General features: G+C 37.0%; 1 protein-coding gene across 2 annotated transcripts; it reads right to left on the reverse strand.

Moving 5' to 3' along the window:
* Nucleotides 1–3,989: 3,989 nt before the first annotated feature.
* Rnf138 (ring finger protein 138) lies at nt 3,990–36,313 on the reverse strand. Of its 2 annotated transcripts, XM_076836947.2 has the most exons (8): nt 36,045–36,310; nt 35,346–35,528; nt 14,788–14,953; nt 13,332–13,447; nt 11,504–11,560; nt 10,324–10,432; nt 8,167–8,274; nt 3,990–6,314 (listed from the first exon to the last, which is right to left on the reverse strand). In XM_076836947.2, the coding sequence occupies exons 2-8, from the start codon at nt 35,453–35,455 to the stop codon at nt 6,246–6,248; spliced, it is 735 nt and encodes a 244-aa protein (XP_076693062.1). In that variant the 5' UTR covers nt 35,456–35,528; nt 36,045–36,310; the 3' UTR covers nt 3,990–6,245. The 2 variants fall into 2 exon arrangements, with proteins under 2 accessions (XP_076693062.1, XP_076693063.1); XM_076836948.2 differs by lacking the exon at nt 8,167–8,274 and having other exon boundaries at nt 36,045–36,313.
* Between the last annotated feature and the right edge of the window lie 20,918 nt (nt 36,314–57,231).

Here is a 57,231-nt window from a genome sequence, read left to right on the forward strand (position 1 = left end):
GAAAAATAAACTGTTATACACTATTGATGGGAAAGTAAATTAGTATAATCACTGTGGAAATTAGTATGGAGTTTCCTCAAAAGACTAGGAATGAAACCACCATACCAGCTATACCTTATACTGTATCAGTTGTTGGTATTATCCAACGATTTAAAGTCGGCATCAGCATATTATAAGGGATACATGCATATCCACATATATAGCAACTCAACTCACAATAACCAAGTTGTGGAATAGCATGATACCAGCATAAATAGCCACACAGATGAACAGAAGACACAGAGACCAGCCTAGGTATCCATAGAAAATATACATACACATCATGGAGTTCTATTCAGCTACAAAGAATGAAATGTCATCTGCAAGAAAATGAATGGAATGAGAGATCATCAAGTTAAGCAAAAATAAGCTAGACTCTCAAGGGTTGGGCTGAGGATGTAGCTCAGTGGTACTGAGTGCTCGCCTAGCACGTGTGAGGCTCTGGGTTCGATCCTCAGCACCACATAAAAATAAAAAAAAATATTGTGCCCAACTACAACTAAAATAAATATTTTAAAAATAAAGTCAATGGTTGTTATGTTTTCTCTCATATGTGGGAACTAGAGAGAAAAAAAGGGGGAACTGAGGAAGATCTCATGGAAGGGAAAACAACAGAGCAGGGGAAGGGACTCAGGGGAGGGAGGGCAAGGGGAGGGACTGGGGAATAAAATGTCAAATTATCTGCACATACAAATATAGCACAATGAACCTATTTTGAGTAACTTATGCACTAATAAAAAATTGCACTGCTGAATGGATCAAGTCAGAGGCATCAAATTTACTATCACAGTCCTCACCAACATGTATAAAAGCATCTACACTTAAAAATGCCCTTGATGAAACAATGCTGTCTTTATATCAAAATCTGACCCTTAAGTAGGTAAATATCCCATGACAAAATGGGATGTACAACAAAGCATGTTTCCTACTCTGCGAGATGTCTATCTCAAGGAAGTGTACTTATTCAACTGTTTTGAGTTGTGAGTTCAACCACCTTTTTTCATGGCATGGCCATTTTTACTTAAGAGTTTGACAATCATGTTTATTTAGAGTTGGGATTTAAAAGCAATGAGTCTGTTGTGCAAGGAAACGACCTTTTTTTTTTTTAACCAATGATAACATTTGAAATTAAGGAAAAATCAGAATTTTAGTTTTCAACTACTCAATTTTTAAAAACTGATAAGATCAGTGGTGATATGATATAGTATAAAAAGTGTTAACGTTTGGGAGATGCACATAACTCGGTGCACTATTTTCTGAGGGGCCATTACAGAGTTATAAAATCATGCATAGGTAAAAGATTCACAGCATGTGTGTTAAATTCCAGGCTCTGAAAAAAGAAAAAAAATAGAAAAATTAAAATTAAAATACCAATGGTAATGCAAGGAGCTATTTTAAATCAAATATTTTCATCTTCTTAATTTCAAATACAATAAGCATACCCACAAAAATAAAACCTCTATGAAGTTCTCAATGATTTCTAAGTGTAAAGGGTTCCTGAGACCAAGAAATTCTAGTTCTAAGTGAACATAAAACTACTTCAAAAACATTTAAAAAAATGACTGTGGTGTAATATATCAATTCTATCTGGAAACAGAAAAATGTAGTTGGTATAAAGTAGCAGGCTCTTTGTACATTACTTAACCCTCAGAAAACATAAATGGTGAGAAAGTTGTCCAAAATCACACAAATATCCACAAGTTTAATCAGCAAAACCAGCCTGGCCCAAGAAATTAGGCTCTGTGTTCTAATCGCCCAACAAAGCTCTTTTTGTTCTTATCTACTGCAGTCCCTTTAGTTTTTACTTGCTTTGGCTATTCCTAAAAAATTTAGTCCTTATACCTTTAAAATCACATTCCACTGGGTAGAACACATGCCTAAATTGTACCAAAGGTCTGCATTCAAACTCCAGCACTGCAAATGAATAAATCCTATCCCTAAAAAATGCCTTGAAAACATATAAAAACAGCTTATGGGAAAGGTCAGGTTAGAGCAGTGTAAGGTCATCTGGTTAAGACTCTCCGCTTGTCTTTCCTGAGATTATAAGGAAAAGATCAGTTTTCAATTTTTACCTACTTTAGCAATCCCAGAGTCAACAAGATGAACTATTATTGGATGGAATACAATTTTCACAAACATTGAAACCTAACTTTAGAAAAACCATTTTTCTATTCTGGACAGTTACTGCAGGTAAGGAAGGAAAAAACTGAGAAAAATCTCAGAAAACAATCTTGAGCAAAAAGTAGCTAGATTAAAAATACTTGGGCTGGGGATGTGGCTCAAGTGGTAGCGCGCTCGCCTGGCATGCGTGCGGCCCGGGTTCGATCCTCAGCACCACATACAAACAAAGATGTTGTGTCCGCCAATAACTCAAAAATAAATATTAAAATTCTCTCTCTCTTTAAAAAAAAAATACTTTGTACTTCTACTTACAGAAAGCATAAAAGGAGGCAAAACCATCTGAGCTATTACAGGTTGTATATTGACAGTGGAAGTTATGACCAGAAATAGGAAGAAGGGGACTTAAGGGATTCCAGTAGTGATTTTCCTTGATGAGTGATTACTCAAGTTACTGTTCACTTTACTACACTTTCAGTATCTCTCACATCCTGTGTTTTTCCTCTACATATCATCTGGTGAATGGCTGTCTCATCTATCAGTGTCCCATACTCCATACTCACTCCCTTGCCCTGATCATATTAAATCCTGCACAATAGGGCCTTTCATTGTCACTCTTAAAAACTCCTGTTACAAAGTGAGCACGAGGGCACACACTTGTAATCCTGCAACTCTGAAGGCTGATGGAGGAGTATCACAAGTTCAAAGCCATCCCTAAGCAACTTAGCAAGATACTGTCTCAAACATTATAAAAGACTGGGGATGTAGCTCAATAGTAAAACTCCTTCAGGGTTCAATCCCTGGTACCAAAAAAAAAAAAAAAAAAGAAAAAGAAAAAAATCCTGTTCAAGCTAGGCATAGTGGTACACACCTGAAATCCCAGCAGTTTGGGAGGCGGAGGCAAGAGAATCACAAGTTCAAGACCAGCCTATTCAACTTAGCAAGAACCTGTTTTAAAATAAAGGGCTAAGGGGGTAGCTTGGTGTAGAGTACCCCTGGGACCAAACCCCAGAAACAGGGTGGTGGGGAGAATTTCTATTATATAGGGGTTAGGGATGCAGTTCTGTGATGAGTACATGCTTAGTATGCAGAAAGCCCTGTACTCAATTCCCAGCATCAAAGAAGAAAAACACCATCATCAAGAAAGCTGCATATAATCTAATGCAAATTAATAAGTACACAATAAAATACAGCCATTTAAAAAAATATACTGCCATTTTTCTCATTTCATCAGTGGGACAGAGTGTAATGTCTATCTTCTCTGTTCCCTAAGATTTAACTTGGTGTTGGGGTAAGATCATGTGGCATGTGCGCTGCAACACGGTTTCCCATTCCCTGTAATCCCCCTTTCATCACATAATTTTCTAATATAACCTCCTCATATGATTCATTTTCTGCAACTGTGTTACAGAATTTTAAAAAAATATTGTACACTAGGTGGCATGGAGTGCATGCTTTATTTCTATCATGAATTTCACACATGTTTTCTGGGTCATACCATTTCTACACAGACTAAAATAGCACCCCATTCTAAATAGGATTTAGTAGTAGACTTAAGGGGTTTCCATAGAAGTTATAGTTCACTAAAGGTAGTACTTACCAAGCAGCCCAATAGGCATTATAGCCCTGGTATCTTGAGAGTAATTTCTCCAAATAAAGGTATTTAATTAGCCAATTAACTAGCTTTCTGCCTATCAGGGCTTAAAAAAAAAATTTGCCTACTCACTTTTTTAAAAAGTACAAAATGGGTTATCATCTATGTGTCTTTCAGGGTGAGTTACAAGAGTTAGATGTTATATTTGCCTCTGGATAAAATTTTCATTAGACACACAGTAGGAGAAAACCACTTTTAATTGAAAAATAAAGCAATACATCTCAAATAAGACTGTTTAAACGAACAACATAAACTGTAATTTGTTTAAAGAAAAGGCTTTCCTAAGTGGTATTGTGAAATTTAGGTATCAGTATTAATAGCTTCCCTCCTTTATCCTGACAAATTACCTAAAATAAGAACCTTTTCCCATGAACTTAATTTCCATGAATTAAATGTGTACAGGTTTATCCCTATTTCCAACCCAGTGACAAATGGAGGGGCTATTTTAAACAATTATTTCTATACTTGAACTCCCAGAGAAAAGCAAATACCAAAGTCAATATTTTCCTTATGAAAAAGCTTATATGTAAAACACACAAGACTATTAATATTTAACTCATTCACAAAACTTCAAAATACAATTTCATCAAGATGATCTCTACCAACAATTTTCCTTTAAAGAAGTTTGCAAATTTCAGAATGGTTTAAGTTGACATACACCGGACACGTTAAACTTTGAAAGAAACTACTAAATTATTGCTTTAAACTGGAAAAAAACTATGGTCAAAAGTATCTTTAAAAAGAACTCATCCTGCTGTTCCTAAAATTACACTCATGTTAGCTGCAGAAAAAAATGTTAAAGCATACAGTAAACATTACTCTTAGAACAACAGAACAAAGGCATTAAGATGTATGGCTTTCTGTGTGATTGTTATTACTATCTATAAATAAAGTCATTGCTGTTTGACTGAAAAAGGTTTTTACAAAACTTCACTTCTAAAATTAACATTTTTATTAAATCAAGTTTAAAAAAATGTTCACTGTAGAAAAGTCAACAAGGGTTTTAAGAAAACCAAAATATACCTTTTTATACAATATATGTATATATTAGCAGCAAACTACTTCTGAGATTTTGATCTTTTAGTAATTTTAAAGAAAGCATAAACATTGTGTATTAGTATGGAATGTCAGTGAATTCGCTTTATCCTTTTTTTCTGTGATTTGGCCCTTCTACAAAATACTTTATGATTCCCAATATTAAGAAAAAAACTTAGTTTTGACTTTGAAGTAGTGAAACTGTGGCTGGTAAAATCTATTTTCACTACCCTCATAGTCACGCATTATTTTTGAGAATAACAAGTGAGCACCATATAAATAGGTAATTGTGTGTAAACTCAATTTTTAAGGTGTAATAGCAACCAACTTATATCACTTAGCATTTGTTACTTCTTAAAAAAATTTGGTGATATACAAAATTTTAATCAAATCAGATAATTCAATCCTATATTGCTTGTTCATTTTTAAATCCTTAATAAAAGTTCTGTATAACCTGACAAACTGCATGCAAAGATATATATGTATATGTATGTTATGTATATACATACAAAAGTATATGTACATATATATCTTTAGCTTTGAATTTCTTTAAATTTCTCATTTAAGTATATCTGTAGAATATATCACCAACTGAAAGTTTCTAGTAAGTTTCATCTCAGCTAATGAGAAACACTGGCTATTGAAAATTCTGTGGCAAAACAATTGTTATTCAGCTTGGTATTTCAGCTTACAAATTGGTCAAACAAACAACATTGAATTACCAATTGTCCCAAAGAAATAAATTTTTTTCTTGATATTTCCTTCTAATAGCAAAAAGGAAATGTCTTTGCAATTAACTTTTACTTTTAAAGAGTTAAAATTATTAAAGAAATCTCACTAGTTTTCAAAAATACTAAATGTTATATAAATACAATTTTCTTATAGTTGAATACTTCAGCTATAATCTGTGTTTAAAAAATTTCCTTTGGATTCTTCCATTTAGCACTTCAAGTTTTCATTCTGCAACTCTGACAAATGGCTCAGATTTGTTACGTTTATATCAATCACGTCTTTCAGAATTTGCTACTGTGTGATACCTGTGTACAATAAATAGGAAAAACTGCACCAAATTTCAAAAGCAACATAATAATAATGAAAAATTCAAAAATATGTAATATAAAAAAAGATAAGAGTACAACAGGGATTCCCTTTTCACTACATTACTGAGATACAATCCTTTTTATGCTTTTAAAGTAATGTTAACTTTCATTTTTTAACTTGTCAAGAAGATGAAGTTTTTAGGTGGCCCAACCTTTATTTTTCAATTAAAAAATTTAAAACAATAGACTGAATTACTTTTATTAATATACACATCAAGTTACTGAAACGGTGACTTCGTGTAGTTTTCCCCTTAAAGATGGCACTTGCAGGTACAAAGATGTAGAGATGTCTACAGGCTTCAGATGTTTACTTGAAAAGATTCTTCAACAGCAGTTTGATATTGGGTTTCCTCATCTAGCTGAAGATTCTAGAACACACACATACACATACACACACACACACCAAAAAAATAAAAACATTAAGTAGTCAATAAGAAAACACTCAACTATTCCACATTTATCCAGTATATTACTGATCTTGATGTACATTACATTCAGGACAATTTACGTACAACACATAGTATACTCTAAAATATAAAGATTAAGATGGATTTGATGGCACCTATCTGTAATCTCAGCAACTCAGGAGGCTGAGGTGGGGAGATCACAAGCTTGAAGCTAGCCTGGGCAACTTAGTGAGATACTATCTCAAAATAAAAGCAAAATATAAAAAGGGCTGTGCATGTAGCTCAGTGGTAGAGCACCCCCAAGTTCAAATTCCAGTGTGAAAAAAATAAATAGATAAAAGATTAAAAGATCTAAATACTTAAGCTTTAATTAAAATTAAGTTCAACTGTAAATTATTTAGGACTAATAAGATCAACAGAGAATGAAATATATATTTCCAATCATTAATCAAAACTATGCTTAATTGTAACCTACAATCATAAGCGATAAATTTGCCCAAAGAAATAACAGCATTGAATAATTAAAATCATAGTTTTCAATAGCAAGGTAAAACAATACAATTAGCCAAAAGTAGCTCACTAAACAGATTTTCATTTTTCCAAATAGTCTTCCAGACATAGTAACCTTTCCTAGGATGAGAATAATAATCTACAAGTACTTCATAAAATTGCTAATGAAACAGTGATTTTTATGTACATCTGAATTGTTTTGAAAGGGCCACCAAAAATGCCAGTTCCTCAAAAACACCACAAAAAAAAAAACATTTATTCAGAATGCAATTTCAGCCGGATGCAGTGGCTCACACCTATAGACTCAGCAGTCTGAAGCAGGAGGATCACATTTTCAATATCAGCCTGAGCAACTTAGCAGAACCCTCTCAAATTAAAAATGAACAGGGGATGGAGCTCATTAGTACAGCACCCTTGGTTTCAATCTCTAATACTGAAGATAAGGGGGCAGCAGGGCTGGGGGTGGGGGATGAGGGAGGGGTTATATAATTTCAAAACTGGAGAGAAAAGAATAATGTAAATTTTGTTCACACTCCCTGTGAGAATAGTACATGTCTGGTTTTATTACCTAAACTAGAAAATAGTCATTTTTTTGTCAGGATTAATGCTGAATTAAATAACGTCTCAATTACACTGGAGATGAATAAAATGTAATGTTACATTTAACACAGAAGTCATTAACTAATTTTTAAAAACTATGACACATTCAGGAAAGAGAAATTAACCCCACAGTTTTGCTTTAAGGAGCCATTTTTAAATTATGTAACTTCATTGCTCACTTTCCTAAGTAATCAACCTGGCTTTGCCTAATACTTAAGCTCCTCCATTCAAAAAAAAAAAAAGTTTCATGTGCTAGATGTGGAGAAATCTCTAATAGTAGGTTTAACAACAACTTATAGTATATGATAAATATATCCTTTCATATGTTGTACCAATTGTACCTCAAGTAGTATATCTATAATCTAAAAGTTTGCCAATGTTATTAGCAAAAATAAAAGAACTTGTTATATATCTAACCAATATGGTATAACAGCTTGGCTCAAATTCAAGTCTAGCCAGGCATGGAGATGCATGTTTGAAATTCCAGCAACACAGGAGGAATTCAAGTTTGAGACCAGCCTTGGCAACTTTTAGTGAAACCATCTCAAAACAAAAACTAAAAAGGGCTGGAAATGTAGTTCAGTGGTAGAATGTCTTGTGTTCAATCCCTAGTACAAAACAAACAAACAAAACCCCAAGTCTAGATTGAAAAAATAATTTAACTTGAATATTTAAATAGTACTTTATTAAAGAATTTACTTACCACAAATTCTCCATAATCAAACTGATGTCTTTGATTTAGATGACTAACGAAATTTCTAGTAATCTGGCTAGGATCTCCCCAAGGAAGAGACACACAAATAGGACATGTCTATGAAAAACAGATTGTTTTATATAAAAAAATTATGAAAACAATCAAACTTTATATAATGGAAGGTTTAAGCAACTTTTATTGGCACCATTTTTCCAAAAGTTCAAATAATATCTGCTTACACTTTTTTTGCAGAAAAAGATTTTTAAACTAAGCTATGCACATTGTTTTTTATTTTGACACAGTAAACACATAATAATAAGCTTTTATATACAATGGAAAATCAAATATTTTGTGTGACTTGTTTTATTGCAATATTTGCTGTACTTCAGTGCTCTGAAAAAAAAAAAACTGAAATATCTGAAAAGTATTTCCTTTTATTTTAATGATGCTGGGTATCCAACCTAGGGCTTCAAGCCTGCTAGGGAAGCCTTCTACCACCAAGCTACACTTCTAGCCCTTGAAGAAAAACATTTCTAAAGGCCAGATTTCATAACTAGATCATTTCCCAAAGTACCTTAAAAAATGCACTAGACCTTTTATATTCTATTACTTAATTTCCAATTACACAATTATTTCAATAGAAACACAGTCTATAAAAACACCAACAGTAATGATAGTTATCATTAATTGCCTGTGTAGTAAATAATCTCATTTGATCTACACAATACCATGATATTATTAGCTTCATTTATATGTAAAATGAAAATTATGTGAATTATGAAGTTTAAATTGCATTCTTAAAATTTTAATGAAGTATATCTTTAAAAGTAAATGGATGACATACTAAATAATATAAAAAGGAACTTTTGTAACTGGACTCTAGTCAAAGCTTGCAATAGAGTGACTATTAAGGAGAAATGAATAAAAATTGCTAATTCAATATAAAACTAAATGTAATTTCTTATATATGAGATTTCCTGAAGACTTCTTGGCATTATTATTTAACAGAAATTGACCCCCTTCTAAAAAAGCAAAGTAGGTATGCAAGAGTTTGAAGGAATCCTCGATAGTTATTGGGGCATGCTTTTTTCACAAATTTTTCTAGTAATCCACTAAGCTTAAAAATATCTACAAATTTTTACTGATAAATTTTCCTCCTATTCTTATTTCTGAAGAGAATGTTTACATATCAAAATGCTTATGGGCAGGGATATATATATAGTTCAGTTAGTAGAGTGCTTGCCTCGCATGCACAAAGCCCTGGGTTTAATCCCCAGGAACACACACACACACACACAGACACACACACACACACACACACACACAAAAGCTTAGCTAAAAAAGAAATATCTCTTCCAGTTCTGTTCGTTCTATTCCATTATCCACAGTTAAAATCACTTATTAACTGTGTTCAAAATAAGCTGTTCTGAGACCATTAACACAATGTTGGAATCCTGCACACTGCTACTCTTTTATTTTCTTCATTCACTGAAAAGGTCTCATCACTTTCTAACTCACGCTCAAAATAACATCAAAATGATTTGTATGCATCAAAAAGAAAGTATGGTTCTTTTCCTTCCTTGCTTTATGCATTCATGTATCAGATTCTGCAAAGGTTTAGAATTTAAAATACCTGCTGGGGGGCTGAGGTTGTAGCTTAGCAGTAGAGCGCTCGCCTAGCACATGCGAGGCCCTGGGTTCGATCCTCAGCACCACATAAAAAAAATAAATAAAGATATTGAGTTCAACTACTACTAAAAAATAAATATTTTTTTAAAAAATACCTGTTGGGTTTATTCTTTCAACAAATCCACCTGATTGGGCCCTGACATCTACAACCTATAGAGAAAAAAAAAATGAAAGGACCCAACAGATTTAGGTTCTGTCACTGTTTAACAATGAATTTCCTGTTCACCTCATTCATCACTTTACTCTTCTCCAGGCTGTCCTATCCTATCTCATAATAAGCATATCCCTTGGATTTCTAAACATCTCATTTTGGCTCAAATAAAATTTGATTTATCAATCATTTGTTGACAAAAATCTACCTTACTGATAATGCTCTATATCCCAATTTATATCAATGGCCTTCCCTTTTGCATATATAAAGTAAAATAAATGGAGCAGCATACTTTAAGCAGAAGACTATCTTAAACATGTACTTACCACAGGAACTATCTGAAATAGGTGGTTACTGTTACAGTGATCAAGTAAACGCTGTCTAGTAAAATTTGACTCTTGACACAAGGGACACTTAAAGGTGGGATTCCCAGAACTACAAAACAATTGTAAATGAAGCATATTTAATTCAATACCATAACAAAAAAAATGAGCTCTACTATATTTTGACTAATGTGAGCTTATTTTTTTAAAGTTATAATCATTAGACTATTGAAGGATTCTCACATTTTCAAAATGTTTTCAATAAATGATCTAGAACAGAACTTCTCAAACGATCTCAGTTAACAGAAATAGTATTAAATTTTTAATACTGCCTAGATCAAAACAATAACAAAAAGACTTAGCTTTTTTTAAGTAGTTAAGTCCAAGTTTTTAGAATCAATCATTAATATGAAGCTAACAGATGTCACTCTTGTGTTCCTTGAAAATTTTTTTAGGGCCTCACTAAGCTGCAGAGGTTGGCTTTGAACTTGTGATCCTCCTCAGCCTCCTGAGTCACTGGGATTATAGGCATGCACCAGTGTCTGATGCTAAAATTTAAAACTTCTAAGATTTCTACCAAAATTATACCTTTAGCCAGGCACAAAGGCCCAAGCCTGTAATCCCATTAACTCAGAAGGTTGAAGCAGTAGAATCTCATCTTTGAGACCAGCCATGAGCAACTTAGAAAAAACCCTGTTTCAAAATAAAAAATAAAAAGAAGTGGGCTAGGGCTCAGTGGTAAAGCATGCCAGGGTTAAATCCTCAGTAGAGATAATAATAATAAATTATATCTTTAATATAATCCAGGTCCTAGGAATTAAACATACAAAATTTACAGATAAAGCAAAAAGACACATTGATCACTAGAATAAAGCACTTTAAAACAATCTGAGGATCAACCATTATTAGGTTTTGATACCTCCAAAGTCATCAAGGAACAATTCAACATTGAAAACTCTATATGAATCACGCTTGGAAGAAATCTAACCACAGTCAAAGAGAATAGCTAAACTTTTGAATTTAATGAAATTATTAAAAACAAAAATTATACTATTTATTTCTTAAACTAACATCTTCTAGTTGTTGAGTTGATTTAAGTAAATAAAAATTTATTTTACAAATTTATTATTTAATAAATTAATGGATATTACCTGTAAATTAGAAAAATTTTTAAAAAGCTTACCTTGTATTCTCTTGGTAAGTTTCTGTGTTATCAGATGTGGATGTTTCACTCCTATTACTTAATAAGCACAGGGGGAAAATGGTTAAAATCTCAAATAATAAAACCATCAGGGATTTGTTAACTTGAACTGTAAATAAATTTCAAATGTTCTGAATATACAATAATTATGGTAATTACTTTTCAAACAATTTAAGACAGAACTGCTAATTCATGTCTTATTCATGTCTTTTAATATTAATATGCAGACACAAAAGTACAGATTAGACAATTTTGCAATTACCTTAAATCCTACTCCTCTACCTCTATTAGTAAGATTTTAAACATGGATAGACTTCAAAAATTCATCAACTTTTTGACATGTGGTAGGATACTGTTTAAGGTTGTGGCCTCCAAAACGGAGTAGGCTTAAGAAAATACTTATTTACTACACTTATTTATTTATTTACTACTCCCAAACTTCACTAATATTTAATATATACAACATCTTGATATCTTCTCTTCACTTGTCAGTCATGTGTCATATAAAATATTAGAGAAATCGTAAAGGAAGAATAGACATGCCATATGAGGATTGCCACTTAGAGAGAGAATTTCATCCATTTGGTTAATTTTATAAAAGCATACCCAAATAGAAGATTTTTTTTAAAAATACTTATTTTTTAGTTGTAGTTGGACACAATACCTTTATTTTATTTATTTATTTTTATGTGATGCTGAGAATCAAATCCAGGTCTTGCAAGCACCCTACTGTTGCCCCACAACCCCAGCCCAATAAAAAACTTTTAAAAGAGTATTTTGCATATATTTGACAGATATTAATCTCTCTTCCAGTAAAGGTGGCATTTTAACAACAAAAACACTAAAAAAAATTGCTCTTTAAAATAAACTCAAACTATGAAGAATACAATTATTAAGGAAACATTCTATGATTTTTGTGACCAAAATCAGTATGTGACACCTATTTTCAAAAAATCTCAAGTGAGGCACACTTGTAGTTCTAGTTACTCAGGAGGCTGAAGCAGAAGGACTGCTTGGATCCAAGAGCTGGAGGCCAGTGTGGGCAATACAGGGAGACTACCTCTGTATTGTTTAAAAAACACTCAAACTCCACTTGGTAACAGGTCTTCTCATCAGTTAAAAAATCTCCTACATAAATAAAATCAATGAATTTTGAATGTTCCCCTTGAAAATATAACAATTTCTGGTTGATTTTTAACAGTTTTTATCATGGAAGATGAAAATTTCAATAAAAGCCCTTTTGATATTTAGTGAATAGAACTAAAAATTTTAGTAATTTGAACTTATATGACATAACTCCATTTGAAATCTACATTTTTTATAGGAAGGTATCTTTTCCAGTCACAATAATCATCAGAACAAAGTGAACCTGCATCTAAGCTTTGAATACTGTATCAGTAGCATTAAAAAAAAAAAAAAAAAAAAAACAGTTTTTAATTTTAAAGTATTGCTTCTAGTGCGATTTTGGAGGTTGAGGCAGTAGGACTCAAGTTTGATACCAGTCCCAGCAATTTATTAAGACCCTGTCTCAAAATAAAAAACTGGTATATAGCTCAGCAGTAGAGTGCCCCTGAGTTCAATCCCCAGTTCAAAATTTAAAAAAAAACACCAAAATTTAAATATTTTATATCACTAAAATAAAACTTACTTTTCAAATAACTTTTTCATTTTTATCAAAAATTTTGAAGGAAAATGTTTTAATAGTATATTTTACTTTAAAAATACAAATGATAAAAAAAAAATCCTAGTTCTCCAAACAATTCCCATTTCAATTATAAAAATTATACTTTTAAGAACAAAGGTTGCTTACCTATTCCCTACTGAATCTTGAGATATCTGAAAGTTTGGAATAATAGAAGAAACACCATATTCATCCTGATACTTCTTACAAGATTTATAATGATGTCTCATACGATAGAATTTAATCTGTAAATAGATTAAAATGTTTGTAGTTAAAAAAAACCAACAATATTTGATACTCTCAACAAGAGAAAAAAGATTAAAATAAATGATGAAATTAAACAAGATTAAATTCATTTAAATAAAGAGGGTTTTAAAAAAATAATTATTTAATTCTTAAGCAAGAGTTGAAAATAGGTAATACCTTTCTATTAGGTGCTGACCTTGAAACAGTCCACCTTCTATAAAGTCACAGCAAAAAATATCAACAAATAATTTTATACTTGAGATGATGATACTACGAATATTAAAAAAGTCAAAAGTACTAAGAAGTTGTCTCATTCTATTAGGCATTTCTGTATTTAACTACTTATAGCACAAATAGAAAGCATTTTTTAAAAAAAATTAAGTTCCCAGGTCAATATATGAAACATTTTTCAGTTTCTCACTGAGGAGTAAAGTCAGAATCTCTGAAGTATGTTTTCCATCTTCACTCCATTGCTCTGTCACCTTCTTTAAAGTCATAGAAAAACAGATCTGATTTATGTGCATGCATAAAATGGCAACAGTTTTGTTTACTATTAGTTTTCAGAAAAAAATCCATAGACACATAAATCGACTCAAAGTCCAGCTACTCCACATCATTTTACACCTTCTCTAAATAATAGAACAATACATTACAGATAAGAAAATAAATGCCAGGGCTGGGGATGTGGCTCAAGCGGTAGCACGCTTGCCTGGCATGCATATGGCCCGGGTTCGATCCTCAGCACCACATACAAAAAAAGATGTTGTCAGCCAAAAACTAAAAAATAAATATTAAAATTCTCTCTCTCTTAAAAAAAGAAATGCCAGTTATTTGCCAACACCCGATTTTTCCACCTGTTACTTAAAAATTAACCAAAGTCTCCTGCCAAATACTTTGTGATTTCTTAGATGAATACATATATAAAGCAGGACCCTAGAGAATTTGTTGACTTCAATTTGGCCGAATGATTAACATTTCTATGTACAAAGCTGCAATACTGATGCTATTGTCAGAAAAACTATTTAAACATTAAATCCACCACAATGGGTATAAATGAACTAAGTGCTCAATTAATTTTGCAAGTAATTAATGAGCTATTACTTTGCAGGAAATACCATGCTAAAAAGTATGACAATTCAGAGATTTTATCTTTCAATCTCTGTTCTCAATAAGCTTATAATCTAGTAAAATCTACAGCCACAACTTTTTTTGGTCTTTTCTACTCAATTCCAAAACTAAGTAATATCTTTCTCTTTAAAACAGTGTAAGCACCCACCAAGAGCACTCAAATGAAAACTTCAGAATAGAATTTTTAACTTTCAAAGAACATTTACTCTACCTGTTTTGCACAGCATCTACAGCTACCAGAAAACTTCCTCATGATATTTTCAAGATCTAAGGCCCGTTCTGGACACGCTCTTTCTCTTCTAGTCACATTTCCACGACACAGGGGACAATGTATTCCACTTTCTCTCATTGCAGTCAGGAAACATTTTCTACAGAAACTAAATCAAATATTTGTGACATGTTAATTTCAGAAAAAAAGTACTCTTTTTATTTCTATGATTAAACAAACAAGTGACTCTGGACAAATATTTATGCTAAGTACATTAAGCTATTCATATGTACATCTCAGGATTTTAAGAATTATATGTTATTTCTCAGAGAATAAGACTAATAACTAGATTAGATGGGAACATAAAAGCAGCTACAGATCTACTTTACAATTGTTTAATAGAGTATAGGAAAACATAAATATTACTATGTAACATTATCACAGGAAGCATGGTACAAAGGAAGAACTGAGTCTTATCCTGGCGCTGCATTTAGCAGCTGTGTGAAACACACCTATACTAGATCTCCATTTTCTCCCCTTACAAACTGAAAGGATGGACCATATCATCTTTTGCCTCAAACTGATATATATCAAGATGTTCCCACAAAATATGATTAGGTCTATTAAACAAGACTGCATAGGGTTAGAAGTAGAAAGTACAGTGATAGAACACTTGCCTAGCATGAGTGAGGTAGTGAGTTTGATCCCCAGCACCACCAAAAAAAGAATACATAGATTAATTAGCAAAGTTGGAAGAACAGACTGTTTCCTCTGCTAAGGAAAAACATAATGGTTGCCCAAACTTATGTGGTCAGGAAATATAAAAATTTCCCACAATGATATACAAAGGAATACAATTTAAGAAATATTTAAGAACACTTCTAGCATCAACATCCACAGCCAACATTCTAAGTGGAACCAAACTAACTAAATAAAATTTTAATTTATTCTCCTCTGATCACACTAATTACCACATTTGATCATTTTGCTTTTAAGAGAGCCAGATAAATCACAAGCTCTTATCCTGGCTCTGCCATATAGGTGTCTATATTTGGGATCAAATGTATCAACATTACTAATTTATACCAATAAAAGTGAGGGAACAATGAAATATAAAATGAGAATCTGAGTTCCCTAACTATGTAGTACTGAACAATCATTTTTCCCCTCTAAAATCAGTTTCCTAATCCATAAAATAGTAAAAATATTTACAATTGAGTTATTCACATGATTTCAATACTATCGAGTCAGGAAAGTGCAAACAGTAGCTAATATCATTAAAGACATTAGAAGTGATTATCAATTAAGACCATAAATTAAAACACTAATAATATTCACCAGAACAAGGAATCAAAATAATGCAAAGCAAATAAGACCAAGACATCAGTTTTCACTTGTCAAACTAGAAACTAGTCTTAAAAATTATAAAAATAAGCATCTAATTATAGCCCATAATTATGTATAATTATAAAATGTCAATAAATTAACCAATATAACTGGGTGTGTTAAGTCAACTTTTTGTCACTGTGATCTCAACCTCACAACAACTTAGAGGAAGAAAAGTTTATTTTGGGCTCAGTTTCAGAGGTTTGGTCCATGGTTAGCAGGCTCCAAGACAAAACACCATAGTGGAGGGGCATGATAGAGGAAAGCTGTTCAATTCATAGCAGCCAGGAAGCAGAAAGGAATGGGCCAGGGAAAGATAGTCCCCAAGACTGCACCCCCAAGTGGCTACCTCCTCCAGGCATACTCCACCTACCCAGTTACCAACACATTCAAATTTTTATACATCAAGTAGATTGATCTACTAATTTAAGTCAGAACTCCATAATCCACTCTTTCCAACTTAGAACACTGCTGCATTGCCCAACCAATGAGCTTTTAGGGATATATCCCAGATAAAAACTGTAACAGTGAAGATACTGGAAAATGACTATTCAACATTTCAGATCACAATATATCAATACTTACCAAAGTTCCTAGGGTACCCTAAAAGTCTTAAGTGCCATTTGAGCTTTGATAACTCCAGAAGCATAAATGCTCAAATTATAAAATAATGTTACAAATTTGTTTAAACTAAAAATTTTAAATTTATTATCTGTATGATTTATAATTTTTAAATAAGTTTTTTATTTAAATACTTTGTTTGCTCAGTATTTGTATTCTTCAACCTGAGGGACTATAAAGAAAAAAAAAGGGGCTGGGGTTGTGGCTCAGTGGTAGAGCGCTTGCCAAGTGTGTGTGAAGCTCTGGGTTCGATCTTAAGCACCTCATAAATAAAATAAATATAAAAATAAATTAATTAATTAAAGATATTGTGTCAAACTACAACTAAAAAATAAATATTTTAAAAAAAGGGAAGGAAGTGTCAGATAGCTCCCTCACTTAAATAAGCAATAATTAGAAACAACAGTCTAAACTATAATAAGGTCTACACTAAAACAGGTTTTAAAAGGGAGGAACACGAATAGCTCTGTTTTAGAGAAACACTTCTTTTTTTTTTTTTTAACTAGTTCTTTTACCTAACTATAGGACTCATTTTGACATAATTATAAAAGCATTGAAATAATTTGGGCTAATTCAGTTCCCAGTACTTCCCTCCCTCCCCCGTTCCTTTCCTTCTATACTCTATTGATATTTCTGCTATTGATTTTTCTGCTATTTTTTTAATTAGTGTATAACAGATGTACATGATGGTGAAATTCACTGTGATATATTCATATACATAAAGTTAGGTTAGATTCATTCCACTGTCTTTCCCTATCCCAAGCCTCCTTTCCCTTCATTCCCCCCTTTGTCTATCCCACTGTCTTTCTCAATGTTTTTGTCTGCATTTGGATAGAGCTTCCTGTTTTAAAAAAAAAAAAGCCAGGCACTGAGGTGCATGCCTGTAATCCCAGGGATTCTGGAGGCTGAGATAAGAGGATCACAAGTTCAAGGACAGTCTCAGAAACTCTGTGTGATCCTATCTCAAAAGAAAAAAAAGTAAAAAGGTCTGCAAATGTAGCTCAGTGGCCCCTGGGTTCAATTCCAGGTACAAAAAAAAAAAATTATAATAGGAGAGAAAGGTAGGATTTCTAACTTGGAAGACTGAGTAAAAGATGACTCTATTCACCAAGTTAATATATATTGGAAGAATTATCTGGCATAGAAAGTATAAGTTTATAAGCAGAATACAACAGTCACTAATATGGCATTATGGAAAAATGTGAATGTTTAAACCATGTGATTCTGCAATTTGTATTCAGGGTAAAAAGGGAGTTCATAACCCACTTGAATCAAATGTATGAAAGATGATATGTCATGAGCTTTGTAATGTTTTGAACAACCAATAAAAAAAAAAAAAAGAACCTGAAAGAAAAAAAAAAAAAGAAAGTGTGTTAATTTCAAAGTACCACAAAAATAATCTCAATGCATAATATCCAGTAAACAATTAGAAATATGATCTTGAAATTGGAGGGAATATGAAGAGCAGACAAGGTGGAAGAGTACTAAAGAAATAATTTAAACATATACAATTCAAAGGAGTTTAAGAGTAAGAGAAGGAACCAAGACTTAAGTACTGTTATGGAAGCTATGTCTACCAAAGCTATAAAAGAGAGATAATATTTAGAGATGAAGGTAAAACTATCACTAAGCTAAACCTTCCTCTTTAAATTCAGAATCGAAGCTGTTAACAAAGTCTATATCAGCAAAACTCACTGCTAAGAGAGAATTGTGCATAAAAAAGATGGAATCAAATGCAAGAAATAAAGTGAAATAGCAATTAAAAATGGTTAATTAGTAAGCTGGATAACTTAATACTTCCATAAATAGAATATTTTAAATTTTTAATATGTACAAATAAAAGTTTTATTTAGGAAGAGGAAAGATATCAAAATTTCAAAATCCACTTATTCAACAAGAGTAAAAAAGAAATAACTTCACTAAAAATGAAAAGGGAGGTGTAAACCAACATTTATTTGATGGTAGAGAGTGTAAACTGATACAACCATTTGAGAAACCAGTTGGCAGTATCTACTATAGCCCAGAAATTCTACTCCAAAATACATACCAAATAGAATTGTATATATAATAATAAAAAAAAAATCCCCAGAATGTTTGCAGCCCACTATTTGCAATAGCTTAAAATTAAAAATTATATAAATGTTATCAATAGAAGAATAAATTGTGGCTTATTTACAAAATGAATTACAGTTCCTATAATGAGAATGAAAATATAAAAAGCAGGTAGGGCCCAGTGGCACACACCTTGTGGTACTGAGGATTGAACTCAGGGTCCAGTGCTAGACAAGTGTTTTGCTTGTTTGTTTGTTTTAAGCATTTTTTAAAGCCCAATCAGAAGATAAACTTAATTTTTCTATTTTATAACAATTAAATATAATTTTTTTTAAAGAGAGAGAGGTAGAGAGAGAGAGAGAGAGAGAGAGAGAATTTTATTATTTATTTTTTAGTTATTGGCGGACACAACATCTTTGTATGTGGTGCTGAGGATTGAACCTGGGCCACACACATGCCAGGCGAGCGCGCTACCACTTGAGCCACATCCCCAGCCCCTATAATTCTTAATTAAGATGTAAAGGATACCTCTAATTAAGACCTTAAGTGTAATACGCATATGAAAAAGGGCCCCTATTATAAATGTCCAGCTCAATGAATTTTGGGGAGGCTAAGGCAGGAAGATCACAAGTTCAAAGCCAGCCTCAGCAACTTATTGAGGCCATAAACAACTCAGCAAGACCCTGTCTCTAAATAAAATACCAAAAAAAAAAAAAAAAAAAAAAAAGGCGCCTCCCCTACCCCACACTGGGGATGTGCAGAGATACTGGGTTCAATTCTCAGCATCACCTATAAATAAATAAAATAAAGGAACACTGACAACTAAAAAATATTTTCAAAGTCATCATTGGGTTATCTTGGAGAATGTGAGATTTTCCTTGGAGAAAGATACACTGGGAAAGTTTCAGTGTGCTCTCAATGTTCTTTTGTTTGATGAATATACAGATATGCTCTGTTTGGAAAAAATTCATTGAGCCAGACATTTACAATAGGGACCTTTTTTTCATGTGCATTACACTTACGTTAAGGTCTTAATTAGGTCTTAATTAAGAGTTATATTAAATTGTTAAAAAACAGAAAAATTAAAATTATCTTCTAATTGGGCTTAAAAAAAAAAAAAACCACTTGCCTAGCACAGGACCCTAAATTCAATCCCCAGTACCACAAAAAATTTTTAAAAAAATAAAGCTAGAAAGAAAATAAATTTCTCTAGAAATAAACCATAAGATTCCCTAATTCTCTAGCCCAACAACCACCAAACAGAAGACAGACAATGAAAAATTATTTTGAAAAAAAAAAAAAAGAATGTCAGAGTCCAGCAGTAAGCAAACATGTCTGCAGAATAAGGGACAACTGGGAGCTGTGGTTGTGGCTTCACGGTAGAGCATTCACCTAGCATGTGCGAGGCCCTGGGTTCAATCCTTAGCACCACATAAAAATAAATAAATAAAATAAAGGCATTGAGTCCAACTACTACTAAAAAATTAATATTTTTTAAGAAGAAAAAAAGAATAAGAGGCAAGTGAATAACCTGTACAATGAATTTTCAAAGACTCGTACCCACACAGATCACTGGAAACTTTTAAATAATCTTTTTTCAACTTCCAATAGCTTTCCAAGAGGGAGTAAAAGATAGACCATTTACCAAGGAAAGAAAATTAGATCAGCATCATACTTCATGAGCAATTACAGATGAAAAAAGAATGGAATGATGCTCAAAGTTCTGACAGAAAATGATCAACAACCTAGAATCCCAAATTAAATCCCAAATTAAAATCATTTGCTGTACATACTTTAGGCATTTCTGATATTACACAACATATGAAATATTGAAAATATTTGCCTTCTGTATAGCTCCACACTAAAACTTTATAAAGTACTACATTCCTAATAAACACTTTACCCTGAACTTTAAAAAGGGGCAGAGGAATAAATAGTTAGAGCTAATAAATTATGAAAGTAGAGTAAAATGCACAAAGGAAAGGCAAACAATGCAATAGGTATTCCAAGAACTCAAGACCAACTGAACCAAGAAGATAGTTGTTGAGGGCTGGGGATGTGGCTCAAGGGGTAGCGCGCTTGCCTGGCATATGTGCGGCCCGGGTTCGATCCTCAGCACCACATACAAACAAAGATGTTGTGTCCGCCAAAAACTAAAAAATAAATATTAAAATATTCTCTCTCTCTCTTAAAAAAAAAAAAAACTCTTTCAGAAAAAAAAAAAGAAGATAGTTGTTGAGCATTCTGTGTGGCTTGTTACATTCAATTACTTTTAGTATACTTTGCTTCCAATGCCTTTTGATGATGGGATGAAACATTAATGTTGAGTGGGGAAAAAAAAAACCATGTAAAAACCTATCTGATACAATCTGTTGTACTTGAACAGACCACATCACTATTCTATCATTTGTCTTTAACATTGTCTGTGATCCTCTGATATAAAAAATTTTTAAATGTTAATATAGTCTAAATTCATCACTCTTCCCTAAAATTTCAGTTCGTGATTTAGCTTTCTTAAGGACTTTGCTATTTCAAGATAAGACATTCCCCGCATTTCTTACTAAAAAGTTAAAGCTTTGCCCTTCATTTTTTAATCCAACTGAAAAACATGTATGCAGTTGGTTTCATGCAAAGCTGCCCCCAAACTATCTTAATTAGTCATTTTTTTTCATTAATTTGTGATCCTATGCCTATCAAAAAATAAAAGTTCCCAGGCAACCCTCTTGTCATTCACTGCCCTCAGTGGCCTTGGAACTATCTCCACCAGCAAGAAAACCCTCATAATATGCAGCCCTGCCATCTTGGACCTCACGATCTCCAGAATGAGATTTATACTTCATATTGACAGAACTGTAAAAATCATCAGTTTCACCAATATAATAGAATTCACTCTTTTGGAATTAATTAACCATTAGGAATGATCCTAGGATGACATGTTTCAATTTTAAGAAAACAAACTGCTGGTCGTGGTGGTACACACCTATGATCCCAGAAGCTTGGGAGGCTGAGGCAGGAGGATCTCAAGTTCAAAGTCAGCCTCAGCAACGCCAAGGCACAGGCAACTCAGTAAGACCCTGTCTCTAAAAAAAAATACAAAAAAGGGTTGGGGATGTGGATGTGGCCAGTGGTCAAGTGCCCCTGAGTTCAATCCCTGGTACCAAAAAAAAGAGACAAGACTGTGCAGTTTGCACATACCCCTGCCATTGACTTCAGTTTGACTAAAGAGTGAATATAAAGTTCATGGTTGTTTTTTTTAGCCACATGAAAATACCTCTCATAAGATTACTTTAACTAAATGTCTATACCAACTTTCTTTTGAATGACACAGAAATGTAGATTCGTAGACTTGGAAAAGTGAATACATACAGACTCTGAAAGATCTATTACAAGATTTATTATAACACAATTCTATTATCACCCAATGTATGTATTCCTAAAAATCACCGCACCATGCAAAATCAGATAACCACAGACCTATAGAAAAAGTGGAATTGAGGCAGCCTCCAAATATCACATACCCAAAACAATAGCTTATATTGGTTATTAAACACATTCATGTTAAAAAGTTTAAGCTAGGGCTGGAGATGTGGCTCAAGCAGTAGCGCGCTCACCTGGCATGTACGGGGTACTAGGTTCTATCCTCAGCCCACATAAAAATAAAATAAAGATGTTGTGTCCCCTGAAAACTAAAAAATAAATATTAAAAAATTATCTCTCTCTCTCTTAAAAAAAAAAAAAAAGTTTAAGGTAGGCACTTGCACTCTCCCTTGCCCCCCAAAATTTCCAGGCTATGAGGTAAACTATTCCCCCAAGCCTTTGTGCCTTTCTGCCATGATATGCAGGCTTACCACAGACCCATTAACAATGGACTGAAATCATGAACCTAATTAAATCTTTCCTCCTTTAAAAACAACAAAATTTAAAATGTTTAAGCTGGATAAGCCAGACACAGTGGCACAAGCCTATCATGCCAGTTACTTAGGAGGCTGAAGCAGGAGAATCACAAGTTTGAGGTCAGCCTGGACAACTCAGCAAGACCCTGTTTCAAAATTAAAAATTAAAAAAGGGCTGGGGGATGTAGATCAGTGGTAAAGTGCCTCTGGGTTCAGTTTCCAGTATTAAAAATGAAAAAAAAATTCTGATTTAATCCCACAAAATTATGTAATAAATTAGTTGAACAATTTATAATACAACACTTCAAATATTAATTGCATTACTAAAAACTGGAAATTTCATCCAAAATACAATGAAAACATTCATATAAGAAATAAAGCAGGTGTCAACATACTTTATATACAACCAGAGATATGAAAAATTGTGCTGTATATGTGTAATGAGAAATGTAATGCATTCGGCTGTCATTTATTTTTTTTAAATCAAAAAAAAAAAAAAAAGAAAGAAAGCAATAGGTTTACAATTAACTTAGGACTAATTAAAAATATAAAGACATAAAGGAAAAAATAGCAACATTTCCAATTGAAATAAACTATATAATAAAATAATTAATGCAAAACTAATTTAAAAGTCTCTAAAAATGGTCCTGGGCTCAATCCCTAGCACCACCAAAAACAAAAGGTCCCTAAAAAGCAGCTGCTCTGTAAGTCTCTATAAAGTAGATACTCTAACTTTCAAAGAAGATTCTAGAGGCTGGCAAAAATATATCTTAGTTGCAAAACTGATTAACAAAGAAGTAAAAGCAGTTCAATGAAAGACACTTTTCATAAATAATGCTGGAACAACCAGACATCATAGGCAAAAAAATGAACCTCAATCTGTTTCCAACCTTAAACAAAACTAACTCAAGGGCTGGTGATGCAGTTTAATGGCAGAGCACTTGCCTAGCACCCTGGAGGTCCTGAATTTAATCCCCAGCACTGCAAACAAAACAAAAACCTCAAAACAGATCACAGATAGTATTAAAAGTCAATAATGGCCATCCAAAGATACATACGCTTTCTAACTCCCCAGAAAAGGCAATGTTATGGTAAGAGATTTGATTCAATTGAGAACTTTGAGATGTGGTAATTAGCCAGGTTTAGCCAAATGAGCCCTAACTGCTATCCTAAATAGATTTATAAATGAGAAGCAAAGGGAGATGTGACATAGACACACAGAACTCATGCAAAGGTGAAAACAGAGATCTGGAGTGTTATCAGAGCCTCAGAAGGGAAGAGGGCCCTACTACCACCTTGATTTTGACACAGAGGTTGATTTGAAATTTTTAGCTTCTTAGACTTTTTAAACTTTTGTTCTATGAACAAAACCATAATCTGACAAAATATATTTGTAAATCCATTTATCTGATGAAGGACTAATATTTAGAACATATAAAGAAGTTTCAAAGCAACAGTTAAAAACCAAACAATCCAACTAAAACAAGAACAAAAAAGACATTTTTACCTAAGGTAAAGAGATGGCAAATAAGCATAACAAATAATGTTTGACATCATTTGCCATTACAGAAATACAAATTAAAACCAGAAGATATCATTAACACCTATCAAAATGGCCAAAATTTAAAATAACACCAAAAAATGTTGGTGAGGCTGCAGAGGAAATTGTAATATAGGTGCAGACACTATGGAAAACAACTTAGCATTTTCTTGAAAAACTAAACATGCAACTACCATATAACCAACAATTATACTATTGGGCATTTATCCCAAAAAAACAAAGGTTTATACTCACATAAAAACCTATACACAAATGTTTACAGCATTTACTTATAAATAGTAAAAAATTGGCCATTTCAGACTTACTCAATGGGTAAATAGCTTAGCAAACTGTGTTACATCCATACCATGTAATATTACTCAGCAATAAAAGCAAATTACTGATACATACAAGAAACAACTTGAATCTCTACAGAATTATGTTCAGTGAAAAAATAAATTCTAAGATTTGTTTAACTCAATTTATAACATTAATATAATATAGTTAGCAGTAATAACATTCTATTTTCTAACAGCTAGACTGAGATACAATTTGTATCATCATAAAATTTCTATATAATTAAATGGGGACTGGGGTCGTGGCTCAGTGGTAGTGTGCTTGCCTAGCATGTGTGAGGCACTGGGTTCGATTCTCAGTACCACACACAAATAAATAAAATAAAGGTCCATCAACTAAAAAATATTTTTAAAAAAATAATTAAATGGGTTGTATTACATTTACACAGAGGAGTAAGATATAAGATTTTGTTCCTGTTGCAATGGTGGAGAGATCAAACTCAGAAACTATGTTGAGCTACACCCCAGATTCCTTTTTTTTTTTTTTTTTTTTTTTGAGAGAGAGATTTTTTTAAATATTTATTTATTTAGTTAGTTTTCGGCGGAAAACTTAACATCTTTGTTTGTATGTGGTGCTGAGGATCGAACCCGGGCCACACAGATGCCAGGCGAGCACGCTATCGCTTGAGCCATATCCCCAGCCCCCATTTAAGATTCTTAAAATGACAAAATTACAGAATCATAACAAAAAGAACATTAATGTTTGCCAAGGGTTAAGAAGGAAGTTACAGGTACAGGAAGGAGGGAAGCTGGGAATGGCTACTAACAGGCAAAGTTATTTATCTTTTTGGTGGGGTGGGGGCTCTGGATTGAACCTGGGGCACTTAACGAAACTACATCTGCAGCCCCCTTTATTTTTGAGACAAGGCCTCCCTAAGTTGCTGAGGCTAGCTGTGAACTTGTCATTCTCCGTCTCAGGCAACCAAGTCACTGGGAATACAGTCATGTACCTCTGTGCCCACCAATGTGAAATATCTTTATGATGGAAATGTTTTGTATCTTTATCAATTTAATATTCTGGTTCTGATATTTACAAGATGTTATCAGTGGAGAAAACTGGTTCAGAATACAGAGATTCTCTGTATTATTTCTTAAAATTGCACAGGAGCCAGGAACAGTATCATCCTCCTATAATCAGCTGCACATGTAATCCCAGCTACTAAAGAGGCTAAGGCTGGAAGATTCCATTTTGGGGACAGCCTTGGGCAATTTAGGGAGCCCCTGTCTTCAAAGGAAAAAAAAAAAAAAAAGCTGGGGATGTAGGTCAGTGGTAGAGTAAATGATTACCATACAAGCATGCAAGAAGTACTGGGTTCAATCCAAGTACCACAGAACAACACACATACTAATAAAAATAAAAATAAAGTTGCACACATACCACAAAATCTGCAGATCTAAAAAGATCCCAAAACATTTAATTTTTAAAAGATTATACAAAAAAAGGCAAAATTATGAGCTTAACTCAACAGATTTTTTAAAAAATTATGTCCATATACTGTAATGCACCTTCATTTGAAAAACATGTATTCAGTACTTACTATATAACAGATAGTACGTATACAACTGACAACAAAAGTGACAAAAATTCCTGCAAACTGGATGTGCAAGCACACCAATGTACAAATTTGTGTGTATATTATTAAGTCATATTAAACTGTGCTAAAAAAGTAAAATCATCAAGTGAGATTCAAGAATCCCAAAAGAATCAAGTTTTTTAATAATTCAAATATACTAAAAAGATACATAAAACAATGGCAAAGGAATCCCCTCTAATAAACATGAGATTAACTGAATAAGAATGGCAAATTATCTAAAATTCAAATGGAAATGTAGTATAATTCAATTGCAGATGGTCCAAAAACAAGATCATTTTTTAAAATATTTAACAAATAGAATTAAACAGTACAATAACTTACTTCATCTAAATATTCAATCATCTCAAATCTGATCATAGGAAATGTAATAATATACAAAAGGGCAGTAAATGAATAGAAAAATAACCTAAGTTCAAAAAACAAGCTATCACAATAATCATCACTTCAGACATATCTTAGAGGTATCTATGATTTAAATGGCAAAATAATTATGTAACAATTTAATACGAAATATTGGACAAAGCTTTGCTAGCAAGTAAAGAAATAGATTTTAAAATGATTTCTAGTCCAGCTTGGTGGTGGTGCATACCTGTAATCTGGCAGCTCAGGGGGCTGAGGCAGGAAGATCACAAATTCAAAACCAACCTTAGCAAACTTAAAGAGGCCCGAAGGACTTAGTGAGACCCTATCTCAAAATAAAAAAAATTTTAAAAGGGTTGTGGCTCAAGTGCTCTGGGTTCAATCACTGGTACCAAAAAAAAAAAAAAAAAGATTTCTAGGCACCATTATCAACTTTATTAAACTAAACAAAAATGATTTGTCAAAGACAATGGAATGTGTATATCTTCCATAAAAATACCAGTTACCATTTACTGAGTGCTTCATGTGTACCACGCAGGGTCCCAAAAACTTTACATACGTTAAGTTCAAGTCTTAAAAATAAGAAAATATTTTTCAAAAATTCCTTTAGTCATGGCACGGGTCTACAATCCCAACTACACAAGAAGCTAAGGCAGGAGGATCTTAAATTCAAAGACAGCCTGGGCAACTCAGCAAGACCCCATCTGAAAGTAAAAATTTTGAAAGTGATGAGGATATAGCACAATAGTGGAGTACTTTTTAGCATAAGGAAGGCCCTGGGTTCAATTTCCAGTTATCTTAAAAATAAAAAATAAATCCTTGGGCTGGAGATGTGGCTCAAGCGGTAGCGCGCTCGCCTGGCATGCGTGCGGCCCGGGTTCGATCCTCAGCACCACATACAAACAAAGATGTTGTGTCTGCCAAATATTAATAAATAAATAAAGTCAATTGTTTAAAAAAAATTTAAAAAAAAAAAAATAAATAAATAAATCCTTTGTTTATAATGAGGAAACTAAGGCTTAAAAACAAAAAATTAAGAAGCATATAAGAGGTTTCTATAAAAGCCTAGAAGATACTTCTACCATTAAAATACAAAGTCCTGCATATTCCTTTCTACCTCAGGGTTTATGCCCAGAATGCTTCCTCTTCACAGTATGTTCTATACACAAAGCACTCCACAAATTAACACCCACAAATCACTTAGATTTGAACAACAATATCATTTCTCCAAGAAAGGGACTTTGGCTATCCACTCATTAACAACACCAACCCACACTAGGTCTGTTCCCCCTTATACTTTTGCTCTTTCTCTCCCTCCTACCATGGATGCATTTGTAATTACACCCCGAGTGCTTATTTTAATCAAAATGTATCTCACCAACACCCAGCTCCAAGAGGGAAGGGATCATACCTATTTTTTTCACCACAGCACTATAATAGCACCAAGTACCTAACAGATATTTGTTAATATTTGCTGAAGCAATAAATCGCTTATTCTAATCCAAAACTTATTAAATCCTTTACCCAAAGATACATAATCCACAGTCCTCAAATCAAAACTATAAGCATTTTTCATATACAATACACTTCACTAGAGCTATTATCATATATGACAAAGCTGACTAATTCCTTTGTATTTATCCTTTTTGACCCAGCAACTGAACCTATCAGGATTTACCTTACAATAAAAATTCTCTATAGAGTAAAATAATATATATATGTGTATATATATATATATATGTAAATATATATACACACACACATATATATAGTATTCCCCACCACTACCTTATCCCTGGTTGCAGGTTCTGCCATTTCAATTACTCATAGTCAACTGCAGTACAAAAATATTAAATGCAAAGTTCCAGAAATAAACAAATCTTAAATTTTAAATTTTGCATTGTTTATTCTGCAGCGAGATCCAACCATACACACAAACTGTCTACCACTAAGCCACATCCCCAGCCTGATCACAATGTTCTGAACAGTATGATGCAATCTCATCCTAGCCCACCCAGTATAATACTATATACACTATTAGTTACTTTACAGCCACCTTGGTTATGAGATCAGTTATTGAATATGGTAGTGTTTGTGTTCAAATAACATTATTTTACTTAATAACAGCCCCAAAGCACAAAATAGTGATGCTGGCAATTTACATATGCCAAAGAGAAGCCATAAAGTGCTTCTATTAAGTGAAAAGGTAAAGTTCTCAACCTAATAAGAAAAAAAAAAAGTATGTTAATGCTGAAGATCTAAGAAACTTCTATCCCTAAAACTGTGATGGAAAAGAAATTGGTGCTAATTTTGCTATTACATCTCAAATTGTAAAGATTATGGCCTCAATACATAATTACTTAGTTAAGATGAAAAATACATTAAATTTATGGATGGAAGACATAAACAGAAAACATGTTCCAACTAATAGCAATGTGTTACAACAGGAAGTACAGGGCTCAAGCCTGGCAAGGTGTTGAACACCTGTGATCCCAGCTACTGGGAGGCTAAGGCAGAAGGATCCCAAGTTTGAGGCCAGCCTAGGCAACTTAGCAAGACTGAAAATAAAATTTTAAAAGGGGCTAGCTAGTGGCACAGTTCAGTGGTGGGAGTGCTTGCTAGCATATTCAAAGCCCTGGGTTCAATTCCTGGTACTGGAGGGGTGGCGGGGGAAAAGTACTGGGCTCAATATTATCTGCTGTTTCAGGTAATGACTAGAGATTTTGAAAGGCATCCCCCTCAGATGTGGGGGACTATTGTACAATTTTACTTGTTGCAGCATTTCTTTTAGGAACAACCTAATGTTCATAATATGATTGAATAAATAAGCAATGATGATGTATCAAACAATGAGATATTAGAAGACTAAATAAATATATTCCATAAGGTACTTTCATCTGGTTTGTCGATCACTATATAGTGTTGGTAAATTGAATGAATATTACATACCCACAAAAAAAAAATGTGAGACCTTCTTTTCTGTTGTTGGTATTAGGGATTTAACATAGGGACACTCTACGACTGGGCTACATCCCTCAGCCCTTTTATTTTTATTTTGAGACAGGGTCTCATTAAGTTGCCAAGCCCAGCCTTAGACTTATAATTCTCCTGCCTCAGCCCCCAAGTCCTTTTATTATTACAGGCATGTGCCCCCATGCCTGGCAAAGGTAGCCCCTTTTATGTATTAATAGGAATAATCTCTAGGATAGTATATGAAAATATTAAGGCACAGAGAATAGATACAGACTGCTGTCCTTTGTATGAAAAACTGGAAAATAAAACATCTACAATCTTGTTTTTGTACATATCTCTGGAAAATATGTAGGTTAACGGTGATTATTGAAAAGTCGTATTTCCCCTAATCCTTTAAAACCATCAATTCTCTATTCATGATTCACTTTGGCTTTAAATATCCAAGTCAAAAAACAAGATTTCTTTTGATTTTCAAAAGCAACCTAACTTTTGGTATTAGATGTTACAGTTTTTAAATAGTAATTTATTTGTTTTGAAAAATATAAAACACAGGGGCTGGGTTGTGGCTCAGCGGTAGAGCGCTTACCTAGCACATTCGAGACCCTGGGTTCTATCCTTAGCGCCACATAAAAATAAATAAATATCTCCCATCTATGTATGTTATATCAAAGTATATAAGTGTATTCTATTGTCATGTATAACTAATTAAACAAATAGAAAATTAAAAAATAAACAAACAAGGTATTGTATCCAACTACAACTAATAAATATTTAAAAATAAAGAAAAATATAAAACATAAATATAAGATTAGTATAAATAAACATTACCTCATTTTGTCTGTGCAAAAACCCAGTGAAAACAGGTGATTTCTAATCTTTTATATGCAAGAAAAGCTGAATGGGGTTAACTGACTTAGCCAACTGATAAAACTATAGTTAAACTGTGTTGTGTCCCAACACAAACCAATTCATTCCTTTACCCAATAAATACTGAAATGTATTTATACTGAAATTTTTTAAAAGTATGTCACTCTATATAAATAAGTCAAGAGAATTTAGATAGTCTTAAAAATCTTAAGGAAAAGGGATAGATTAAAGCAACAACTTATTAAATTAATAAGAACCTATATAAGCTTGACTTTCAAAATTTTAACATATCTATGGGAAAGAATAAATTTTAAAAGTACCTATTTAGAGCATAACTATTCCAATAAGATACCAATAAAACTGCTCAAATTTTTAAAAAATATAAACTGAAAATTCAGGGACTGGATAACCCAAGCAGGTCAATTTAGGGAATCATACAAATTTGTGCTGAATGAGAAGTGGAAGCTAATTTATATTATATTAACTTATTTTAAAAGATGCCCCTTACAGAGATGCCCCAAAACAAACACTAATTAGATATCCATTTCACTAGGTCCAATGGCACCTGTAATCCCAGTCCCTCTGGAGAATCAAGCAGGTGGACCACAAGTTCAAGGCGAGAAGATCCTGTCTCAAAATAAAAGTAAAATAGACTAGGAATGGAAAGCTCCTGGGTTTAACCCCCATACTGCAAAAAGAGAAAAGTTTTGCAAGAAATCAAAATTTCTTGTTAAATGTAATTTTCTTGGGATTGCATTTTACTTCTAAGTGGTGTATGACAGGTACTTCCTTGACTATTCAGAACAGTGTAAACAGAGGTTCAAAAAACCTTTAGTTTTAATGATGCTTTAATGGAAAACATCAAGAGATAAACATCTTACTACTTCAACATTGTGAACCTTCATCTGAAGCCTTATTTTGAATATCTGTTTGATGTTAATATTCTTAATTTGTCTTTATATGTTTTTCAAAATATTTTATCTGACCATTTTAAGGCACCTGATGCTGCTGGTTTCTTAAAAGAATTTATATCTCAGTCTCCACTGTCACATTCAATCCTAGTTTTCTTCCTATGATTCTGTCCATTCCTTCTCAGAATGTACTTTTCTCTACTTGATATTTAAGTATTCTCTAACACTTTGTTTTTATCTATCCAGGCCTCCTTTTTTCAATTCGTACATCTCCCTCAGTGACTACATCCACACCCATAACTTAAGTTCCATTTATTCCAGATCTATACACAGTATATACATCTAGTACTGAACATCAGACTTTCTATAAGGACCTTAAAATATCAGGAATCTCTTCTTTCCATTTCCATTATCACTGCCTTAGTTCCTGTTCTAATCACTTCTCTCCCTCACACGCCAAAGTGTCATCAACATCTAAATGGGTCACCATTGCCAAGCTGAACCCTGACACTAATATAAACTTTCTAAAATGGAATTGTAATCATGCTGCTCCCCTGCCAAAAATTATTTAATAGGTCTCTCTGGTTTTCAGGAAAACATTCAAATTAGCTTACAAAGGAAGTTCCTGCCAAAATCTCTAAGCTCAATCTCTATTACACTCATTCTCTGGCTCCAAACAAACTATGAAGTCAGGATACACAGTCATCCTCTGTACCCCTCCTTGCCTCTACATATGACGTAGACCTAATCAGGGTATTTCCCAAGAAAATTGTCCTTATATTAACAAGTTTATTTAGCTATGTGCTCTCAATGCTCACATAAAAATTTCCACTGAAATCTCTTCCATACCATAGTCATTTAACAGTCTTCTCCATTAGACTATTTACAGTCTCCAGGGAAAGAGCATTTAATTTCTTGAACAAGGCAAATAAAAACATTAACAATGTTTGTTTGAAGGAACAAGTGGAGATTAAATACTTTAGTAAAATTATTCTCAATAGTATCCCTTTTTCTCTACATATACATACACACATATAGATAGGTGTGTGTATGTATATATATTTTCAATACTGGGGACTGAACCCAGGCCCTTGAAGCATGCTAGGCAAATGTTCTACCACTAAGCTGTATATCTCCAGCCCTTAGTAAAATTATTCTAATAGAAATGAATTTGCTTCTTTGACTAGAAAAGTCAATGGAAAAATCCTTTCCTCTCATTGGCAATGAAAATTTGTTTTTATTTTCTAACAGACCCAGACTGACCCAAAGTTCTTATCTCATCCCTTTCTAGCTCTGAATCAAAATCTGATTTGGGGGGCTGGGATTGTAGCTCAGTGGTAGAGTGCTTGCCTAGCACACATGAGTCACTGGGTGTGATCTTCAGCACCACATAAAAATAAATGAATAAAATAAAAAAATAAAAGCATGTGTCCATCTACAACTAAAAATATTTTTTTTAAAAACCCTGATTGGAGGCTGGGGATGTGGCTCAAGCTGTAGCGCGCTCGCCTGGCATGCGTGCGGCCCGGGTTCGATCCTCAGCACCACATACAAACAAAGATGTTGTGTCCACCGAAAACTAAAAAAAAAAAAAATATATATTAAAATTCTCTCTCTCTCTTTTAAAAAAAAAAAAAAAAACAAAACCCTGATTGGAGGGGGTTGTGGCTCAGCAGTAGAGCACTTGCCTAGCACGTGCAAGGTACTGGGTTCAATCCTCAGCACCACATAATAAATAAATAAATAAAAGTATTATATCTAACTACAACTAAAAAAATTAAAAAACAAACAAACACCTGATTCGAGGAGCTGGGAATGTTCACGCATGAGGCCTGGGGTTCTATCCCCAGAACAAAAAAAAAACAAAACTCAATTTGTAGCCAAATATAAATTTGATTAAAGGCACAGCTCTGTCCTTTGGGTGAAAAAAGGGAAATGACATAGTAAACTTATTACTTAAAAATAATTCTAGGACTGGCAATGTAGCTCAGTAGAATGGTTGCTGGGCATATGCAATGGCCTGAATTTAATATCCAATAACTCTCCCTCCAATCTTATTTCCCAGAAAATTCCTTCCAGCCAATCAAGACCCTGTTCCACAAATACCACCCCTTCCAAATAAAACTTTGGCTCACTCTGTCTATTTTTAATTAATTGTTCAGTCAGAACTATAAAGCAACTGTGGGGGACAGTAGAGATAAGGAGCTACTTTGATCACATTGAAGCCTCAAAGCCCAATGAATTGATTTGAGAATGGTCTTGAATTTAAAAACATCCATTCTTTTCTATAGCTTTGAGGTCAAGTCAAATTATAGTTCTTGACTTCAAATGCACCACAAAGGAAATAGACCAGAATGATCTATATGGAATTTTGAGGGAAGCTAAAAATTACAATGAGTTCTGAGGACAATGACCCAGAGAATAGTTAAAATGATTCTGTCCATGATATCTACCGTACATATATAAACTTAGCAATTATTATAACTTCTCATCTTGCCTGCTCTCCTCCTTTTATTTCCCCTCTTTGTCATCACAGAACTACTTTTTCTTAAATATAGGAAAGGTTCAAGTTATAATAATGAATAATGACCATTAAAGACAGAAAGTATATTCTGTGTCCTAGACATCTTAAAATACTTTTTCAACAACCTGCATTTGTTGCAACAAATGATGAGAGAATTTAAGACACAAAAATCATAACTGATGTTTCAATCCTGAAAAACTACATGGTCGTTCCACACCTAGCATAATCAAGGGATAAAATAGTAGAGTTAATAAGGTAGAAGAACAGGGAAGATTACCAAAAGTCATCTGTAGTAACATTTGTGATTAGGGACCCAAAATTCTACCAATTATTCACAAAATTATAGAACCCCGACTCTCAAAAAAAAAAAAAAAAAAAAAGTGAATGGAGAAATGTCTAGAAACTTGTTCAATTCTGGGTCTGCAAGCACAGAACTTAAGCCCGATTCAATTTTTTTTAAAAATAAAAAGACTTCCAGGTCCCACCTGCCAGAAATTCTTTTGCAAGTTTGGAATGGAGCCTGGGAATTGGTATGTTTACTTAAAAAACTCCCCAGGGACTCTGGTCATCAGCCAGGTTGGTCAGTGCACTGTATACCTTTTCAAGAAGGTCTCCTTTCAATCCTTGCCGACAGTCTGGTAGTCTACAAAATGATGGAGGTTGTTCCTATAAATAAGCCTAGTTAAACAGCACCATGTGACCTCACCTAATCCCTTTGTGTTCTCCCTCACCCCTAGAGTTAATACCTCATCTTCAGTCCATTCCTCATAACAGAACTCTTCTTTTCTTACCTCCACTCTTGCAGTAACCGATTAATAATGAACAGAAGATAACACAAAGGGAAACTACCATTTCAATATCCGGAAATCCTGTCAGTTCTAACATAAGAGAAGAAAATTCATTTTAGACCATCCTAGTAGATTCCTGGAATTTTAAATGAAACAAAACCGATCCAAAAGTGGTCTGTGAAGCAGGGCTGAAGTTAGATTAAAAGCTCTTGGATCAAGGAGGACCAGGCCAAGGTTCTGAAAGAGGAAGAAAAAAAACTTGAAAGCGTAGCAGGAGGCCGGCGGGCGGCCCGTGCCGGCACTAGCGGGTTTGACACTCGACACCCCCGCCTGCACTCGGGTTGCTAGGAAACAAAAAGGCTCCACGTTCCCTGCAATTCCTCCCGGGCCTGCCGGGAGGACAGGGGCCTCTCGGCCTGTGGACGCCACCAAAGGGCCCGACCCCTACCCCGGGGCGCTAAGCCCAGGAAAACCGGGGCGGGGAGCTCCGGCTGAGGGGCGCGGCGAGCGGGCCCTGGTCCCAGGCGGAGGGCTGCCCCGGGCTCAGACGCGCCGGGACCAGGCCCCCGAGGCGGGCGGCGCTCCGGCAGGCCTCGGGGGCTCAACTCCCTCCAGGCCTCAGTCGCAGGTCAGGGTCCAGACGAGAAACCCAAACGACCACCCGGCTCCGCGCGGGGGAGGGGGCGTCTACTCACACGTGCTGACAGGCCGCGGTCCGCACGGGCGTTTTGAGCACCTCCTGACAGACCGGGCAGTAGAAATCATCTTCTGTGTAGGCCGTGGCCGCGGACAGCTCCTCGGCCATGACGGGGGCAGAGGAACAAGGCGATGGCGGCAGCAGCGTTCGAGGTGGCGGTGGCGGTCCGGAGCCCGACTCCCTGCGCGGACCCGGGGGGAGGGGAATCGCATCAGGAAGAAGCTCGCGCCAGGAAGGGGGCGGGGACCTAGCAGGACTCCGAGCTGGGTGGGGCGGGACTCCGAGCGGGGTGGGGCGGGGCCGAACACAGCGCCGCTCCGGCCGCACGCGCCGGGCGAGGGGCCGCCCCCTTCGCCCCCGGAACTCGGAGGCGGTGCTCCTCAGGAGGCCGAGCGCAGGAAACGGCGATTGGTTTCGCAGGCTCTCTGGGCTGGGCGCAAGTCTAGGGCCAGCCCCACTCATTGGCCACGGCACTACGTCCCGCCCCCAAGCCGGAGCTTGGGGCCCGGCCGCGGTTCTGCCTAGTCCCTCGTTCGCCGTTCACGGCCTCGCTCTTCCCAGCTGTCCGCCAGCTCCCCACGCCCGCCCCTGCTTCTTTATCCTCCCCGGCCGCAACCCACCCTTTTGCACTGCTCTTCCCGCTCCCAGCCTCGCTCCACCGCATCCCTGCCCCGCCTTCGCGGGCGAAGACCCTTACTTCTGAGCCCCGGAGCGGCACTGTAGGCTGAACTGCTTCTTTGTCGCGGGTTCGTAGAAAGGTGACTTTTCGTCGCCGTCGGGCTTCTGGTCCCGCCGCTGCTGCCCTCGCAACCGAGGCCCCACGGCAAAAGGAGAACGGCGTGCGCAGTGCTCATCGGCCCAAGAAAGGGCGGGACCCGAGGCTCATGGTGCACCGGGATCCCATCGCCCCCGCCAGCAGCTCTCCCGTGGCATAGCGCTGCCTGCAGCCTGCCCGGCCGGTCACCGAACGCAGTAGGGTTTCGCGTTGCAGGCCCAGAGCTGAGGGGCGGGGTGACGAGAGCAGCCTCCATAGCAACTGGCGCTTGGCGCCTTCGGCAGGTTGTGACGTCACCGGCTGGGTGGCGGCCTACGTACCTGCACACACCCCCAGCATCTTGGTAGGGGGACCCCGTTTTATCGCCTTCATTAAATTCTTAGGTTTCCCAGGAATTTTTCCTTAAAATATATTTCTAACGTTGAAGATTTAATCTTAATTGTTTGCCGTTGCTAGACTGTTTTGACCTTGCAAAAATGTGTTATGAAACAATATTATGTGGTTTTAATCCTGGGGTTAGTTAAAAATAAGATTCCTTGCGCTGTATAGAGATTCAATTTTTTGACTTAAATGCAATGTGATTGATTCTTAAATGGTGACCGTTCATGTTCACAGTCTTACAACCAACACCATAAGAGTTTGTTGGGGGGAGGAGGTTGGTTTTTGATATCTTGGAAGAAAAGGAGGTAGGAGCCCCTACCTCTAATCTCACTAGTTTGTTTTTATTTTTGTGCTCACTTAGGCAGCATTTATACAAAAATATTTTTATTTTTTAAGTGAGCCCTTAATTCGCAGATAAATCTCATAATTGGTAAGTCTTTGAGAATGTAACAGAACTATGTGAAAAGGAAGTAAGGGAAATCTTCAGATAGCTTCAAGGAAAAAAAGATTTCATTACCATCCTTTGTTAAAGCCCTTAATTGGGGCTGGGGTTCTGGCTCAGTGGTAGAGCACTTGCCTAGCATGCATGAGGCACTGAGCTCAATTCTGAGCACCACATACAAATAAATAAAATAAAGGTCTATCAACAATCAACAACAACAATTTTTTTTTTAAATGCTGTTTACCACCTACATTGTCCTTGGCATGGTTAAGTAAAATGTATAGGAGCTGGGCAAGGTGGCACGCACCTGTAAGAGAAGCAGTTTGGGATCACAAGTTAAAAGCCAGCCTCAACAACTTAGCAAGGCCCTAAGCAATTTAAGGAGACACTGTCTCTAAAGGCTGAGGCTGTGGCTCAGTAGTTAATTGCCCCTGGGTTCGATCCCCAGGACCCCCTCACCCCCCCCCAAAAAAAAAGTAAAGGAGATGGTTTGGACTGAGCGCATACACTAGATCCATGAGAGGAGCCCAAAATGGAGTCACTCATGCCAAGTTCCCCACCACTGTGCTGAAACCAAGGTGTTTATCTGAACTTGGAAGAAGAAGAGACATAATTGCCAGATTTCTGAACAATCTAGCCTATATAATAAGGAACGCTGTGCTTCAATCTTTACAAGGAAAAGGCCAATCCCCTTTTCTGTTTCAGTTTTCCACTGCCTTTTTCTGTCTATGAAACCTAATTCCTCTGCTCAGTTCTTTGGAATACTCCTATTTTATGGAACAAGGTGTTGCCCAATTATCAAATAGCAAGTAAAAGCTATTTAAGATTTTAAAATTTGCTATAGTTTTGACCGCTCTTGGTTAGGCATTATAGAGATATGAGTTTTGCAGTCAACTAATTTACATTTTAAATATATATCAAAATGTGAGAAAAAAAAGATGGTATTTGCCAAAGTACTAAATTTTCTCTTAACAGTGATTATAATGAGGGTAGAAATCGGCATGTTTGAAATTCTGTGGATTTAGAGAATCCACATGATTCTGGAGGAAATGGATTTTAATATGCATCTTAAAACAAGAGTTTCTACAATAACAATTATTTGTCTGATGTATAGCTAGTTATACTGCCAGACTACAAGATTTTGCTGCAAGCACGATGGAAGCTGGTCAGGGAAGCTAATTTTAGCTTCAGATTTCCTAGGAGGAGGAAGAACACATTGTGTGGGAGGGGCAACTGATCTTGGTATTCCAGGTGCTTTTCAAATTCCCTTATAAAATGGTTCTCAGATTCCAAACTTCACCATTTTGGTAATATTTCAATTTATATTTCACTCATTCTGACTATTTTAGTAAATAAAGTGTATTTTTTTTTGTGTGATAATCTTTCCCTTTATTCACTGGGAATTCCTATCCATAACATTAACGTTGTGACTTTTACTTTGTTTGCTTTATTGTTTGTAACATTAGCTTCACTCATGCCTAATCCAAACATTTGTATTACTTCTTCATATATTCTAAGTCATTTGGTGTACCTATAAGCATGGTAATATGTGAAAATCCATCAGCAATTTGAGTGTAAGGGAAATTTAGTTATCCTCTGAGAATTAAGCTTAAAAAACAAAATCATAATTACCAAATGACACAATTTTCTATCTTAGCAGCATTTCATATGAAAAACTACTTGATATTCTACTAGGAATGTGACAGATTTATTCAGAATACAGTCAGCTGTGAAAATAAAATGTCCTCAGCCTCTGGGCAGTAGAGGGGGATGCCCTAAATGTGTGACCAATTAGATAAACTGTTGCAATTATTTATTTGTTAATTTGTTTTTGCAGTATAGAGATTGAACCCAAGGGCACATTACCACTGAACTACATTCCCAGCCCTTTTTTGTTTGTAGTGGGGATTTTTTGTTTGTTTTGTTTTGTTTTATTGTACTGGGGGATTGAACCCAGGAGCTTTTAACCACTGAGCCACATCCTTTTTTTTTTTTTTTGGAGAGCCAGCCTCACCAAGTTGTTAAGGGCCTTGCTAAATTGCTGAGGCTGACCTTGAACTTGCAGTTCTCCTTCCTCAGCCTCCTAAATTTCTGGAATCACAGGCATGTGCCATGTTGCAAAAATTAAAGCCTTTAAATTTAGGTTAAAGCACCCAAACCCTTTCAGCCTTCTTCCCTCAAAATGGCATCTGAGGGACAGAAGGGTGACAGATGGCTGACATGAACTTGAGACACTGATGGGGCATCTGGGTCCTGAAATCTGTATGTTTTCTTTTGGATTCTTCCTAGATTTTTCTTTCAAGATGGCCAATTTTGACTGCTCCTTAAATGAGTGCTCCTTAAAGTGCACAATGAGTGCTCCTTAAAGTGCATACCTGTAATCCCAGCAAATCAGGAGGCTGAAGCAGGAGGATTGAATATTCAAGACCAGCTTTGACAACTTAATGATACTCTATCTCAAAAAATGAAAAGGGTTGGGGATGTTACTCAGTGCCTCTGGGTTCAATTCCTAGTACCAAAAAATAAATGAGAGAGAGAGAGAAAGATGAGTCTTGGGCATTCCATTGCTGGAACTTGCTGGTGAAGACAGCTCCAACCTGTCTCAGCTGCATCTGGGGCCATGGTCCTATTGTCTGACCTAGTTGATTCAACTTCACCAACACTGTGAAACCTCCTGAATCTCTGCCCCAATTATCTCAGAGTTCCTTAACTGTCAACACAGCAGGCCCTTTAGCAGAACTTCTGGCTCTTGAGATGTTTCTACACAGGATAAGTGGGGTCCTGGGCATATGTTACAGAAAAGATTTCAGCATGTGTCAGAGACAGACAAAACTTTATTTAGGAAAGCAAAGCTACATTTAAGAGAGAATATGGGCTATCTCAAGAGGGAGAAGTTTTTGGAATAAAGCAAGGAATACACATTCAAGGGGGAAGGCAAGCCATCTCCAGATGAACAGACAGAAATCTATTGGTGTGGGGGTGTTAATTTTTATAGAGAGATGGTTGCTAGGGGCTGAACTAAAGGTGGAACCAGAGCAGAGTTACATAAGTTGGTACCAGTTTTCTCAGCACTTGCGCATTGCCCTCCTGTTACCTTTTGCAGGAAAGGTCACTGGCTGAGAACATGGGCTGGGGTGCTCATAAATGCTTGTTTTGCCTTTCAATAGTTTGTGGATGTTTCCTGCATGTTAGTGGTTCATGAGTGCTTCTTTTGAGATTCAGTCTAACTTTAATTTTCTGCATCCCCAAATTCTTAAGCACAGCTATATATAGTCCATGACATCTCTTAGTACTCTCCCTCTAATACTGTGGAGGGAGATTTATCCTGCACCATTGAATTTACATGAAGTGTTTACCCCTAGGTTGGGTCTGAACAGCCCATAATGCCATGTGCTTCCAGTTCTGCCCTCAGCATACCCTTAAACCTATCACATCTTGTCCTTCCAAATTGAAGTCCCTATTTTGTCTGTTCTATGATCTCAGGGAATAAATAGAATGAATAGACTTTTCCTCTTGACCTGTATCACTGATTGGGCACTCTCCTATGTAAAACTCTTCATTAAAGTTCACTAAGTTAAGTAATTAATATACTAAAGAGGGAAATTAAAAAATCTAGAAAATTAATTTCTTTCTTGACAAAGTCTGGCTTTGTCCTATTTAAAAGCCTGGTGAGTTTGCTTTTGAGGAATTATTCTGGGAAGCTAAAGGGTAAAATGGAAGGGAAACTCCAGTTTCACTGTCTACTCTTCAGTATCTTTTTAAACTGGTACCATGTGCAATGTGACATTCAACTAGTTTGTACCAGTACAGATGTACTAGTTCTTTTCAGCCTGTTCATTCTGATTGGCTAATAGTACCTAAGTGATGAGTGTCAGTAATATTTTAATATTACTCATGACTATGCATAACTAACTAAGAAGCTATGTGGTTTGATTGTTTAAGTGTGTTTTGGAAATATTCCTTCTTAAAAATACATAGCAATATTCTTTTCATTTCTATTGAATTAATCCTAATTCTTCCTTTTTTTCACCTCACCTCAGTGCACACAGAGGAGAGCAATGCTGCAGGCCGAGTAAGAAGGAGGTCAAGTGGCTAAGAATGTGAAAGAGAAACTGTAACATACCATCTTCCTATCAAGAATTTGTAACCCCATTCCTGTCTCCCACTCTAACAAATCATGATTTTTTTCAATTACTTCTTTTTCCCAGTCACATGCTTCAGGAGGCAATGACCATTCTCAGCTCAAGGGGGGAAACCATGATTGATATGAACCCAACTGAATGAGGCCCTGTCTTCTTGCTGGGTTTAGTCATGAGCAGGTGACTCATATGTGACCAAGGGAGCATGGAGGGGAATTATTCTGAGGAACTTTGGCAAGTGCTTTTATTTTTCTTTTTTCTTTTCTTTTTTTTTTTTTAAGAGAGAGAGAGAATTTTAATATTTATTTTTTAGTTATTGGCGGATACAACATCTTTGTCTGTATGTGGTGCTGAGGACAAACCCGAGCCGCACGCATGCCAGACAAGCACGCTACCGCTTGAGCCACATCCCCAGCCCTCGGCAAGTGCTTTTCTTTGTGGAACAGAAAACAGATAAATAACCGAGCATGATGGCATAAACCTGTAATCCCAGTGACTCAGGAGGCTGAGGCAGGTGGACCATAATTTCAAGGCCAGACTCAGAAACTTAGCAAGATTCTGTCTCAAAAATATAAGAAAGACTAGAAATGTAGCAGTCCTGTGTTCAATCCCTAGTACCAAAAACAAATATAGATAAATGGGGTTGGGGATATGGCTCAGTGGTAGTGCATTTACCTAGCATGTGCAAGGTCTTTGCTTCAAACTTCAACTCTGAAAAAAAAAAAAAACTGAGAATAAAAACAATTGCATAACCATATCCATATGTTTCTGTATCTATATGTGCTGCCTGAAATTGCTGCAAGCATCATGAAAATACAGGAAGAATGATCCTATGTACACAAGATGGCAGAGCTAAGGGATAGAAAGATGTAGTTGAGCCATTCCATTAATCTAATCAGGAACTGGCCTACCTCCTTTCTGTTAAACAAAATAATAAACATTCTCTCATTTAAGCCATTCTCAGTTGGTTCTACTTTTGTTTGTTGCCGAACATATCTGAGTTAGGCATTTGTTCAGTAACAATCAGATCCATGTTCCTACCCTTTTCCTTGTTCTGCTCTGTGTTGCTGGAACTGACCCTATTTCCCAGTTTCCCTTGTGAACTGACTTCTGGCTACATTCAGCAAATGGGAAGCACTGATGAGAGACCTGAAGGAAGGAAGACCAATGTATTTTCTCCCTCTTCCTCTGCTTCTGGCCATGGCTCCATTTCTTCTGTGGTTTTGGCTTCCCAAGATGGCACTTTCCTTGATGGTCCCACTTCCTGCTAGGCAGTCCCTGATTTTTCTCAGTAATTTAATGTTTACCTTACTGTCACTCTTAGACTTTTAGCTCTTGTAGGTTCTTTTTAATTAAACATTCTTTACTGAACTATCAGTTGTGAACTCCACTTCCTAATTGGACCCTGTTCCCTCTGCCTAACTGAATCAATACTTAAGAAGGAGACAGGAGGCAAGTGAGAAATGCGGCAAAAGTGGTTCCTGTTCCCCAAAGAGAAGTAACTGAGTCACTTTCCAATGCAAGTTTAAATTTTCTTCTCATAGTTCTGTAAATTAGCATAAATGGAAATTCAAAAGTGAGATTAAATTATAGAAAATAAAAGAATCTACCCTTCTTTATCACACTCTAGTTTGGGACAGTTAAATTTCAATTAATTCATAAATATCATTACTGATACGCATTTTCATGCCATTTAACTTTCTCTATTGGAAATTGATCCCTGGAGTACCATACCACTGACCTAAACTCCAAGATACTGGCCATTCAATTTCATATCAGCAGTATTTTTACATACTGTTGTACAGCTGCCATTTTTAATAATATTCATATTAGTAGCTCCAGTGGCCCTGTTTATCCCATGAAACCCAGCTTTTATGGTACAGTTAGCTAGAATACATCCGTATATAGTCTCAACCCATGCCAACCCCACTCTCTCTCCAAGAAAGTGGAACTGAGATTCCAATATTCTATTCAGTTTTTATTAACTGCTTTAACTTCTAAGGTAGATTAAACCAGGAGCTGTGAGACAAGGCAGCCACCTTCTGCCTTGCCCAAACACAGAGATCAATCACTAGAAAGACAGCAAACCAGCAATAAAACAGACATTCCTAATACTGCCCTCGGAAGCAAAACTAAAGACCAATGATGGCAGACATTTCAACAAGTTAATTCATGTTTTATCTCCAGCCCCTTTTTTATATTTTATTTAGAGACAGGGTCTCACTAAATTGTTGAGGGCCTTGCTAAATTGCTAAGGCTGACTTGGAACTCCCAATCCTCCTGCCTCAGTCTCCTGAATCTCTGGGATAGCAGGCATGCACCATGGCGCCCAGCTTTTTTTAATTTTTGAGAGAAAGAATGTAAAGTTGAAGATAAAAGATCTCTGTCTCTCCCCCTCCTCTATTTCTCTCTTCTCTTCTCCCACTCTAATCTTTTTCCTTTTTATCTTTCCCTTGCTTCAAACATTTATTGATTTTTTTTTTTAACATCCTCTGGGCATTGTTCTGTGCTGTCCTCATATCCATGACAGAGGCAAAGATAACAAGATTAGTTCTGGTGTAACAGTGGAAGCAAAGCCTAACACTAGTTTCATTGCTGCTGTTTTGTTAGGCTGGGTATAGAATTCAGAGGTGCTTTACCACTGAATTACATGCCCAGTCCTCTTTACTTTTTGTTTTGAGACAGGGCCTCACTAAGTTGCTGAGGATGCCCTCAATGTTGATCCTCCTACCTCAGCCTCCTGAGACTGGAATTATAGGCATGTGCTACTGCAACCAGCCTACACCAGTTTTAAAAATCAAAATCTAAGTTTTAAGGAAACCAGAAAAATTCTTCAGTAACATAAGTAACTCTCTTTCTGTACATAAAGTTTAATTATTTCAGCCTTCACACTCACTAAATAGGCATGTACTATCTTTGCAAAAGGAAGTAATCTAAAGTCCCTTCCAACCATTTTTCTAGAGACAATGTCATAAGACCACTATTTTCCCAGTCCAGTATTTCCAAATATTTCCTTTACTTGAGTCTTAATCTGATCCAGTTTTGACATTTCATGATCTTGCAATCTTAGACTAACTCATAAATGTAATCCCTGTTAACCACCTCTGGTACCACAATGAAGAACAAATACAACTACAATGGAATTTTCCATTTAGAACATGGGGAAATGGGAAGAAACCGCAGGACCTATACCATATGTGGTTGGACAGTTAACAAAGCAAAACAGAGAACTGCCTAGTCTTGTGGACTTTATTGGGAAGATGGCAGTAGTGAGAATTCTGCTGTCAACTGGATATTGCCAGCTAGTATCATTTCTATTGGCAGGGAAACATCTAAAAAGACATTAGAAGTTCTGAGGGTATGGCTCACTAGTAGAGAGGTAACATGCTCAAGGCCCTGGGTTCAATTCCCAGAACCACAAAAAATTAATTAATTAACAAAGAAAGAAAGAAAGAAAAGGACATTACGTGAACTATTTTATTTGGGGAGAGGCAATGATGGTAGTAAGCTTTCTGTTCCTTTAACAATATATCTGAGGTAATCAACTTAAAAAGAGGAAAGGCTCACAGTTTTAAAGGTTCCGGTTCATGCAGTTGACCCTATTTGCTTTTGGGTCAATCAGTCTTGGTGAAACAGCACATCACAGTGAGGGCACATGGTAGAACAAGCCACTCACCTTGTTACAGCTGGAAAGCAGAAGAGAGAGTAAGAAAGGGGCATGGTTTCACCACTTGCTTCAAGGTCAGGTCCCCAAAGATCAGAAGATTTCCCAATAGGCCCCACTTTTAAAAGATTCCTCCCAATAGTGCCAAATTGAGGACTAAGCATTTAATACATGGGTTTTGGGGGAACATTTTAGATTTAAATTTAAATTATAGCAGGAGGGGTATATTTCATATGTAACCCTTTTTTTTTTCTTTCTTTCTTTTTCTTTCTTTTTTTTTTTTTTTTTGTGCCTGAGGATCCAAGCCCAAGGCCTTGCACACACTAGGCATATGCTCTCTCTCCCATTAAGTTATACCCCTAGCCCTGCATTTCCATTTTCCTTTTTTTTTTTTTTTTTAAGGTATCAGAGTTTGGAAATGAGGACCTGAGGTACTCTATGTGAAAAACCAGCCTCTACCTCAAAGCAAAGCCTGTCCAAGAAAGGGACATGGCCTTTGTCCTTGGAAAAACCCACAGAGCACTCCTAAGCACATTCCCACCCTACTGAGTTGTTTATCTACAAATAACAGGAGAGATCTGCTGTGCCAGGTGTCCCTGACTCAGTCAGGCTAGGTGGGGATCCATAGCAGCCCCCTAGCAGCCACCAATCAGCATGAGACAGGGAAATACCTGGGATGCCAGATAACCCTCCTAGTAGTTTATGGTGGTTGATAACAAGTTGGGAAATCATGTAGTTCAGCACGTACACCCCTCTTGGCTTAAACCAATCAGTTCAAACGAATACCCCTTTTGTACTGACCAATCACCCCTACCCAACTTGTTCCCACCAGTGAATGTGCTAATCATGTTTTAGAGTTGTTATTTGATTTTCCTGCGGTGTGTGATGATTTGCTAAAAGAGGCTGTGATGTATGTGAAGTCCCTGCCCTCTCCAAAGAATGTATAAAAATGCTGCAAACCCTGGGTTCGGGGCCTCTCAGCGTCAACAGTTGCTGTGTGTGTGCACGGAAGACCTACCTAGCTCGAAATAAACACCTCTTTGCTGCTTACATGGATCTTGGGTCTCTGGTGGTCTTTGGGGGTCCCGAATTCGAGCATAATATAAGGAACATTAGTTTTCATGAATCACAGCCCTATTTTAAATAAAACTATCAGTTTCATTTTAGTGGAACTTCCCAAAAACAAATACCAAAAACTTTGTCAGGCCTGAAGAACTACTAAACTAAATATTGAAGGCTAGCCAACACCAAGGGGATTTCTGTGTTTTAGCAGTTACTCTGGGGAAGCACAGGGTACTCTGCTGGACAAAGTTTATTTCAGGAAATGAAGATGTGGATGAAGAAAGCTGACTGGGCTGGCAGAGAGCTCTTCTTTGCTAAACTCTAAAGGATCACCATTGCCCTCAAACTGGATTCCAGTCCAATGTACTTTAAAATGGCAGTGATGTATCCTTTGTCAGGAAGAAAGCCAATATGAGTCACTCTGGAATGGCTCAGAGAATTGGGATTCCTCAAGCCCTCTGTTGCACTAGTTCTTTCCTCTTGCAGATGCCAGCCAGGCTCTTATACTTTCCTAGTCAGCATTTCTAACTTATGAAACAGAAATGGAAGTAAATGGAAAAAACTGACTTCTGTCCTTCAGTCCAACAAATAATTACCTTCTTGACCTGAACCTCAGCATTCTCTATGCATTTCCAAGAAAATTCCAGTAGGAGAGTATAAAGTCCTTATTGCATTGTATTTAAGATAATTGGGAAAAAGCAACACAAATTGATTTATCAGTCTGGTCTAATCATGAGACAGTTCATGGAATAATTTGAACAGAGAAAACACAAAAGAATTTTAGCCAGGAGCAATGCTATGCATCTAATCTGAGCTATTCAAGAGGGTAGGGCAGGAGGATTGCTGGAGCTCAGGAGTTCAAGGTTAGTCTGGGCAACATAGCAAGACCCTGTCTCAAAATAAAATAAAATTAAGAAAAAATAATAATTTTAAAATAGGGCTGGGGATGTAATTCAGTGGTGTAAAGAATGGTGGAAAAGCTCCGTAAACTCAACAAGCCAAAACAACCGTTTACCTGTCCAAGATTTTATTAGCAGGACTATAGCGGCCAGTTGCAGAAGCGAAGGGGGAGGAGGGGGAGAGAGAGAGATTAGACAGAGGGGGAGAGAGGAGAGGGGGAAGAGAGAGAGAGGAGGGGGAGAGAGAGAGGAGAGGAAGGGGGAGAGAGAGAGGGGAGAGTAAGAGAGAGAGGGAGAGCAAGAGAGTGAACATGAACAGGGTATTGATATTTATGGGCTTAACTCAGGATGAGGAGGAGCAAGGAGAGTGGGCTGCTACTTCTTCATTAGCTGAGAGTTGGCGCCACTTCAGGGATCAGAGGTGCGCCGTTCAAAGTTTGCGCCATTCACAGGGATTGGAGGTGATGGTTCGCGCGCCATTCAGTGCATCATGGACCTAAACTACCGGAAGAGAAGCGCTCTGGGCGCCATCTTTACCAACATGTGGTTCAGTGCTTACTTAGCACTGAATCTGTAAGGTCCCAGGTTTGATCCCCACCACCACAAAAAAAAAAAAAAAAAAAATCAATAAATAAATACAAATTTTAACTATAATAGAAATTGTAGGCTGTATAGTGCCTGCACCTGTCAATTCACATGGCAAAACCCTAACTCCCAGGACCTTAGAATCTGACTCTATAGGTGAAAGGGCCCAAAAGATGTACTTAAGTTAAATTGGAGATGACACTACCCTGACTGGTAGCTCAAACCAGTAAATACCCAAAGACAGCACAACCCCTTAAAATGGGAGAGGGAAGAAAGCAAACTAGGCTGTGTATTTTGAGCTTTATCAGAAAGTCTTAAGGGAGGGAAAGGGGGAATGCTATTGGCCAAGTTAAATTGTTATATTGTGTGCATGTCTGAATATGTAACAATGAATCTCATCAATATGTATATTTATAATACTCCAATTTCAAAAAGAGAAAAAAAATCAGCCTATGGTTAAAAAGAAAAAAAGTCTGAAGAGAACAGTGGGTGAAAAACTAGAAACAGGGAGTAGTGTTCCTCAGTCTCTATATTTAAGTCTTTATTTTTAAAACCTCAAGAGCTTTGCCAGTAAGATGACTTTTCTTCTTTCCTAAATTTCACTGACAATTATAATTTCCGAAACTGGGTATCACTGAAATGTACATATATACCAAGGTATTTGGTCTAAGATATTTTTTATTTGTAGGTTTTTTTTAAATTGTGGTTAAAAAGCCACATAACATGAAATTTACCATTTTGGTCATTTTTAAGTGCACAGCACAGTAGTATTATTGTAAGGATGGCCTTAGGCCTGAGCCTAAGCAATTCCATTTTAAAAACTCCAGTTTGAAACCTGCAGTCTTACCAGGCACACCTAAGGGGCCCTCCAGTATGGCCCTCAGGCACAAACAAGTCACTTCTCCCCACCCTGATAAACTCCAGACCAGATGTTTTAACCCCAGGGTAAATGATGTCACTGAGAAATCTGGTGGCATTGAAAGGGGGGTCAAAAGCCCCAAAATTTGATAAAAATAACAGAGCAAAAGAACAGACATTCAGCCATCGGATACTGGTGCTCTCACACTGAGAACCTGATGAGGACCTGGACTGACATCCCTGTTCATCATTTGCTGATCCTCTGCATCTTCCTCACCACTCTCAAACTCTTCAGCCACATCTTGACCTTAGTGACAGCCGCAATTTTTCCCTATGACCCTCTCCTCCACCAGCCATCACCTCCACCCCAGGAGAAGCCTGCCTTGGTTCCTTAACTGATCACCATGGTCTGAATGAATGTGCATGAGCTGGACTTAAAGCTTAAGGCTTGAGACTTTTGATCTGACACTTGAGCTTAGCATGCAGAGGGAATGTCTGTCACTAGTCTGTCATGATTAAGTGTGCTCAAAGTGCTTAGAATTAATTAATCTAGAATTGCTTGTTGTGAATTGATTATATCAATTGCAGTGCCTAGCATTAAGGATTGTTGTTTTCTTGATTAAGAACCTATAGAGTGAAATTATATTGAGGGATTTGAGTGAATAAAGCATTGAGTAGGGCAGAAGCATGTGGACATTCTTTATTTCTCTCCCTGGACTGTATAAGTCGCACCTTTTGCCCAACGTAGCAATTATTTACATTCACCTTGAAGTACAACAAGCTCTAGAACCTTCTCATGTTACTGAACTGAAACTCTATACCTATTAGACAACAATTCTGCTTTCCTTCCTTATAGCAGCTCTGGCAACCACAATTCAACCTTCTGTTTCTAAGAATTTGATAACTTCATTGTTTTTTTTTTAATTAGAAAGTAAATTTTTTTCTTTTTAAAGTAGTTAAAAAACAACATGTTGCAAGACCAAATTTTCTGGAAAACCTACCTTTGAAATATTCTCAAAAGGCACTATAACTCTGCATATAAGACTTTAATCTGGGGCTGGGCTTGTAGCTCAGTGGTAGATCGCTTGCCTAGCACACGTGAGGCACTGGGGTTTGATCCAAATAAAACCCAAACCTTTAACCTTCTTGCATACATTATTAAGAATGTTTTGACAGAAACAGTGGAACATGCAGCAAATTGGGAGACTAAAGCAGGAGGATCACAAATTTGATTCCGGCCTCAGCACTTAGCCCGACCCCTAGCATTGAAACTCTCTCAAAATAAAAAAAAATTACCACTTGATTCAGTGGTAATGTACCCCTGGGTTCAATCTTCAGTATCCCCCCAAAAATATATATACGTATGTATAGTATATATTATATTTTTTTAATATATGTTTCAAAGGGATAGAGTTAAATATGCTTAGAAGTATATCCAAACATACTGGATATAAGAATTAAACAATTTCTTCATTTTACCTGGTTACCTGGTTTAGCCAATTTTATTTGGTTATCTAGGATGACTCTGTGGCAGAATACATTATATAATCTAGAGCAAATTAATACAGAAATTATAATGTACATTGTCATTTGAAATTAGCACCATATCTCCAATATTGAAGCCTAGGGGAAAATCTGAATAAACCCTCCACTTTCATTTACTTTCAGTTACTTGCTTTTACCACCAATCTTAAGGGGTCACATACCCATAGCTTTACTATAGATAACACCTCTGAAATATGGGTAATGAAGGTAACAATCACCTGATACATTTTTCAGGACCTTGAAGGCTGCAAAAGTCTATTTCAACCCAAATGAAACCACTGACCCTTTGTTAGGGTCTGTGCAGGTATTTATATGATGGGTGATCTCTTTACATTAGAGGGCTGAAAATTCCACCATGCTAACACCACCATTCTCTGAACAAGATTCCTATGAATAGCCACGAAGTTTGATTATGCATGCACAGACCACCAATTTCTTTGCTTCCTGTGTTAGTCAGCTTTTTGTCACTGTGACTAAAATATCTGACAAGGACAATTTAAAGGAAGAAAAGTTTATTTTGGGTTTATGATTTTAGAGGTTTCAGTTCATGTTCAGTGATCCCATTGTTGTGGACCCAAGATGAGGAAGAAATAATGGCAGAAGAGCATGGTGGAAGAAAGCTGTCAGTTCATGGCAAAGAAGAAGAAAGAGAAAGAGGTGGAGGAGAAGGAGGAGGAGGAAGAGGGGGAGGGTGGGAGAAGAGGAAGAAGAGGAGGAGGAAGGGAAGGAGGGGGAGGAGGAGGAAAAGGGGGAGGAGGAAGAAGAGGAGGAGGAGGGGAAGGAGGGGGAGGAGGAGGAAAAGGGGGAGGAGGGGAAGAGGGGGAGGAGGAGGAAGAGGGGCAGGAGGGGGAAGAAGGGGAGGAGGGGGAAGAGAGGAAGGAGGGGGAAGAGGGGGAGGAAGAGGAAGAGGGGAAGGAGGAGGAAGAGGAGGAGGAGGGAAAGGAGGGGAAGGAGGAGGAAGAGGAGGAGGAGGGGAAGGAGGGGGAGGGACAGGGGGAGGAGGAGGAAGAGGAGGAGGAGGGAAAGGAGGGGGAGGAAGAGAGGAAGGAGGAGGAAGAGGAGGAGGAGGGGAAGGAGGGGGAGGAAGGGGGGAGGGAGAGGGAGAGGAGGAGGAAGAGGAGGAGGAAGAGGGGAGGAAGAGGAGGAGGAGGAAGAAGGGGATGAGGAAGAGGGTTCAATGACTGGTTTAAAAAAAAAAAGACAGTTCCCACACACAACACACAAAGCAAATTTAACAAAGAAGCCCTAACCCACAATGTAATGGTACTGGAGATTGAGGCTTTGGGTGGGTTATCTTAGTCGGTGGTGGCGACTTGGTGGTGACTTGGTGGCGACTTAGAACAAAGCAGCCCGTGTGGTAAAAGAACACCAATCAGATGCCGGCGGAAATGCCTGTCAATCAGCCAGATCTCCTGACTAACGCCTGTCAATCAGCAGGACCCCCTGGCCAATCCTGGAGTTCAGCCAACTCCCTGACCAACTCCAAGGGGACAAGGGACCCTAGAAACACCTTTTCCTGTCCCAAGCCCTTCCCTTCCTGCTGTAAGCCCCATAAAAGTCCAGTACGGTTGAGCTGGTTGAGCTTCTACGCGGTTTCTCCTCAGACCCTTCTCCTGTCCACTCTGTGGTTCTGATGAGTTCCATCCGGGAGTGATATCTCAATAAAGCCTTGTTCAGCCGCCCTTTTAAATCTGCCTCCTTTGGTCGCTGTCTGCCTCGCCTGATCTGTCAGGTTAGATGAATTTATGAGAGTGGGGCCTTCATGATGGGATTTGTGCTCCTATATGAATAGATCCCACACAGCTTCTCTCTTCCTTTTTCTCTCTATCCCTCTCTTCCCACTGTAAGATGACACAATGAGAAGTTGGACTCTTCAATTTTTTTTTTTTAAACACACTCTTATATTTTATTTTTTTGGTACCAGCGATTGAACCCAGGGGCACCTAACCACATCCCTAATCCTTTTTTATATTTTATTTAGAGACAGGGTCTCGCTGAGTTGCTTAGGGCCTCACTGAATTGTTGAGGCTGGCTTTGAACTTGTGATCCCTCAGCCTCCCAAGCTGCTGGGATTATAAGCGTATGCTACTGCACTCAGCAAACACACTCTTATTTATTTCAGAGAATTGGGGATTGAATCCAAGGCCTCACACATGCTAGGCAAGCTCTCTACCACTGAGCTATGCTCCCATCCCTGTTCCACAAGTCTTGAAAGAGAAAAACAGTATATTACACAGTGTGCAAGTTAATATCTGTTTACTGGCAATTGGATATTTTATTTGTGTGGATTTGGCCAGCTGTTTCCGTTGTTAACCATGTCTTTATATTCATTGCTTATTTATCCGCTGAGGTATTTTTACCAACTTGTACTTCCACTTTGTTTTGTAAAGAAATTCAGCTACACCAGGTTTGGAGGCCCACACCTATAATTCCAGCTATTTGAGAGGCTGATGCAGGTAGATCACAAATTTGAGCCAGCCTGGGGTAGGGACTTAGCTACCTTGTGAAGAATAAAAAGGAGGAGGAGGAAGATGGGAAGAAGGGGCAGGGAATGGGGAAAAAAGGAGAGATTAAGCAGGAATACTGAGGTTTTAGAATTTTTAATAACTTTTATGACCTTTATATAATAAAATTATTATTATTATTATTTGGTGTTGTTAATGATGCTTTGTTTTTCTGCTACTGGAAATTGAAGCCAGATGTGTTTTAACACTAATCTACACCCCCAGCCCTTGTTATTTTACTTTGAGACTGCATCTCACTAAGTTGCTGAGACTGGCCTCAAACTTGTGATCCTCCCACCTTAGCCTCCCCAGTTACTGGGATCACAGGCGTGTACCACTGTATCTGGTGCATTATGCTTTTCTTTTTTTTAATCACTTTTATTCATGATAGAGGAGAAAAGATTGGTGAGACATTGATCAATCATTGGGGGCAAAGTTATGTTTTCATCATAAAGGAATGATAAATTTTTGAAGAGATAAATATTATTTTCTTTTTTGTATGGGGGACTGGTATGGCTTTTAACCACTGAGCCACATCAATAGCCCCCACCCACCCCCCACCACCTTTTTTTTTTTTTTGTCTCACTGAGTTATTGACTCCTTCGACTTGTGATCCTCCTGCCTGAGCTTCCTGAATTGCTGGAATTACAGGCATATGCCACCATGCCCAGTTCTGGGGAGAGTTTTTTAAATAGAAGAAAAAAGAAAGTGCCAAGACGCAGAGTCTATCTCCTGGGTGTATTTAATAAACTTAAAGTCCACAATGGCTGAACCTTAGGCTTCAGTGGGGAGAGCAGACTAAGATGAAGTTGGTGAGGTAGGCAGAAACCAGATCATGAAGCACTTCTGAGAGCCATGGAAAAGCCATTAGATTTTATTCTAGTAACAACAGGAAGCCCTGGGAACATTTTCAGCAGTGGAGAGGGGAACACGACACAATCCAATTTATGCTTTTGAAGATCTGATTGCTGTATAAAAACGGACCATAATATCATAAAGGGAAGGCAGAGAGATGAATTAGATGACTGTAAGGATCCAGGCAAGAGAGAAGACAATGACTATGAATAGAATTGTAGAAATGACTGGGTGCAGTGGCACTCACCTATAATCCCAGCAACTTGGGAGGCTGAGGCAGGAGAATCATGAGTTCAAAGCCAGCCTCAGCAAATTAGTGAGACCTTAGGCAACTCAGCAAGATCCTGTTTCTAAATAAAATACTAAAAAGGGCTGGGGATGTGGCTCAGTGGTTAAACACCCCTGGGTTCAATTCCTAGTAAGCACCCCCATTGCCAAAAGAAAAAAAAAAAAAAAAAAAAAAAGAATTGTAGAAATGGTGGTCATGGGAAATGAAAAAAAAAAATCAAATATTTTTTTGATGCCTTGTTGATGAATCCATCAGAACTTAAAAATTCTAATTCTGAACATCTGAGAATCTTTAAAATGAAACATATATAGGGAATACACCTGACATTACTTATTAATGAATACTAAAGTATGATTTGCAAAAAAGTTATTATCTGTTTGAGAAACTGATGGATCTATCATTTAGTAAAATGATCCCAAAGTTGGGGGAAAATGAATTTAAAAATTATCATGGCAAAAATGAATATCACTTCATGCCGCATTCGGTGGCACACGCCTGTGATCCCCATGGCTTGGGAGGCTGAGACAGGAGGATTTTGAATTCAAAGCCAGCCTTAGCAAAAGCAAGGTGTTAAGCAACTCAATGAGACCCTGTCTCTAAATAAAATTCAAAATAGAGCTGGGGATGTGGCTCAGTGGTCTCATCCTGAGTTCAATTCTGGGTACCCCCCCCAAAAAAATGAATATCACTTTGTGATAAAAATCTAGTTTTATTTTGACGTTTCTCCCTCTCTTTTCCACACATACTTTTAAAAAGTATGTTTAGTTGTAGATGGACACAATACTTTTATTTATTTATGCTTATGTGGTGCTGAGGATCAAACCCAGTGCCACATTCGTATGAGGCAAGCACTCCACCATCCACACATATTTTTAATATTTTTGCCATGCTGACTTCTGCATCTTCTCTAACAACTCCACTTGACCTGTATGTCCATGGCTGGCATTTCTATTATAACTCAACATCCAGTTCTCTTCTCCATGAGAAGATTGCATTTCCCCAATGCCTTGACATTATTCATGGCCACAAGTCTCACTTTGGCAAGTGGGATGTGGGCAGAAATGACCTGTGTAACTGTGTTAGTCAACTTTTCATTGCTGTGACTAAAATACCTGACAAGGACAAACTTAGAGAAGTTTAGATAGTCTCAGAGGTTCAGTCCTTTGTTCACCAACTCCAGAATTCTGGTGAGTAGCAGAAGGGCATGGCAGTGGGAAACCACTCCTTTCATGAAGGCCAGGAAGGGTAGAGGAATGAAATCTTCCAGGAAGGCCCCGGTGACCTACCTCCTTAAGCTACACACCCCTCTTACAGTTATCACTCAGCCCATTCTAGTGTGACTGATTCTCACAATCCAACCATTTTACCTCTGAATATTCCTGCATTATATCGGAGCTTTGGGGGATGCCTCATATACAAACCTAATAATAACTCTCCAGTGTTCTGTAGTGAAAGGTGACTGAGGAAACACATTGTGATATACAGATACCATGACACAGCCTGGAATTCGGAAGCGAGGGAAAGGCTGCCTTAGAGAAGGAATAGCCAGAATTCACAGTAGAATTTGGCAGAATGTGAGATTTGAAGGCTGTTGTGACTTGGATATGAGGTGTCCCCCAAAAGCTCCTGTAAATGTAGGAATGTTCAGAGGTGAAATGATTAGATCCTGAGAGCTATAACCTAGTCAGTCCCTCTTAGTTTGTATGGATTAACTGTGGGGTAACTGCAGGCAGGTGGGGCAGGGCTGGAGGTCAATCACTAGGGACATGCCCTGGAAGGTGCATCTTCCCTGTGGTCCTTCCCCTCACTCTTGGCTTCCTTGCCACCATAAACAGAGTAGTACTCCTCTGTCACACACTTCCATCATGATGTTCTGCTTCACCTTAGGAAATTATGAGCCAAAATAAACTTTTCCTCCTTTAAATTATTCTCTTTTGGGGGGTGAGGGGTACTGGGGATTGAACTCAGGGCACTTGACCACTGAGCCACAAATCTAGCCCTATTTTGTATCTTATTAGAGACAGGGTCTCACTGAGTTGGCTAGTGTCTCACTAAATTGCTGAGACTGGCTTTGAACTTGCAATCCTCCTGCCTCCGTGCCCCCTACCCCCTGTCACTGGGATTATAGGCATGTGCCACCGCTCCCAGCTTACCTTTTTTTTAAGTAGTAAATATTTCTTTTAATATTTTGTTTCTTTACTAAGTATCTCAGACACAGGTATTCCTCTGTAAGGTTTTTGTCAATAAAGATAATCTGCCTGGTTTAATGGCATACACCTGTAATATCAGTGACTTAGGAGGCTGAGGCAGAAAGATCACAAGTTTGAGGTCAGCCTGAACAACTGAGCAAGACCCTGTATAAAAAAAGGTGTGTGTGTGTGGGGGGTGAGAACTGGGTTTTATTCCTAGTACCACCAAAATCATCATCATCATCATCATCATCATCATCATCATCTAAGTAATATAAGTTAAGTCTTCTCAAGTGATCCTGGGTTCTCTACCTTTTAGGATGTCAGCAAAGTTACCACAGGTTAGGGGCTGGGGTTGTGGCTCAGCAGTAGAGCACTCGCCTCGCACTTGTGAGGCCCTGGGCTCAAGCCTCAGCACCACATAAAATAAATAAATAAAATAAAGGTATTGTGTCAACCAAAAAAATTAATTTATTATTTCAAATAATAATTAATAATAAAAGTTACCACAGGTTATATGAGTAACACCTTTGTTCTGGTGTGTACTCTCAAAATCTAAAAAGTTTCCATGTATTATGAAACAAATGTAACATGACAACTAGAGCCAACTAAAGCTTAGTATTTATTTAGCAGGTAGTGTGATATTTGCATTTTCTTATTACTATTATTAGTAGTATTTGTGTATGTATGCACAAGGAGCCTGGAACACAGCCCAAGGTCTCATGCATGCTGGCAAGTGCTCTACCACAGAGCTCAATCCCCAGCCCTTCTATCTTACCTTTTAAATTTCAGTGAAGTCCTTGGCTAGCAGAACCAATAATAACTGCATGGTGCTCAGCATCACCTTAGCCAAGTCTGGGTTTTTAAGTCTTGGCATTGTTGATATTTGGGGCAGATTCTTTGTTGGGAGAGGCTAACCTGTAAACTGTAGAGTGTTGAGCTGTATCTGAAAGGCGAGTGACTCACCCGAGATGGAGATTCAACCAAGAGATTTATTGGAGGGCTGCCCGAAAAGGAGAGGTAGAGGGCAGAGAGAGGAGAGGAGGAGGGCAGAGAGAAAGAAAAAGAGAGCAGAGAGAGGAGAGAAAGAAGAAGAGAGGAAGAGGGGAAGAAAGCAGAGGGAGAGAGCTTGCAACCTTGGGCTTAAGAAGGGGTGCGTAGATGACGTGGCAGGTGCTGTTTGGCAGGGTGACTCAGGACCAGCGAGTGGACACTGTGTCCTGCAGGGATTGGTTGAGAAAACCTTTGAATTTGGGAGGGCTAAGGGATGCCTTGATGTTCTCATGAGTTGGAAACTTAACTTCAGCAGGGAGTCTCCCACACACCCAACAGTATTCACATCTCAGGCCAATAGAACATCTGCACCAGTTATGACAACCAAACATGTCTCTAGACATTGCCATTGTCTGCTGGGACAAAAAAATAGCTGCAGTTGATAACTAATGGCATAAATGAATGTATATTCTTGTGATCGATGTTGCCGAACGTTTTTTTTTTTTTAATATTTATTTATTAGTTCTCAGCGGACACAACATCTTTGTATGTGGTGCTGAGGATCGAACCCGGGCCGCACGCACACCAGGCGAACGCGCTACCGCTTGAGCCACATCCCCAGCCCCTCCGAATGTTGATAATTTAAAAAGCCTCTGAAAGCCGGGCTTGGTGGTTCACCCTTGTAATTCTCCCAGAGGCTTGGG

The sequence above is a fragment of the Callospermophilus lateralis genome, chromosome 17, assembly GCF_048772815.1.
Source record: "Callospermophilus lateralis isolate mCalLat2 chromosome 17, mCalLat2.hap1, whole genome shotgun sequence".
Lineage (NCBI taxonomy): Eukaryota > Metazoa > Chordata > Mammalia > Rodentia > Sciuridae > Callospermophilus > Callospermophilus lateralis.

Excerpts from the sequence above, each read along its gene's own strand:
- Rnf138 (XM_076836947.2), bottom strand. The coding sequence starts at position 35,455 with ATGGCCGAGGAGCTGTCCGCGGCCACGGCCTACACAGAAGATGATTTC. Across the intron at positions 14,954-35,345 it reads ACCGCGGCCTGTCAGCACGT|TTTCTGTAGAAAATGTTTCC; the intron begins GTGAGTAGACGC and ends TATTTGATTTAG. Across the intron at positions 10,433-11,503 it reads ACTTACCAAGAGAATACAAG|TTCTGGGAATCCCACCTTTA; the intron begins GTAAGCTTTTTA and ends ATTGTTTTGTAG.